At 39.8% G+C, this 72,089-nt stretch overlaps 2 protein-coding genes across 3 annotated transcripts in view; one reads left to right on the top strand and one right to left on the bottom strand.

Annotated features, from left to right (window-relative positions):
* Positions 1 to 7,172, bottom strand: part of AFF4 (ALF transcription elongation factor 4) — a 433,430-nt gene extending 426,258 nt beyond the window's left edge. For both annotated transcript variants that reach the window (XM_053717172.1, XM_053717174.1), the window contains exon 1: positions 6,810 to 7,172. The gene's annotated coding sequence lies outside the window, so the exon portion shown is untranslated. The remainder of the gene's footprint in view (positions 1 to 6,809) is intronic.
* Positions 7,173 to 30,514: 23,342 nt separating this feature from the next.
* LOC128663040 (uncharacterized) lies at positions 30,515 to 36,566 on the top strand. The gene is made up of 5 exons (XM_053717175.1): positions 30,515 to 30,657; positions 33,533 to 33,711; positions 34,828 to 34,884; positions 35,649 to 35,708; positions 36,093 to 36,566. Exons 2-5 carry the CDS (start codon positions 33,552 to 33,554, stop codon positions 36,494 to 36,496), a joined length of 681 nt encoding a protein of 226 aa, XP_053573150.1. The 5' UTR covers positions 30,515 to 30,657; positions 33,533 to 33,551; the 3' UTR covers positions 36,497 to 36,566.
* The last annotated feature ends 35,523 nt before the right edge of the window (positions 36,567 to 72,089 follow it).

The following is a 72,089-nucleotide window of genomic DNA, read 5'->3' as shown; positions in this document are numbered from 1 at the left end:
CTTTGTAGTAGTTTTCCTAATTCCTTCAGATGGACTTACATCACTGTTTATTCTTCTTCCCCTCCATCTTTTTTTTTTTCAATTAAATATTAATTATTTTTCATTCTAATAATTTCCCACAAAGCCACTCCACCTGAATTGCAGTATTTGCCATCCAGCAGATCAGCCATATCCCACCAGTATTCTATTAATTGCCAGTAACATCAGTTGTGGTTAGCTCACATCCATATTGAGAGTTTTCTGATATAAACTTATTTTATGACTCCAATGTCTGTCCATGATCATAAGTAGTTTTGAATAATTCCTACCTGTGGGAGGTAACTTGGAAGTCTTGTGGTCCTTTTAAACATAATTATTTTTTCCCCACTTTCTGCCTCTCTGTTTCCAGCTCAAAAGTTGGCACTCACCCTTAATCTGTCATTTGGAGGTATTCTCTCAGTACTGTCATTCAGTTAAAGGAACACTGAACCTATTTTTTTTCTTTTGTGATCCAGATAGAGCATGAAATTTTAAGCAACTTTCTAATTTACTCCTATTATCAAATGTTCTTTATTCTCTTGGTATCTTTATTTGAAATGCAAGAATGTAAGTTTAGATGCCGGCTCATTTTTGGTGAACAAACTAGGATGTCCTTGCTGATTGGTGAATAAATTCATCCACCAATTAAAAACTGCTGTCCAGAGTTGCTGAACCAAGAAAAAAAAGCTTAGATGCCTTCTTTTTCATATAAAGATAGCAAGAGAAGGAAGAAAAATTGATAAAAGGAGTCAATTAGAAAGTTGCATGCTCTATCTGAATCACAAAAGAAATTATTGGGGAGAGCGAGAGCGACAGAGAGCGAGAGAGACAGAGAGAGAGACACACACAGAGAGAGACACAAACAGAGAGACAGAGAGAGACAAAGAGAAGGAGGTGGTGTAGGTATTTAACTTTCCTCTCGTTGCACCTCTCTCTTCCCTCACTTTTCCCTCATTCGAAACCCACATGATTTGCTTATTCTCCCCTCTCTCTGTATGTGTTGCAGTCATATACCGACCCCCTGGCTCCTCAACTCAATTTCTAGATCACTTGGCTGCCTGGCTACCCTACTTCCTTTCCTCAGACACCCCTGCCCTCATTCTTGGCGACTTCAACATCCCCCTTAACAATCCCACTGCCTCATCTGCTAAACAACTTCTGCAACTCACTTCCTCTTTCGGTCTGTCACAATGGACTGATTCTCCCACTCACAAAGACGGTCACTCTCTTGACCTGATCTTTAGCTATCGATGCACTCTCTCAAACTCCCCTTTTCCTCTTTCTGACCACCATCTCCTTACTTGCAACATATCATCCCTTCCTACAACTCTCCCACCTTCTACTCCTCACACCAAACTTCACAGAAGCATTATGTCTTTAGATCAGCAACAACTTGCTAATTCCCTTAAACCGCTCCTCTCATCCTCCTCCTCCTTTTCCTGCCCTGAACAATCTGCCACTATAATTCCACCCTTATATCCGTCCTTGACAATCTCGCCGCTCTTACCACTGGTCGGAAATCACACACTCATCCCAGCCCTGGCATACTCCTCTGACATGGTACCTACGCAGATGTTCCCGTACTGCTGAACGGCATTGGAGAAAATCACGGAGTTCAGCTGATTTTCTTCATTACAAATTCTTGAACTCTTACTACTCTGCCCTTAATCTCCACAAGCAACACTACTTCTCTACTCTTATCTCTAATCTTTCTTCAAAAATGTCTGTTCTCCACTTTCATTACTCTCCTCCACCCTCCCCCACTTCCTAATACAACTTCTCTGTCAGCTCAAGACTTTGCCAGTCACTTCATTAAAGGGACAGTATACACTCATTTTCATATAACTGCATGTAATAGACACTACTATAAAGAATACGATGCACAGATACTGATATAAAAATCCAGTATAAAACTTACTTAGAAGCTTTCAGTTTAGTTCTGTTGAAAAGGTAGCTGGAAAGCCCACTGCAAGTGGGAAATATAGACACTCCCCCCTCCCCCTTTTGCATATGAAAAGACCCTTTACACAAACAGGAGCAAGCTGTAATAGGTAGCTGACAGTATTCTCATAAAACTTTGGGGCTTGGTTAGGAGTCTGAAAATCAGAGCAATGTTATTTAAAAATAAGCAAAACTATACATTTAAAATAAAAACTTTATTGGCTATATAAATAGGTCATCTACAAAACATTTATGCAAAGAAAAAATGAGTGTATAATGTCCCTTTAACAAAATTGACTCCATCAGACATGAAATCAGCTCTCAACATAATTCCATTCTCTCCCCCCCCCCCCCCTCAAATGCTCTCACTCAAACACAACCCTCATAACCTGAAACTTAGTTCATTCTCCCCTGTTACTGAGGAAGAAGTTTCGGCACTTATACTGCGCTCTCACCTCACTACCTGTCCCCTTGACCCTATCCCCTCACAGCTACTCCCCTCCTTCTCTGCTACCCTTACCCCTATACTAAGACACATTTTAAACCTCTCCCTCAGCACTGGTACATTTCCCTCATCGATGAAACATGCACTGGTCACATCTATCCTCAAAAAAACCTTCCCTTGATCCTACCTCCCCATCCAACTACCGCCCTTTTTCCCTCCTCCCTCTTGCTTCAAAGCTTCTCGAAAAACTAGTATATGCACGCCTATCCCATTTCCTTACGTTAAACTCCCTTCTAGACCCGCTGCAATCTGGATTTCGACCCCATCACTCCACAGAGACAGCTATTAAGGTCACCAACGACCTACTTACAGCTAAATCAAAAGGCCACTTCTCTCTGCTTATCCTCCTTGATCTGTCCGCAGCCTTTGACACTGTTGACCACCCTCTTTTGCTCTAAACCCTCCAATCCTTCGGCATCTGTGACACAGCCCTTTCGTGGCTCTCTTCCTACCTATCAAACCGTACCTTCAGTGTAGCCTTCTCTGGGGCCTCCTCTGCCCCGTCACCACTTTCTGTCGGAGTACCGCAAGGCTCTGTCCTCGGTTCCCTTCTCTTCTCAATCTATACGTCATCACTAGGTTCCCTAATTAAGTCCCACGGTTTCCAATATCATTTGTATGCCGATGACACCCAAATCTACTTATCTGCACCAGACCTATCTCCTTCCTTGCTAACCCGTGTCACTAACTGTCTTTCTCACATCTCTAACTGGATGTCCTCTCACTACCTCAAACTAAATCTCTCCAAAACTGAGCTCCTCATTTTCCCCCCTTCTTCCAAAATCTCCCCCCCAATATCTCTATAACTGTCGACAACTCCATCTTTACCCCTACCCCGCATGCCCGATGTCTCGGGGTCACATTTGACTCAGATCTTTCCTTAACTCCTCACATTCAGTCCTTGGCTAAAGCCTGCCGCTTCCACCTTAAAAACATCTCTAAAATTAGACACTTCCTTACACAAGACACAACTAAGATTTTAATCCACTCTCTCATTCTTTCCCGCCTTGATTACTGCAACTCTGTCCTCTCTGGTCTCCCCACCTGCCGCCTAGCTCCTTTACAATCCATAATGAATGCCTCTGCCAGACTCATCTTCCTTACACGTCGTTCATCTGCTGCACCTCTCTGCCAATCCCTTCACTGGCTTCCTCTTGCCTCTAGGATCAAACACAAAACTCTCACTCTGACATACAAAGCCCTCAACTGCACTGCTCCCCCCTACATCTCAGACCTTGTCTCCAGATACTCTCCCTCCCGTCCCCTTCGCTCTACTCATGACCTCCTACTCTCCTCCTCTCGTCACACTCCCGTTTACAGGACTTCTCCAGACTGGCTCCCATCTTGTGGAACTCTCTGCCTCGCTCCACAAGACTCTCTTCTAGTTTTAAAAGCTTCAAGCGCTCCCTAAAGACTCTACGGTTCAGGGATGCATACAACCTACACTAACCTTTCCTAATACCAGTTCCTCTCCTCCATTGCTATCCCCTGAACCCCCTTAGCATGTAAGCCTAAAAGTCCAGCTGTTTGTAGATCACCTTCTTAAGAGCCGACTACAACAGTGCAACTCTTGGCAGGGACCTCTACCCATTTGATCCCTATAATTGTTTTGTTGTACTCCCCCCTTTGTTTATAGCGCTGTGGAATCTGTTAGCGCTCTACAAATAACCGAATATATATATATATAAAATTGTGAGTTTGGTGGTCCCTTAGGTCCGAAAGGTTGGCGACCCCTGAGATAGAGCATGCAATTTTAAGCAACTTTCTGATTTATTCCTATTATCAAATTCTCTTCATTCTCTTTATTTGACCAAGCTGGAATCTAAGCTTTGAAACCGGCCCATGTTTGGTTCAGAACCCTGGGTTACACTTGCTGATTGGTGGTTACATTTAGCCACCAATAAACAAGCGCTGCCCATGTTCTGAACCAAACAATTGGCCGGCTCCTAAGCTTACATTCCTTTTCAAATAAAAATACCAAGAGAACTTTTTGGATTGTTCTAGTTATATCCATATAGAAAAACATATCTGCCTCCTAGAAAAGTGGGTAGCTGGTATGTTTGAAAATAATTTGTCAACCTCTGCCTTGCAGATAACCTACCTCTCACACAAAAGTCTTCAATCTTGTGTCCTGTGACAATCAGTGGTGATACAATAAAATGTTCCAACATTCTGGTTGAAAAACCCTGATCAATTTATAGTTATCTTTATCCAAGGTACTTTACAAGGTTAAAGAGATTATCTGGGTCCTGCTAGCAAGCTTACAGGCTAAAGATGACAGTGAATTATCACAACTAACTTCAAATGACTACACTCACTTATTAAAGCCAAACACAATCTAAATATTTTTGAACCAAAAGTAATATAAAAAAAAAAAAAAAAAAAAAAAAAAAAAAGTCTTATATTGATAATGGGGAGGAAATCAACTATTTTCACCATGTGGTAATGGTACACATAATTTTTATAGGATAAATGCTCTTTCATCACAACAAGATTAAAACTAAACCCAAACAGATACATCAGTGTTCAAAAGATCTGACATAAATCACTGCTCACTATAATACTATGAATAATACTACAGTGTGACATATTAGCAAGCTGAAGCTGCCAACCAGAATACTTGCCCAATGTGAGACTGAACTCTATTCTAGATTAGTGAATGCATAATAAACAGCACTTTTGGTTGGTCTGCGTTTTGGATTCTTATCATAAAATTTAAAAACAGTAATACATTCTTAAAAATTGTACCATTGTCTGTAAATATTTTAATAGTTCTGACAGGGATATATTTATAAACAAATGCTCTAAACTTATTTCAAACAAATGAACATCAACGCGCTTACAAAAATACTAAATACGTGGAAATTGTTTATGTAGAAACTTGTTAGTAGCTCAGCAGTTACCTCAGCAGTGGAGATAACATAGGCTTTTAAACCTAGGTTACAACATGGTGGCACCTATTATTTATGGAGGCTAAAACTTTACGCTTATTTATTTCATATTTTAACAACTAATAGTATTTTAAGAAATTATACTGGCAAATACATTATTTTAATACATCTTACCATTTATTGTGTATTTATTAAATGTTTTCAACTCTAAGATTACAACAGTAAAGAAACTGAAGAGAAAATAATTGTCTATTTTACCTTCTTGATGCACTGACACAAACTGGCCAATCTCAAATCCTAGCAGGCTTTTTTTTTTTTTTTTAAACGGATACCCGATAAAAGGGAAAAAAAATAGGGAATTTTGATAAATGAAGAATATGTAGGCAAAATAAGATATTAAAATGCATGAATTTGCACTTGTCACTACTACTGTCCCTATCAGAAAGGTACAGACATACACACTGGCCTGAAGTGAAGGAACAAAGCCCTGACGTCAATTACTGGAGCTTCAGCCCATCACAGGCCTCATCACAACACAGCAAGCACTAAGCAAAGTGCTTGTGTTTATTTGTTCCTAGCACAAATCTATATTTTCTAAACATTGTGTTCTAACATAAAAACCCACTAAAAGTAGAACAAAAATAAATTAGACATAAGTGATAGAGGGTTAATGTGCTTCCATTTCAGATTTAGTGATTCAGTCTAGATTTCTTGAAAATATATGTTAATGTTTATAGCCGCTTAAAAATAAAAACCATGCATGAATGGGTGGGGGGGGGGGTCCTACATTTAAGAGATCTACATTATGCTTTTTGTTAGTCCAACCATATACAGGAGAAACCAAAAGGTCCTTGTCAACACAATTCCAAATGTCCCATCCCCCACAAATAAGGGGGGGTTAAACACCCATCGTTTGCACAGTTATTACGATTCAAACTAAAGATGTAACGCCGTAGCTGCCAAAGAGGTTTGCAAAGCACGGCAAGGCTATGCGTTACACCACACTTGAGAAGGCAAAAGGGCAATCGCATAAACAGTCTCGGCCTCCCCCATTAATTAAACGTCTCCTCTGAGTAAATAAGCAGAAGGAATTGCTGTGTGTAAAAAGGTGGAGACGCCAGATTTCTTGATGGAGTCATCTACTCCCAGTCCCTAGTAGAGCCTAATAATTAACACTTTGGCTGCCTGTTGATAATAGGCTAAGCAATTTCCACCCAATGAGTCACACATTTCCTACACAGGAAGGAGACTGGGTTATAATTTAGCAGAGATGGGACACATACCTAGAACAACCTATCAGCTGATCACCAGGGAGCTGAGCTCTTACATTCCTTCCCTATGAGTTACATTGACAGTTAACCAGCTGACTGCCGCTTAGTGCAGCAGAATATTGCTCAAACATATAGAGTGAAAGAAATGCTCAATAATAACAACACAGACTGAGCTTTCCTTACCTCCAGCTCCTCCTTCTAGGCCTCCAGCCCGAGCGCTGACACAGGAGGGACACCGCCACAAGCACCTACTCCTCCCTTCACCGTGTATACGGGGGATTATCCTAGGTCCTCAGCAGTTTAATAGAGCCTGCTTGATCCAGTCGTCAGTCTGCCCCATTTCTCCCAAAAGGCGCTGTCTCTTCGCATGTACAAATCCCGCACCGGGTTACGCCGTAACGACAATCTTAATAGCACCTACCCCGGTCCCCACCAGTAAGTGAAGAGAATCTCTCAATTCTCAGTAACCGTTGGGAGGGGCTGCCCGCGGGTCACATGACGCAACTCAAACTCCGCCTCGCGCTTTTGCCAGGGATGGGGGTTCACTGTCTCCTGGCCTTGGCGCGAGCACTGAGGGAGGAGCAATGGAACTACGTGAGTGGATCATTGAGGGGATGTGCTTACGTAACTGGCTGGATTCGGCTCGTTCGCTGTTTGTCTGACGCCGGTCAGTGGCCTCGATTTGTGCTGTGAAACGGAATTTAATTTAATTGTACAGCACGTAGGTCTTTATTTTGTCCTGCTCCTGAAGCACTCTATTCGGTTGAGTTTTGTTTTAATAGTGGTGTAATCAATTGTATGCAATAGACAACTGTAGTTGGTTAGGACACTGGGGCAGGAACCCTGGGATACGTCTAACATACCGGTTAGCATTGAATCATGACTGATGTCTTTCACAGTTTTAGTATTTTCTGTCACGTTATTTCTTTCATATAGTTGGCGAGAGTCTATGAACTGTTACGTATGGAATATACATTCCCACTAGGAGGAGGCAAAGTTTCCAAAAGCCTATAAACGCCTCCCATCTTACGCATACCTTAGTTTTAAACTTTGCCTCCATTGGAGGTGATTGAAGCATGATGATGTGCTTGATTTCTTCAGTGAGTGCTTGTCAGAGGGATGTGATGGAGTACTGTCCTATGATACAATGTTTTTGCCTCATGGGAAATCCTTCATGGGCTCTCTGTAAATTTGGTTGCAGGGACTTGTCTTCTGCCACCTTTTACAGATCAACGTTATACTCCTATTACCTCTCCTGATATGTTTTTGTACTGGTTTGGTTGTCTATTAGGTGGATGAGTGTCTATGGGTAAGTATGTTTTTGTATTTTTTAATAGCTATGTTTATGGGCACTTTTAAGATGTTTAAAAGTTTAACTATATATGTGTATGTATGACCCTGAGACAGATACTTACTATTCAGCTTACATTATTTTGTTGCATGAAAAAAAATTCAATGCACGCATCAAAATCAATTAATAAAATTCCCGTCGGAGTCGCACACCATATTACACGCAATAAACGCTTGTCAGCATCGAAGCATAATATATAGCAGGCACTAATAATACTTGTCAAAACTAGCGCACCTTAGTATATGCACTTAGAATTGATTTGAACGCGTCAAACTTGACGCAGCCTTGAATAAACAGCGAGTCGTAGTTCGTGCATATCGAACTAGCATTCGGAGGGCACGTCAACAGATCCGCACCCTATAGTGCGTCCTTTTTTCAGATAAAATGGTGTTTTGAAATTGCACGCGGTGACCTTTAAAGGGACAGTATACTATACACTCATTTTCATATAACTGCATGTAATAGACACTACTATAACGAATAAGATGAACAGATACAGGTATACCCCGCTCATACAGCGGGTTAGGGACCGGAGCCCCGCTGTAAAGTGAAAACCGCCTTAAAGTGAAACAAGGCAGTTTTAGCTTTCTTTTCACTTGCCAGTGTGTTTAAAGACTTGAAAACAAGTTTGAACTAACATATATTAGGGGTGCAATAGTGCTATGTTTAGTTTAACACTAGCACAGCACAGTATTCGTATTCATTAAATACTGTACCTGTAAAATAGTGACAATTACTGTAGTACTATTTGCCAGACTATAGCACTGAGACACAGATTGCACTGTAATGATGTAAACAGAGTGAACTAAACATAATAAAATGGTGCCAGTTACTTTTCTTGTAATCTCACGATGATTACAGCACTGTTTCAAAATCCTTGGAGGCTGAACTTCAGCTTCACAAAGCGCTGTATTAGTGAAGCGCTGTAAAAGTGAGGTATACCTGTACTGATATAAAGATCCAGTATAAAACTGTTTAAAAACTTAGAAGCTCTTAGTTTAGCTCTGTTGAAAAGGTAGCTGGAAAGACCACTGCAAGTGGGAAATAAGACACTCCCCTCCTCTCCCTTCTTTTGCATATGAAAAGACCCTTTACACAAACAGGAGCAAGCTGGAGTAGGTAGCTGACGGTATTCTCAAAACTTTGGGGCTTGTTTAGGAATTTGAAAATCAGAGCAATGTTATTTAAAAACAAGCAAAACTATACATTTAAAAAAAAAAAATTATGGTCTATATAAATAGATCTGCAAAACATTTATGCAAAGAAAAGTGTATAATGCCCCTTTAATGCTTACTAGGCTGCATTTGCTTAGAGCTTTAATGTCCATGCAACGCTATATAAAGGGGGCAAATTTTTTCCTTTGCTCAAAAAGCTTGCCTTAAAGTGAATGTAAATTATACGATTGTTAATGTACACTAACAATTCTCAAACTTATAATTGAAACCGCAATGTTTTTTTTCTTCAAAATTCACGTTTTATCATATTATAATTTATATTATAACTTATCTCAGTTTTGAAGGATAACTCCTCCCATCCTGGACTTCCTGTATTCGGACTACATTGCGTATAGAGCAGTCCCGCCTGCTCTATTACGTAGTCCTGAAGCGCGCTCACAAAGAGAAATCAATTAGCGCATGCGTTTTAAAACTATGGCTAATATGCGCATGCGTGCCCTGATCCATTGCGAATTGTAATAAATGCTAGTAAATGCTTAGCGCATGCACTAGACATGGACAAGACAAGCATTGCTTATCAATCACGAATAGGAAGGGAACGCATGCGCAGTTAGATCACGTGACGTCGAAAAAAGGGGGCTGGATGCCACGGGGGTAATATATTATTTGTTTAAGGAACTGTCCATCAACTTAGAAATGAGGGACAAGATGGCGGGCGGAGGAATAAAGTAAGAAAAATAGCGATAAATAAGTTTATATTCGCATTTCTTATTCATTTAAAAATAAATGACTTAAACAGATTCACAACATGAGGATGAGAGGTGACCGTGAGTTTACATTCACTTTAAGGGGGGAATAATAGTAATTATGGCGTCTATTTTTTTTTTATAACTATTGTCATAATGGAGCAGCACCAATCTGTCCATAAATTTACCATAGGAACTAAGTCTACTATTATTATTATCAGGTATTTGTAGAGCGCCAATTGATTCTGCAGCTCTATAAACATAGGCAGTATTCAAGGTAACATTTCTAGGGATCAAATGGCTAGAGGGCCCTGCCGAGAGTTGCACTGTTGTAGTCGGCTCGTATGAGGGGGATCTACAAACCGATGAGCTCATAGGCTTACATGCTAAGGGGTTCAAGGGGATAGCAATGGTATGGAGTTAGGAAAAGTTAGAGTAGGTTGTATGCATCCTTGAATAGTACAGTCTTTAGGGAGCACTTGAAGCTTTCAAAACTAGGAGAGTCTTGTGGAGCGAGGCAGAGAGTTCCACAAGATGGGAGCCAGTCTGAAGATGTATTGTAAACAGGAATGTGAGGAGGTAACAAGAGAGGAGGAGATCGTGAGCAGAGCAAAGGGATCGGGAGGGAGACTATCTGGAGACAAGGTCTGAGATGTAGGGGGCAGCAGTGCAATTGAGGGCTTTGTATGTTAGTGAGAATTTTGGGTTTAAGCCTGGAGGCAAGAGGAAGCCAGTGAAGGGATTGGCAGAGATATGCAGCAGATGAAGAGCAACGTGTAAGAAAGATGAGCCGGGCAGAGGCATTCATTATGGATTGTAAAGGAGCAAGGCGGCAGCTAGGAAAACAAGAGAGGATGGAGTTGCAGTAGTTGAGGCGGGAAAGGATGAGAGAGTGGATTAAAATCTTAGTTGTGTCTTGTGCAAGGAAATGTCTAATTTTAGAGATGTTTTAAGGTGGAAGCGGCAGGCTTTAGCCAGGGACTGAATGTGAGGAGTGAAAGAAAGATCTGTCAAGTGTGACGCCAAGACTTTGAGCATGTGGGGTAGGGGTAAAGATGGAGTTATCAACAGTTATAGAGAAGTTGAGGGTGGAGATTTTTGAAGAAGCCAGTGAAGGGATTGGCAGAGAGATGCAGCAGATGAAGAACGACGTGTAAGGAAGATGAGTCTGGCAGAGGCATTCATTATGGATTGTAAAGGAGCTAGGCGGCAGGTGGGGAGACCAGAGAGGACAGAGTTGCAGTAATCAAGGCGGGAAAGAATGAGAGAGTGGATTAAAATCTTAGTTGTATCTTGTGTAAGGAAGTGTCTAATTTTAGAGATGTTTTTAAGGTGGAAGCTGCAGGCTTTAGCCAAGGACTGAATGTGAGGAGTAAAGGAAAAATCTGAGTCAAATGTGACCCCGAGACATCGGGCATGCGGGGTAGGGGTAAAGATGGAGTTGTCGACAGTTATAGAGATATTGGGGGGGAGATTTTGGAAGAAGGGGGGAAAATAAGGAGCTCAGTTTTGGAGAGATTTAGCTTAAGGTAGTGAGAAGACATCCAAGATGAGATATGAGAGACAGTGACACGCGTTTGCAAGGAATAAGATAGGTCTGGTGACGAGAGGTAGATTTGGGTGTCATCGGCATACAAATGATATTGAAACCCGTGGGACTTTATTAAGGAACCTAATGACGAGTAGATTGAGAAGGGGACTGAGGACAGAGCCTTGCGGTACCCCAACAGAAAGTGTTAACGGGGCAGAGGATACCCTAGAGAAGGCTACACTAAAGGTACGGTTAGGAAGAGAACCATGAGAGAGCTGTCTCGCAAATGCTTAAAGCTTGGAGGGTTTGGAGCAAAAGAGGGTGCTCTACAGCATCAAAGGCTGCAGACAGATCAAGGAGGATAAGCAGAGAGAAGTGGCCTTTGGATTTTGCTGTGTAAGTAGGTCGTTGGAAACCTTAACAATTGCTGTCTCTACTGAATCTTTTTCTACTAAAGCTAAGTGGGCTTATTGTAAGAAAACTGAAGTAGCTTCTTCAGGTCATTTATGTGACTCATGCTTAGTTTTTTTTGTTTGTTTTTATCACATATCGATCAATCTAATGTTTCTATGTGTACTAATGCACCTACTGTCTCCTCCTTTACAGATAGAGGGTGTACCGCCAGCAATGAAAAAGTTAATTACTATTGCCATTACGAAGGCTCTGGCTGAACTACTGCCTTTAAATAAGCGTAAAAGGTCAGTTCAAATTTTACCTTCTACCAGTAATATAAGTCCTGACCTACAAAATACTGAAGTATTTTCGAAGATGAGCATTCCTCTAACAGTGATGCTCCCTCAGTGGACATAGAACCTGATAATTCCTCAGTTTTGTTTTAAAATTGAAGATATTCATTCTCTTTTGAAGGAAGTCCTTAGTCTCTTTAGGGATTGAAGAAGTTAAACCTTGTGATGATAAATCCTGTAATCGTTTACATTCAGTATATAAAACTGTTGTTGGGGGCGGAGCTTGGCCACGCAGGCGGATGGCTGCTTATTAGAGAAGCTCCTAATCCAAGAAACATTACAGCCTTATAGAATGGTGTAATTCTACCTATCTACAACTCCTTACACACAGGGGCAAAGTGGCAACTTACCCTACCTTGTTCCTGGGGCTGAAAATGAGCAAGTGACTCACTGACAGAAAAAGCTGAGCCGGTTCACAGAGAAGTATGCAGCGCTGAAGCGCCATCTTACAGGCCTTTACTGTAACGGCGCATAGGACAGATACAGCGTAACGGAGGGACCACTGAACAGCTGTGGATCACTCAACTCCTCTACCCCACATAATGCCAACACTCCGTAGAGAGCGCTGGCATCATGGACCTACAGCAGCAGGCTACTGTGAGATAACCAGGGCGCATCATCTTCGGCACAATCACAGCAAGTTTAAAAGTGAGTCTAACACTTTGTCAGGCGCTATTATGTGGCAGCGCAATCAAACACGTTACTGCCATATCACTATTAAATATCTAGCGCACATCATTTACCCTAGCTGTGTCACCTCTTCCTGCCAAACAGACACCATTGCCTACTTGAGTGGGTGCCGCCCACCATCATCTTCTACCTAGAACTGTTAATATCAAAAATCCCCATACTGTTACTGAGCATTGACACACTGCTCGGGGGGGGGTGCAACTTGCAATATAATAAGGGGCTAGTGCTGAACTAGGGAGCTTTTTGTGTCTAAGCCTTGGCTAAATTTATAAACCAATCTGTAGAGGTAGTAAGCTGTGTAACGTTACGGTACAATAAATAGCACCTATTGCACTGCTCAAGTACAGTGAATTTTACACCTACTCTTACTGCAGAAACAATATACCCCTAACATTAGGCATCCTAGGGAAATACACTAATAAATCGTGGTGTTGCTATCAGGTAATGCCACGCAAAAGGCAAGATGGAGCTGAAAAAAGCACACCATCTAGACCACTCAGCAAATTCCTAAAACCAGTGGAATCGTCTGGTGCAGTAATATCTGAAGAAATTGACCAAACTCAGCAAGCATCCTCTATACCGACACGTCAGAGTGAACTACAATCACAAATCCCCTTAACCAGAGATGATCTGCAACATATTTCTTCAAAAGATGATATCCAGAATGTTATACAAGAGATTCACAGCCTCTTTGGTGACTTAAGGAAAGATATCAATAGCCTGGAATCAAGTCACCCATGTGGAAGAGGCTCTAGCAACCGCCACTACTTCTATACAATAAAATACCACTGACTTGCAACTACATACGGATACAATACAGATGCTTAATGATAAGCTAGAAGATCTCGATAATTGCGGACGCAGGAATAATCTTTGAATCAGGGGAGTACCCAAAACCATCCACCATCCTGCAATAGAGGGCTACTTGCAGAATCTCTTTCGCACAGTAAAGGGGACCCCGTCATCAGCCGAGATTGCGCTAGAATGGGCACATTGAGCCTTGAGTTCCAAACCTCCACCCAATGCACCTCCATGGGATACTGTTGTCAAGTTTTTGAACTTTAAGGACAAAGAAGAAATCTTCAGGTGTACGAGAGCTAAATACCCCATTCGACATGCAGGATTTGATATACAGTTGTTCACCGATCTTTCTCCAGTCACTCTCCAAAAAAGACGTAAGCTTGTCACCACCCAACTGAGAACACAAAAAATACAGTACCGCTGGGCTTCCCAGTTTCTCTGATTGCCACTTATAACAACAAGACCGCAATATTCAGGCTGGGCGCTGTTCTGCAAGCTTTTACAGGGATTTATCGCTCAGCACAGAACAACTTGAAAATAACGCACACTCTGAAAATCCTTGAATCTTTTCTCCCCCACACACTATCATTAAAGACTTATGAACAATAAGAAGATAACCCAGTGCTGAAAGAAGGAAATTGCTGTATCCTTTCTGCTCCTAATCTTATCTTGGGGACTAAGCTATATCACATAATCCATAACCCCGAAGGGGTGCTAATGCCTAACTTTTGATACATAAAAATGTACTAAACACTGAAGTTTCAACTGTTCCAATTTATTATTTTTTGGCTTAAATGTATATTGCTTGTACTATATTAATAGCAGATGAAAATCACTTAGAAGTTGCTCTGCTTGTGTTTTTTAACAAGCATTATATCTACAAGAGTTTACCCATAACATACACTTTATATTAGCATTATCTTCCTACATAGGATACCATTAGGGACCCCTGCTAACATCACAAAAAAATAAAAAAAAACCTGATAAACTCCCAACAAAAACACCTGTGAGGCCCTTTACATATGGCCTACCTGGGACATATCACTTTGAACTCTCCCCTAGCATACTGGGAGGATCTTGGCAAGATAGCAGCGTGGCCCCTCCCTAGGGCTTTATACACGCAGTAGTCTTGTTCTATAGAATATTATACCCAACCTCATTAAAGTAGCTATTTCATCTCCACTTCCCCCTTGTCTCATTCCCTTACGCCACCTATTAAACTCTACTCATGGCCTAAGGTTCACGGCCATAGAACGCTTTATATTTGTTAAGGTTGTTTGTTTTCATGGATTTACTCTTGCTGACCTTTTGTTATTTGTTAAACAGTTACTTGTTACTTTTGTGTTTATCTTTGCAAAACTGAAATTACACCACCTATTTCTATAGGTGGTTTTAGGTAACAGATACTTAATTAAACTTTCTTCCTTCATCCTTACTGTTTTCTGACTTAAATCCCTTACCCTTCCCATTTCCCCTTCTTAGTCCTCGCAACCCCTCTCCCCTTTTTTTTTTTCCCAGAATGGTCCAATATCCCAGTGAGTTCTAGACACACTATCACCTTCACTACAATCAATTCCAAAGGGCTCAACAATCCAGATAAGGGATCTGTTGCAGTCAATGACCTCAAAAAATCAGTCATTTCATCTTTATTCAGGAAGCCCATTTCCGTAGAGGCAAGGAACCGAAATGGTTCAATGCACAATACCCTACTACATACTTTGCCTCTGGCACAGCTAAAAAACATGGAGTGGGAATTTTAATTCATCATTCTATCCCCTTTAAGCCCACACATATTGAAAAAGACCCAGAGGGGACTTCCTGCTGGAGGCGGAGCGTACAGGTAGCACAGGTACTTCCTCCCGCTCTAAGGATCAGCGTCATGGAGACTACCAACTTCCAGCGGCTTGCAGTTTTTCCTTGGCCATGAAAACCTCAACCGGCCCGGACACCGGATCATGAGGTCCCGCAACGGAAGTCTATTGTGCAGCCTTATTGTGCTTGTTGGCTGAAGCACACTGCCTGTATTACTCGGTTACCAAGCTACATGCTACTTAATATGCTATGAACTGATACAGTATACAGATAAACTGCCTGGACTCTAATGCCACCATATACAGGTTCATCTCACCTTGGGCGTATCGAAATCACCTGTGCCTTTCCAGATATTGCTGCTTGTTATTCCTGTGGTCGGCTTCCTAAGACCCGGCAGCTGTTTAATTAAAGCTGTGTCCTTATTACCCAAAGGCTTACCCGCTTGGTCGGGCAGTGGGCCCGGACGTAACCTACCTGTGCTTGGAACCAAGCGTGCTGCTCCCCTGTTCGCAGTACGTGTATACTGTGGATCCGTGTTGAGGGGGTGTGCACTGTCTCACGGAAATCTTTTTGTACGATCCTTCTCCGACAGACTGAAGGAGCCCTGTGCAGTGGTCTGAATCTGGACTCCGTTCCTGTAATCAGCCTGGATATTGGGAGCGTGAAGCTGGGTCGAAAAATCCTGATGGGCCTTCTGATTGCATAAGCAGGCTGAAGTATATCTCCGCTGCTAGCCCTGCAAGACGGATCTCGATAGTGTTAACGGTTACACCCGCTGGGCCGTCCATTGGCCCCTGAGTACTGCACCTGGCTCAGCGTACAGGTAGATCGAGTGCGGGAAGTGTGGAGGTGCTGTACCCGGTGAATACCTGTGAGGAACCTGGAAGCTGTTCCTATTGCCACAGCCTGGTTTGTGGATCTGTTCCCGGAGTGGTGCCTATGCTCTGGAGCCGGCTGGATCTTTTGTCGCCGGAATATTGGCTTTTGAGTGCCGCAGGTGATTGAGGACTACAAGCCCAGTTTGGCCTCTATACCTCTACCTCACTCCTGGTCTGGAAATCCCTTCCTGCAAAACGATAAGTAGAAAAGCTATACTTGTGCATTGGTGTACTATTGGAAAGTATGGAGATGACACATTCCTTCAAATAATACGGGCTCAGCAGAGAAGTAGAAATATCAAGGTTGTTGGTAATAGCTTTCCATAAATACCAGTGTGTTACTTATCGTACAGCTTTCTATGGTACTGTATTGTATCCAGGACCTTAAGGGACGGAACTTGTACTATTAAATGCTATTTAAACATCATAAGTGGGGGACCAATAATGCTGAGTAGCCCATTGATTAAATCTTAAGAACAGATATGTTTATATCTTTAAGTTGTAACTGAATGTTTATATGGTTTAGCTTACTAGAAATTTACTTTTTGCATACTTTTACATGTGCTAAGAAGTAAGAACTGTATTTGGGTCTACTATTTTAATTTAAACTGTCTTGCTAATGAAGTTTTAATTCATAGGGTAGTCCTCTGAAGGTTTGTTCAGTATTTGACGAGAATAATTATCCGAGTTATAACCTTTTTTTTCCTTATATATCCATTGCCTATTGGTAAGATAAAAGGGGGAATTATTCTGCTCTTAAAATATCACCGATCACTTTAATTCTGTAGAACCAATATTAACTTGTTCTGTGTGTGTATGTGTGTGTATATATATATATATATATATATATATATATATATATATATATATATATATATATATATATATATATATATATATATATATATATATATATATATATCTCTTATATTTGAAGATATAATAGTACTGAAATTTGAATACCTGGTAATTTAGTGGAGGCCATATTCAGAACTATATTGAACATAAGGAAGAAATTGTTACTTTCCCACTTAGAGGTGTACAAGAGGCATATAAAGCCTGTTTACATATATGAGAATACCCCAATTAAACTCTTCTGTCGAACTTTGAGCAGATTAGTATAACTTGCCACAGGATACACAAAGGTTTAAATCGAATATTTTAAAGTTCTGTCTATGGGTTGTTACCCTTATTTTTACTTGTAATCAATATTAGTAAGACTACAAAGTATAATAATTATTGCACTAGCTTTCATCGTACACTGTGATTACTCATTGACTGAGGATATGCCTTATGTTCTGCTTTTTTTTCTATCCGTTGCATATAAATAGCTGTGTCATATCTTAGTGACCTTTGTATTTGTCACAGTATACGCTACAGTTATATTTTAGTTTAATTTTAGCAGAGAGTATGTATTGTTTTTGAGTAGGAGACTTTAAAGCCCGGTGTTAGCTATAACCAATTTCTATAGATATTTTGTAATTTAAGCACTATAGGAGGCACTTTAATATAGGTGATATGGCCTGTAACTTTCACACAAATACTTGGTGTAAACATTTTGTGCAGTTTGGTTTTGTTGTATACAAGCTGTCGAACTTGTAAGGACTATATAGAGTTTGCATTGAAGTCCACATTTGAGTCAATAGATGTTTATGTATTCTAGGATACATCATGCTATAGATCGGAGTGTATTTATGGTCTAGAATTTTAGGTAAATTTAAAGATTAAAGTTTGCATTTATATGAGCAGCATAAGCACTATTAGAAGCACTTTGTTTAAGGTTATCTTTCTTGGTTTTAGCTATTAATTAAACTAGTACATTCATTAAAAATACAAGTACTATAGGCAACACCTTGGTATATATATTTACTCACAATTAATAGAAGTTGAATACCATAGGAAATATTTTCGATTCAGCTTCTCTTTTTTCTCACGTTAACCGGGAGTACAAATTTTCACAAAGTTGAGGTATAGCACCATAGGAAGTTAGAATTTTAGGTAAATTTAAAGATTAAAATTTGCACTTATATGAGCAGCATAAGCACTATTAGAAGCACTTTGTTTAAGGTTTCTCTTTCCTGGTGTTAGCTATTAATTAAACTAGTACATTCATTAGGAATACAAGTACTATAGGCAGCACACCTTGTTATATATATTTACTCACAATCAATAGTAGCTGAATACCATAGGAAATATTTTCGATTCAGCTCCTTTTTTCTTCTCACGTTAACTAGGAGTACAAATTTTCACAAAGTTGAGGTATAGCACCATAAGAAGTATAGTTTTTTTTTGTTTGTTTTTTTTATAGATAGTTAGAAATAAAACTAATACAAATAACAGTAGTTTACATATCATAATAAGTATCCTGTTTAAACTAAGGTGGTATGCCTGTAAATCTGGAATCCTGGACAGGAGTAGAGCTGTAATCTCCAGTAGTTTTACACTAGATAGCACACTAGGCTTAGAACTTTTTTGAACTCAGGTTTAACTTAGAACGCCCTTTTTTTTTTTTTTTCTCTTTAAATACCTTGGTACCCAATAAAAGGCTCTTGGGAATTTTTGGTTCATGGACAGATGCATGCTCCAAAAGAGCTCACCTTCCAACATGCCCCCCAAGTCAAAGGAGTAGCAGGACTCTGGACTCCAGCATTGATACACCTCCCTCTAACCCAATGTGTAGTAATACGGCAGAATTTGCAGCCGAGGTTGCTAAAATCCTGACCCCGCAATTTGATTCAATTAAATTTGAAATTAGGAATGAGATATCAAATCTTACGGCGGAGGTCAGACAGTTTGCCACAAGATTAGATGAAGCCGAAAACAGAATCTCTGATCTAGAGGATAGATTTAATGTACAAGATCCTATTATAGACACGCATAGCAAAACGATCGCAACACTACAAGCTAAGATTGAAGACCTTGAGGATCGTTCAAGACGTAACAATTTGAAAGTGATTGGCCTTCCTGAATCACCAGAATTTCAAGATTTGATGGCCTTTGTGTCAATAACATTACCTCAGGCTTTGCAGATTCCAGCTCCTGCTACTCCCTTTCAGATAGAGAGGGTCCACAGGATAGGGTACCGCAGAGAACATAACGAGAGTAATAGACCAAGGCGGTGATATTCAAATTTATTAATTTTCAAGATAAGATGTTATATCTTAAGTATTACAGAAAATGTAATCCCCTTGTACTAGGTTCTCACAAGTTATTAATCTTTCAAGATTTTTCATCAGAAGCCTTGTCATCAAATTGATTCACCCCGCAAAGTTAGTCGTAATGAGAGAGGGCATTTCTCACATACTAAATAATGTTATGGAAGCTGAGACCTTTTGTAGAGATGCGGGGGTACCATAAATTAACGCCAGTTATGGCGGTTGGTTTCTGCGCAAGTGGAAAAGATGCATCCCTAGCTAAGGGATTATACATTTGTTTTTTTGTGACGCATATTTTTTTATATTTTTTTTTTCCTTTCTTCTCCCTCCTTTTCGCTCCTTCACGTCTGGTCTGTCCTCCTCCCACCACTCACATGATGATGGCTAATAAGATTTGATGGACCCTGGCATTTGTACAGAGCTCTCTCTCTGAGCTAACAACTTTAATTAACTGCTTTGCCCCACACTCTGACTTGTCGGGAGGTGCGGTTCCTCGCCGACTATTAGAAGCAGTGTGCGGATCACCACATCAGATCCGGCGACCGGGAGCCCAGAAGGAGAGGGAAAAAAAAGAAGCACCACACTTTCATACGCCGCCATATTGGCTCACCGCCATCACAAAATAACACTGTGTCGGCACCGGCTAAGAGACCTTCCCCATACAGCCAGGTAAAATATAACAAAATTTTGGCAGAGAAGTGAGGTGAGTCCGACACGGGGACAGAGGGGGAGGATTACCCAAGTCTCTCAGTGGAGAGAAGCAGAGAAGTGAGTCGGTAGGCCCACAGGACAATCGCGACACTAAGGGGCCACACGCAGCATCCACGGGTTACTTCAGGATGAAAGGGAAGCAGATTCAGTTGGGAACTTATAGACTGGCACAGCAGGAGGTCACTGACCGCTGAAGCGGCAACCTGTACTCTAGGATACTGCGGAGTGGCGGCAAATCACGCTGTCAGGGCCTAATACCCCTAATACTCATAAGAGTTCAACAAATATACCCGCTGCAATCCCCCAAACAAGAAGACAGACGAGAGACTTTAGGTTTTAATAACCGATGAGGGACAAGGAATATCACAGCCTCACGGATTATAGAAAGTAACAGACACTGGGGCTTCTGACTGGGTACTGAGTCACATATTTCTCCAGTGGCTTGTTCTTATTTCTGGTGAAGTTTACTATTTCAGACACCTTTTATAAAGGCTACATCATATGGCACTATCACACTTTGTCAAGAGAACTAGCTGAGATACTCATGATAGTCGGGGCAAATGTAGACTCCACAGATTACGTATTTTGCAATTTATATGCGCCTAATCATAGAGACTTAAGATTCTGGAAAGACTTGATAAAAAATTTAGCTCCTCACATAGGATCAAAATTGATAATAGGAGGGGACTTTAATATCTCCCCCACACACACCCTGGACAGACAATGGCTAGAGCCTCTAAGAGTTAAGGACCCCAAAAAATTATAAAGCCAAATATGAATCTAAAATATTTAATATGTTTGATACAGATACCAGCACTTGTGATATATGGAGATTGCACAACCCGGAGGGCAAATAATTTACATGCTTATCAAAAGCCAAACACACATTATCTAGGGTAGATTTATTTCTAATTACCAACAAACTATCTGACCAAGTGCAAGGCTGCAAAATACATGACATACTAATTTCAGATCACGCACCGGTGGAGCTGATATTGAGAACAGATGGCCATCACACAAATAGAAACATACTTTGTTTCCCCACTTACTTAAGTCTGAAACCTTCATTAAATTCCTACAACACTCCTGGACGGATTACGTAACTGATAATGCAATACATGCAGACAATGTAACACTTTTTTGGGAAGCAGCCAAAACTGTGCTGGCAGGTAACATAATTTCATATGTCGCTAAAGTAAAGTACAAAACCCAATACAGGTAGCCCTCAGTTTACGCTGGGGTTAGGTTCCAGAAGGAATGGTTGTAAATCGAAACCATTGTAAATTGAAACCCAGTTTATAATGTAAGTCAATGGGAAGTGAGGGAGATAGGTTCCAGGCCCCTCTCAAAATTGTCATAAGTAACACCGAATACATTATTTTTAAAGCTTTGAAATGAAGACTTTAAATGCTAAACAGCATTATAAACCTATTAAAATAATCACACAACACAGAATATATCATTAAACTAAGTTAAATGAACAAAAACATTTGCTAAACAGCATAATAAACCTAATAAAATAATCACGCAACACAGACTTCACTTGCATTTTTCTGCAAATAGTTCTTTCTATGCATTCCAATCTGGACTGATTTATAGACAGGAAGATCTTCTTCCTTTGAAATCTGCTCAATAGCTCAGGTCTGGTTAAACTGATTAATGTCAGCTTGCTTGGCTTTGCTGCAACACAAGCGGACATCTACACCTACTGGCTATTTTAATAAATGCACTGCTTCTCAATGCTTTTCAATAGCAGTCACATGACTGGAAAAAAAGGTTGTTATTCTGAAACGGTGTAAACCGTTGTAAAACGAGGGCCACCTGTATAGATATAGAACACTATAAAAGCAGTTAGGACAGACTTATCACTTATATCTCCAGACTAGGTCGAAATCATCATATGACACGTATATAGCCGCAAAAGCAGACCTAGAGACGTTTACGAAACAGGCAGCATCAGGTCTGTTGAAAACAACGGGCAGATTCTATAGATTCGGGGAGCGGGCGGGTAAACTGTTAGCGACTTTGACTAAGCCACAGACGGTAAAGACCAAAGTTGCTGCTTTGCGCTGGAAAGATAAGACATATATCAAACCTGAGGACATAGTGATATGTTTTGAACAATACTACACACAACTATATACAAAACAGATACCAGCACCCAAAGAAACACTAACTCAATTCTGGAACTCGGTGAAACTACCACAAATTACTTCAGATCAGAGGGACAAACTAAATGCTCCGGTCACACAAGATGAACCGTACAACACTCTAAAAGGCCTGCCTCTGGGTAAAGCACCTGGTCCAGACGGATTTTTATCTGAATTTTATAAAGCTTTGCAGCCACAATTAGCCACCACACTCATTAAGGTGTATAACACCTTGATACTAACAGATACGCACCCCTCTAAAGATTTCACAACGGCCCACATCACACTTATCCCTAAACCAGGCAAGGACCACTCTCTACCGGAGTCTTATAGACCTATTTCGCTCTTAAACGTGGACTATAAGTTATTCACAAAAATTATGGCAAATAGGCTAAGGATTATCCTACCAGACTTGATCCACCCGGATCAAACGGGTTTTGTATTTAAGCGTACTCTGGTAGTGAATCTCCACAGAGTGATGCAGGTCATAGATCACTATTGGTCCTTGGGGAAGAGTGGTGTTGTACAGGATTCACCGGAGGCCTTCCTGCTGTCTTTGGAGGCGGAGAAGGCCTTCGATAGGGTGGAATGGCCCCACTTGATGAACTCAATGCTTAGGTTTGGATTTGACGGTCCCTTCTTGAATGTACTCTGTAAAATATACGATACGCCGGTGGCGCGGATCCTTTCTAATGGACTTTTCTCGGGTGACTTTCAACTTCAAAGGGGCACCAGACAGGGGTGCCCCCTGTCCCCGCTGTTATTCAACCTAGCGTTGGAACCGTTGGCGATAAAGCTCAGGCAAATTTTCCCAGGTATTGTAATAAAGGACACTCCCCTTCATTTGGCGTTATACGCGGATGATATGCTGCTGTTTGTAGATTCCCCGCGAACACACATTTCCAACATTCTTCAGACGATAGCTGAATTCGGTAGTTTTTCCGGGTACAAGATAAATACCTCCAAGTCCGAAGCGTTATGGCTTTGTAAACAACCACACTCTAAACATAGCTTCCCATTTGTGGAAGCAGCAGAGGGTCTGACATACCTAGGCATTCATCTGCATAGAGACCCTTCGAAAATCTATAGACTAAATATTTCTGACAAATGTACACAGCTGTCCTCTCAGTTGTCAAACTGGCTCAACCTCCCCTTAGGGTTGTCGGGCCGTGTTAACCTGGTCAAGATGACGGTGCTGCCTAAAATACTCTACCCAATGCTCATGCTGCCATTTCTCATGAATAAAGCAGATACACAGTTGCTCACTCGAGCATTGTCCCAATTTATCTGGAAAAAGGGCAAACCGAGAATAGCGATGGAAAAACTCCAGCTTCCATACTCTGCAGGCAGGCTGGGCCTCCTGAACCTCAGACTGTACAACTGGGCAGCACTGGCCAGACTTGTGATGGACTGGCAATTGGGTACAGGGCACTTCAGTGACGATAAACTTGAAGAGGCAGTGGTGGCACCTATTGCGCTAGCCTATTTACCCTATGGAAATAGGAAGACACTACCTGCTGGGGTCTATAATAGTGTGATGTATAGAGACCCATTAAGGGCTTGGCAAAAGATCCATAAATATCTAGGGATTGACTACCCCTCGCCAAAATTTATCCCAATAGTTGGAAATCCAGATTTCCCGGCTGGGTGCGACCAAGAGCCATTTCGAGTCTGGAAAAGGGCTGGCCTAAAAACAATAGGAGATGTGTTAGATCCGTTACAGTACGCTGATTTCAGGAACTAAAAGCCAAATTTCAGATAGACACTTCTACGCCTACCTACAGTTGCGGCATTATGTAATGTCATTGCAAGTAACCAATGTAAGGTTCTGGGAGACGCTGCCTTTTGCGTTCTCACAGACACTATTTCCGGTGGGGACATTCTTGCTGTCTCACATCTATACTCGACTATTACAACAAAAAGAACCCTCGATCTTAGCTGATATATTGATAAAACAAAACAATAATTGTTCAACAGAACTGACAACACAAGATATAAAAGAGAGCTTAGAGCGAACAAAACAAGCGACATTGGCGGTATCACACAGGGAAGCACAGGTTAGAATTCTACACATGGACTACATTACACCACATAGATTATCAAAATGGGATAAACGAATCCCGGATCATTGTGTTAAATGCAGAGCCACGGCTCCATCATTTCGGCATTATTTCTACACCTGTCCAAGGATCAGGAGGTTCTGGGGTCAATGTCAGTATTGGCTAAAGATTAGGTTTCAGATAGAGATAGTGTTCACAGAGGTGGAAATTTTTATGCTGAAATGGGATGACACACATAGGAGACTACACAGATTCCTTACATTATATACATTATTGGCTAGACAATGCATTCTCAAAAGGTGGATAACTAGACAGGTACCAACAATAGCACAACTAAAACACTTGTTGCTTAAACAACTTTTTGTGGAGCAGTATGATGTTAGACTCGACACAGCACGCAGATTGCGTGGAGATTATTTTTAGATACATTGGATCCATCCATACAGAGCCAGGTATTGAAGCCCTTTGCCCATTTGGAGGCAATGTTACAAACAGACTTAAGAGAGGGGAGGCGACGCACAGATAGGAGCCTTTGGAAGTAATGTTGTTTTGAACTAAAAACAGGGTGTTTAGATTAGACCTCCACACAAAAGAACATTTTTTTTTCTCTCTTCTCTTTTCTTTCCTTTCTTTTCCTCTCTGTTAACCTTTCCTAGCCCAAAATTAAGCACAGAAATGTCAAATGATAAATTGCTTATGGTTAATTGTTAAATTTGTAAATAGTTAGTTGGAAGTTCAAAAAATTGGAAAAAGCATCTTAAGGAACAGAGTGTACATTCATATGCAGACACCAGAGACATGGTTACAACCTTTTGGACTTGTTACTTCTGCAATGAACCACGGATCTTTGACTAGATATGCTGCATAGCAACCTCATATATAATTGCCTGTAAAAAGAGATTACTGTCTATTGATTGTAAGATATGAATGGAGATGTTGTATCGACTCTGTTTCCTTTAATAAAAAAAAAGATTTGATGGACCCTAAATTTAACTTAATTTCTTGGAACGTGGGCGGCATAACCTCCCCAATTAAAAGGAAATCTATAATAAAATACTTGGGGAAATTTAATCCTGATATAGTTTTGCTTCAGGAATTGCATCTTAAGCCCCCAGAAATTCCTAAACTTAAATCTAAGTGGGTTGGGGAGGTTATTGCCGCCCCGTTTTTTCCCAGAAAGAGGGGGGTAGCCATTTTGTTGAACAAGAATTTGGAATATCATATAGATAATATTGAAGCAGACCCTGATGGTCGATTTTTAATTCTGTAGATTGAGATCAATAAGATACATTATATAATATCTACGGGCCTAACCAAATCGATCACAATTTTTGGCCTGCCTTAATAGTGAAGTTACATAGATTTATAGGGCGGAATTTAATCATTGCGGGAGATTTTAACTTACTTGCAGACTCTACGCTGGATAGCCTTAAAAAAAGATCGCTTAATACTAGATGTAGGAAAGTTCAGATTTTTCAAAAGTTCTGCTCACATCTAGGCCTGGTTCATATAAGGCGGGTACAGAACACAGATGTTGGGCTATACACATGTATGTCACAGGCCCAGCAAGCATTTTCCAGGATTTATTACTTCCTTATTTCAGATTCTCTCCTTAAATGGAACTGGGTCCCTAAAATTGAGGACATTATAATTTCCGACCACGCCGCCATCTCACTGACGTGTAAACCGGTCTTAAAGAATCCAGGTAATAACCACATCTTTTGTCCTAGATATTTAAGCAATAATACTAGTTTTCAAAACTGGCTACGACTGAAGTGGATTGATTTTTATAAAAATAATGAAAACTATTTAGATAAAAATTGAAGTGTTTTGGGAGGCCTCTAAGGCTGTTTTACGAGGGGAGATAAAATCCTATATGGCATATTGGAAGAAGAAATGTAGTCATGTCGGTAGGCAGCTTGCTAATCAAGTGAAAAATGCTTACAGAGCATATATTAACAACCCCTCTTAACATTGTTGGGAGACATACGCGAGGGCGAAGGCACTGCAAGATGCACACATTAAGCAAAATAGTGCCCAAGAAGACATTAGATTAAAATGGAGGACATACAGGGAGATTGGTTAAGTTTTTAGCTAGATTAGCTAAATCCTCTCCGAGACATGCAATTTCTGCCATTAAACATGGTGCAACTAGGTATACCAGTCATCCTGACATTGAAATAGTGTTTTTTGAATTCTTTCAAGATCTGTATAAGCCAGAGTCGCCAAACTTAGTAAAGAAAAGAGAATTTTGGGAAAGGATTAAGGTTCCGAAACTATCATTGGAAGCTAGGGATTCTATTAATGCTCCCATCACTGAAGAGGAGATTTTTATTACCCAGTTCCTACAGACCAATATCAGTTCTTAATACCGACTATAAGCTTCTAGCGGCCATTTTAGCCAACCGATTGAAACCATGTATCGGAGACCTAATTCACGGGAATCAATCTGGATTTATGCCAGGTCGGAACCCGGTGAGAAATATAAGGAAACTGCTAGTACTTATTGAGTCTTTCTGGAATAGATATACGACTTCTAGTTCCTGCAAGATCTTATATAAAGCCATCTTAACGGTCGACGCGGAGAAAGCCTTCGATCGGGTCAGCTGGGATCATTTGTTCTTCTCCCTAGACCAATTCGGTCTGTCAGGGTTTTTTAACAACTACATTCGTTTAATCTATAGTGCCCCTACATCGTCGGTCGTGGTTAATAATGTTATTTCTCAACGATTTATCCTGCATAGAGGAACCAGACAGGGCTTTTCCACTCTCCCCCCTTGTTATTCAACATTAGTTTGGAGCCCCTGGCTATATTATTACGCCAGGAGTTGGATGGCATCTCACTGGCAGGCGAGAAATTAGTCCTGCTTTTATACGCTGATGACCTGCTCCTATTTCTATCTAATCTTAAGACCACATTACCAATTTTGCAAGATATTATTCAAGACTTTGGTGAGGTCTCTGGGTATAAGGTTAATACCTCGAAATCAGAACTAATGTGGCTGTACAAAAAACCTACACTTACCATTGAGCATCCGTTTTTGGTAGTCTCACAAATTACATATTTAGGCCTTCGACTATCGAGAAATCTGGAGGAGTGGTATAAGTCAAACTATGTGTACTGCGTGGAGCGTTGTTGTAAAAAGCTAGGGGATTGGATCTCGTTACCCATATCTCTATCTGCTCGAGTAGTATTGATTAAGACAGTTATTTTTCCTAAATTTTTGTATATCTTGCAGAACATTCCGTTCTTACATAAGAAGGATATTGTTACATATAATAGAGCCTGCTCTAGATTTTTAGTGGAAAGGGTCCAAACCGCGGATCGCTTGTCAGCGACTCATGAATACCAAATTGGCAGCGGGTCTTGCGCTTCCCAATATCCAGGTCTATAATCTAGTTATCATTGCTAGATTTGCGCTGGATTGGTTAACGGAAAAAGATCAAATTTCCTCTTTCATTTGGGAATCGCGGTTGGTGGCTCCTTTCCATTTGAAGGCATTACTTCATTGCCCTTTGACTTCACTCCCCTCAAATATATTTTATCTATCTATGTTTAGAAATGTTATAGTGGCATGGTAGAAATTGTGTGCTGATCTGGATTGCTCGCCGACGCGCCGTATGTTTCACATTACCTACCTATTTGTGGTAACCCCAACTTTAGCCCTGGGTTGTCAAATCAGGTATTCAAGGATTGGGAACTAAAAGGTCTGAAAACCATGAGCCAGATCTTGGGAACCACAGGTCATCCAATAAACTTTGCAGGAATAGCAAATAATTTTGACTTAGGTGTTCGCGAATTCTATTTGTACCTTCAAGTTAGACATTATCTTCAAGAGTTGCTCAAAAGTCATGGAAAAAAATTGGTCATCAGGTGATTTACAGGCTAGGATACATAATTATGCATCAGGACTTTATGCAATCTCCTCATTATATTTACCTTTAATTCAAAAATTTTCTAGCTTACAAGTCAGTGACATGGTAGCAAAATGGTCTATCCAATTTTCGGATATAGATGAACAGAAGTTTCAAATTAGTTCAACAAAGTTGGGTACCAACATTGTGGAGAGAGTCCCAGATCAAAATAGGGCTTCAGAGGTATCTCACCCCGGGAATTTTATCCAAATGGTATAAATCAAGTATCTCCTGCTCTAGATGTTCAGCAATGGATGTAGATTTATTTCACTGCCTCTGGGCCTGTCTCAAAATTTCTCAGTACTGGAAAAAGATAACATATTGGATGAATGCAATCCTACATTTGGATCATGTATTGATTCCCATAGAGATTTTTTTCTTGGTGAAATTCCAAGGTATAATAAAAAATTATAGTCTTATAAATACAATCATATTAACGGGACGTAATCTCATTCTTAAACTATGGAAGGCACGTGAAGCACCTAAAATGTCTCACTTTAAAAAGGCCTTATTGAGTCAGTTTACGACAGAGCAATTTAATATACCCTATCCACAAGGAGAACATCTACCTTCATTCTTCAAGAAATGGGAAACATTTGTTATATCACTTCCTTTGGCATGCCAAATAAAAGTGATCAAACCATTTCGTGAGTCTGAGTTTATTTTGACAAACATATATGCAGGTCGCTTTCCTGGAAGTTGGATGGAGGATATCGGGTGAGTGGTGGGAGGGCGATAAGGACTTGGGCGGATGGAGCGGACTGCGAGGGCTTTTTCTTTTTTGTTCTGTCTTGTTTTGTGTTGTCTGGTTTAGGTTTGCACTGTTTTTTCTCTTTTGTATGTTTGTTTGTGTACAGGTTCTAGGCTCTCATTTGTTATAGAATGAAGAAAGTTTAAAATAAAAATGGGAAAGCAACAAGCTATACTTATACGACACTGGAATGTATCTGGTTGACCTGTATGTATTAGAGGAAATGTCGTAAAAATATATTCGACTTGGACTCTGTTTTGTTAATCTGCTGTACCTATATGCACTTTTTATGATTACTTGCTGTATAAGATTTTAACTGGTTCTTGTTATTTTGTATTTTCCCAAGCTATAAATAGATTTAAAAGAAAAAGACCCAGAGGGGGAGATTCATTGTCTTAATAGTAGACATGTGCGCGCTCGAAAAATTTTGTTTTGATTCGTTTTTGGGGGTTTTTCGGTTCGATACGGTCGCATTAATTCAGTATGTGTAATTTATTAGTTTCGATTCCGTTCGTAATTTAGTTAATTCGTTCATTCGGATTCATTCGAAACCATGATTCAAATTTCAGACCGATTCGTAATTTCGGACCGAATCGTAATTTATTACCGTTTTTCCCGTTCAATCATTATTTCGTAAATGATTCGGTTCGATTATTTCGGATACATTCGATTTCTTTTAAATTTCAAATTGATTAGATATTATTTAATCATATCAATATTATTCATAAATTAAATGTATTGTTGTATTCCACTTTTAAATGACTGTAATATATTAATAATAAATAAATTTAATATGTCATTTAAACACTTATCATTATATTTATAATTATTTAGACTGTGCAGTGTGCACTGTGCAGCCAATCAGGCAGCCTGGTTGACAATTATGCTTGCATCACTCCTGCACACTATAGCCACACCCATGTAACTAATATCTTTGTTAATTTTTGTGTGTTGAAGTCAGAGAGCAGTAACTTGAGATTGGAGAATGTCTGTAAGAGAAATTGGGAGTGTTCATGGAGGTGATAGGGACAGTAGAGATAGGGACAGTGTAGTTAGTACTAGGCAGAGTAGAGGTAGTAATATTAGAGAGAGTGGATGTAGGGATAGGGACCGTGGAGCTAGGTAGAGTAGTAATAATAATAGGGATAGTGATCGAGGTAGGGATAGGCATAGGATTAGTCATAGGCACCCTTTACATAGGGAGAGGGACCTTGGTACTAGGGAGAGGGTAGGTAGGGACAGGGAGAGGCATGGTGGAGTAAAAAAGCACACCAGTGCCAAAAAACAATTTAAGAGGAGGAGGCCACTTACAATCTCTGAGTAGTCGGACTCTAGTGCTGCTGAGAATGAACAGCAGCGTGCCACTTCACCAAGGCATAGAGGGCCCCCCTTTACGCCAGAAGAAAATTTGTCACTTGTGTCTGCAGTGTTGAAAGTCTGGCACATCTTATTTTCTCCATTGTTTCGTCCTCTGCAAAGCAAGCGGCATGGAACACAGTTCGTGATGCTGTCTTTGCAGTTGGAGCAGTGGACCGGACAGCCGCCTGTGTCAAGCACCGGTAACTTTCAAAAAGAATTTTCTTTTATAGTAAAAAACTAACTCTAGTGTGTGCTAGCCTGTGTGTACATACTACACAGGCTAAAATGTGTAAACTAAAGAAATAAATTCAATTAATATTGTCATGGCATCTTTATTTGAAAAATAAATCATAGAAGTCCAGCTCACACTGTTGTTAATTGGGTGCACGCTATAGCTAGGCACTGCACAACCCAGCAAACAAATTCCAAGACAAAAGATGAATAGCAGCACTCCAATAGAGTTATCTCCAAGCTTTTATTTCATATCCAGGAGTACAAAAAGACAGCAGTCTTTTTGTACTCCTGGATATGAAATAAAAGCTTGGAGATAACTCTATTGGAGTGCTGCTATTCATCTTTTGTCTTGATCTTTATTTGAAAAAGGCAGGAATGTAAGTCAAGCTAAAGGGATAGTAAACTCAGAACATTTTTCATGATTCTGCTAGAGCATTTATTTTTTAATCAACTTTCTAAATTACTCCTATTATTATTAATTTGTCTTTTTTCTCTTATCTTAGTTTGAAATTGTAGGTTGGTATGGTAAGGACAGAGCCCGCCCATTTTTTGTTTTAGTACCCTGGCAAGCTTTTGAGATTGGTGGCAACATTTAACAAACCAATAAGCAAGTGCAATCCAGGTTCTCAACCCAAAAAATGCTAATTTCTGCTTTCAAATAAAGATTCCACGTGAATGAAGAAATAATGACTTACTATTAACGGTTTATTATCCATTTAAGGCATTTTTTATTATTTACAGAATTAAAGATGGGAACTTTGTCCAACCAAGACCAAATATATTCATTTTTTGGATTATATATATTTGTCTTCTCATGATTTATAAATAAAGGGATACACTTTAACCAACTTTATGGGGCACAAAGTCAGATTCAAACGTAAAGGGACACTGAACCCAAATTATTTCTTTCATGATTCCGATAGAGCATCAATGTTTTTTTTTATCAACTTTCTAATTTACTCCTATTATCAAATTTTCTGTGTTCTCTTGGGGGTCAATGTATTAATGTGCGAGGGGACATGATACAATGTAGCGTATCATGTCCGCCACACATCGATAAATGCAGACAGCTGCTTCATAACTTTTCCGGCGAGCCTCAGGGGCATGAAGCTCCATACGGAGCTTGATAAATTAACCCCTTGGTAACTATTTTTATTTGAAAAAGAATGAATGTAAGCCTATGAGCCAGCCCATCCTTGGGTCAGTACCTGGGTAGTGCTTGATTATTGTTGGCTAAATGTTGCCACCAATCAGCAATCGCTATCCAAGATGCTGAACCAAATATTGTTCCATTTCGTAAGCTTTACAGTCCTGCTTTTTTCAAATCAAGATCCAAGGAGACTGAAGAAAACAAGATAATAGGAGTAAATTTGAAATTTTCTTAAAATTGCATGCTCTACCTGAATCGTGAAAGAAAAAATTTGGTTTCAGTGTGCCTTTTAAATATTCATTTATAATTTTTTTTATACTTTTCAATTTATGTATATTATCAAATTCACTTTGAGCAGCGCCGTCCTCATGCTTTTCTCGCGCAGTTTCCTCTACTCTCCTCCACTGCACATTCAGCGTTGGTTGTAATATTTTTTAAGTCCAGGTATGTTTTTCTCATGCTGCAGTCAGTCTCACTCTCTAGTATTGTATGTGCATGACTGCATCAGTCAAACATACCTGTCCTTATAATATAAATATCTTATTGTTAAAGGACCGCTCATGCAGTTTAATAAATAACATAATTACAAAGTGGCTGATAAAAATACAATGCAATTCTAACACTTCATTAAAATGTATATAATTTTTATACCAATTTTTTGTTTATGGTCCCCTGTATATGTGACCGATATCCAATCACAGACTATATGTATACCCTGTGAGCTTCTGCACATGCTCAGGAAGTTATTACATAAAGACTGTAAATTTATATAAATGAAGTAAATTATAAAATTTATATACTTAAAAGGACATGAACCAATATGTTTCTTCCACGATTCATATAGATAATTCAATTTTAATTAAATAACTTTCAAAATAACTTATATTATTTAATTATCTTCCTTCTCTTATTTGTTGAAATGTTTTTCTAGGCAAGCTTTGGAGCAGCAGAGAAGCTATTTTCTCACTGTTGATTGGTGGCTGCATATACATATATTTCAATTTTGATTGGCTCACCCAGGTGTTTTGTTAGAAACCATTCGTGCATTGCTGCTCCTTCAATAAATGATACCAAGAGAATGAAATAAATTAGAAAATAGAAGTAAATTCGAAATTTTTTCACAATGATATCCTCTATCTGAATCATGAAAAATATTTGGTTTTCTTTTCATGTCCCTTTACATTTCCAATTATCTGATCTATCTGATTCAGAATCATAAAACTTTATTTTGACTTTATTGTCCATGTCAATGTATACCAGATAAACAAACACTGTACTAACTTTAAAAAAAAACATATTTATTTGTTACATACCTAAATTTTACATGCATATAAAACAACAATTATAACATGTGAATTTTTATATATATATATATATATATATATATATATATATATATATATATATATATATATATATATATATATATATTTTTTTTTTTTTTTTTTTTTTTTTTTTTTTTATATTTTTTTTCTATTAATCTATCCATCTCTATAATATAACTTTTGAAAACTCTAAAAATCCGTGGTACAGGTCAGACACTATCAGTAATTTCCAATAGCTCCGCTGGTATTCTTTTGATGTTAATAATCAGATGCAAAATGTAAGAAATCCTTATTTTCAAATAGTCATTATAGTTTTTCAATTTTTTTTATTTTCTAACCAAAAATATGTTTTTATTTGATTTATAGGTATTATGATTGCAGGGCGATGGTCAAAAGGAAAATGTCAATCATGCACTCCACATCAAAGACTGTGCGTTTCAACATTTGGGAGAAGGAGGTGCGGGACAAACTTCTTCCAGAGGCTGTTGTCGCTGGTGTCCATAGCGCAAGTAGGAGAGACAAATCTGTCAGGCAACAGAGAGCTGGTGAGTAAAATTAAATATACGATTACTTTGATTACTTTGCATGGGTGTGGAAATAAAAAAATAAATACAATGGAATAAAGTGGAAGATAAGACAATAGATTTATCCTTTAGGCATTACAATTTACTATTCTAGATTTTTTTTTTTTAAACAAATAAAGAAAGACCCATATCTGTAAGGGAAAAATCATGTATGATGGGAGTTGCATTCTAGGCAGCATACATAGTTACATACAAATATGTCATAACTCAACTTCCATCATCCACATACATTTCTTGTGTATGTGAATTGTGTATGTGAAAGATGGAAGATGAATTCATCTGGCATAGGTGTATATGACAGAATCAAAATCACACTTTATATAAGGCTGGTGAGGTAGCTCAATTGGCAAAATGCCCTGACTTCAAAAGCCTGTTCAAAGATACAAAGGTTCAAATCCCAGCAGGGCCAAATCAGCCCTTAATCCTTCTGATGTCACTCAAATGAGTACCATTAAATTTATTAATAATAACAACTATAACTATTCACCTGCCGATTTGGTTAATTTCGAGAGCGAGCGCTGAAAATGCGCTTCAAGAGTTTGAGTCCCACTGTGAGAAAGGCGTTATATAAATACTAGTTATTATATATATATATATCATCCTTCTCCCTCACCATGGCCCTTCTTTTGTGTTCCCCTCACTCCCCTATGCACCTTCATTTGTTGTTCCCCTATATCCTTTTTCCTCATGTCACCTTTCTTCTCTTTCCCTTCCAAGGCCCTTTATTTTGTCTTTCCCTACCTCACCAATACCTGAATTTTAGACGCTGTGGCCTTTGCATCCTTTTTTCTGTAATGTGACTTCAATGATTTAAAATATAAAAAATCTACCATCACATTTAAATGCCTATTATGGGCTGTTGACAACATTTTATATATATATATATATATATATATATATATATATATATATATATATATATATATATATATATATATATATATATATATATATTTATATTTTCACTACCTGGCCTGTATAGGTTTGTTTGAAATTATGAATCATTCATCACTAATAACTATTGTTCACTAATACACGTGTTAGACTTACCTGTCTCTTATCCTTGATGTTTTCCAGATCACCAAAAATACTCTGCAGGGCGATCAGCCCCAAGCACGTCTCAGCCTAGTTCTGGTAAGTACCTAAATAAGGAATACAAACATAGGTTTTAGAAAAAAAAATGGATTGAAGATTACATTTTTACTCCCAGAGTATTACATTCAAATAGTACCCTGTCCCAGTTCCCTAGCCCTGTCACCTTTTTCTTGGCAAGTTTCCATGATCAGATGTTGTGCTTAAAGATATAATGAACCAAACATTTTTCTTTAATGATTTCATACTAGAGTCTGCTAGAACAGCAAATTAATCTACTCAATTATTTGATACTCACTTTTTCTTTGTTCTATTATCTTTATTTTACAAACCAATAATGTAAGCCTGGTCCCCGGGTATTTTTTTTACTTTCAAAACCATGCATAGCGGCATAGTGCTTGCTTACATTCTTGATTTATAAAATAACAATAAGAAGACAACCAAACAAATGTTATGATAGGACTATAAATTTATAAAGCTGCTTTATATTTCATGCTCTTTCAAAATATTGAAAGTCAAATATTTGGTTTATTATCCATTGTATCACGATTTTCATCTACTGACATTCATCAGCCTGATAATGATTCTGCCGTCCATCCACTTGTTGCGACTATCAGCTGACCATTCTCAGCCAAATGTATGGCACACTATTCACCTTTTCATTAAATTATTTTGTTTTGCTATGCTTCACCATTTTAAAAAAAAAAATGTTAGCATTCCAAATAAATATTGATGTCTTCACACAAACTTATTCTCTATAATTTAGTATACCTTGGCTTGTGCTGATTTTATTCTATCTTTAACAGTAACTCGGATCCCACCAGTAGCAGCCTCTGGAAGTAGAGAGATGTCCACTACTCCTCCACGTAAGTTATAACAAACTGAAAATATAAACAAACAGGACAGGCAATAATTATCTGTACATTTTATTTAATAAAGCCTTTACTATAGCAAAAAACATCAGCTACAAATAATTTATTACGCAATATTTCTAAAAAAATTTAGTTAATTGAATATAACTTTTAATTAGATTTGACAGAGAAATAAAATATGTCCATCCTGGATATTAAAATATATTTGAGCGAATAATGTATAATAAAAGTTTGTGGATTGTCTGTCGCTGTCTTTTTCTTAGATATTATGGAAGAAAACTCTTAGCGATAGTCTTTCTATGTCTGTACAACATGTCCACAAATCCATTGGTTTGCATACAACAAAATAACATTTGATTACTGTTTCATCTATTTCAGAACTACGAGGCATGTCTGCAGGTGGAAGCCATACCAGTCAACTGCATTCACCAGTCATTACTGTAGAGGAAAGTGATGGAGTAAATATTGATCACATATGCTTCTCACCATCATCATCTGTGAGCGTTGTCCAACCATCAAGCAAACATCATGCCCCCATTGTGGATGAGCAGCATGGGCAGACAGCGCAGAATCAACAACCTCAACCGGAACAAGACAAGCCAACAGAACCGGAAACACAAAATCGGTATAGCCGGACGGAGGAGTTACTTCTTGAAAATTTACTAGCAACAAAAAATTTGACAAAAGCTGTTGAAAATATGAGAGGATTTACATCGACACATAGACAGGGCATTAGCCCGTGTCAACAAAGAACAGCGCCATGCAATAGATCACATGCTTGAATCCATTTCTCCAACATTTTTGTGTCCGGTCCACGGCGTCATCCATTACTTATGGGAAATGTTCTCCCCCACAGGGAAAGGCAAGGAGAGCACACAGCAAGAGCTGTCTATATAGCTTCCCCTCTGGCTCCGCCCCCCAGTCATTCTCCTTGCCGCTCTGAACAAAAATGTTTCCCATAGTAGACCCTAGAAGGGACGCATGGCAAACGGTCCCGAAGGTTGAGGGAGCTGTTTCAACACTTGCGAAGCGCACAACTATTCCTATAGAGGACAGCTGCGCTTTCAAAGATCCTATGGATAAAAAATTGGAGTGATAAACCCAGTCCCCTCCGGGGAACAAGGTCTAGGGTTTTACTCAAACCTGTTTGTGGTTCCCAAAAAAGAGGGAACTTTCTGGCCAATTCTGGATTTAAAGATATTAAACAAGTTCCTCAGAGTTCCATCCTTCAAGATGGAAACCATTCGGACAATCTTACCAACAATCCAGCAGGGTCAATTTTTGACTACCGTGGATCTGAAGGATGCGTATCTGCATATCCCAATCCACAAATCTCATCATCAGTTCCTGAGGTTTGCCTTTCTGGACAAACATTACCAGTTTGTGGCTCTTCCATTCGGTTTAGCCACCGCTCCCAGAATTTTCACAAAGGTGCTAGGGTCCCTTCTAGCAGTCCTAAGACCGAGGGGCATCGCTGTAGCACCTTATCTAGTCGACATCCTAATCCAAGCGTCGTCTCTTTCCAAAGCGAGGGCTCATACAGACATTGTGTTGGCTTTTCTCAGATCTCACGGGTGGAAAGTGAACATAGAAAAAAGTTCACTGTCACCGTCCACAAGGGTTCCTTTTCTGGGAACAATAATAGATTCTGTGGAAATGAAGATCTTTCTCAGACATCAGAAAGACAAAGCTTCTAAAAGCTTGTCGAGTTCTTCACTCTATTCCTCAACCCTCCATAGCTCAATGCATGGAAGTAATAGGACTAATGGTCGCAGCAATGGATGTGGTTCCTTTTGCTCGAATTCATCTAAGACCATTACAGCTGTGCATGCTCAATCAGTGGAATGGGGACTATACAGACTTGTCTCCCCAAATTCAAGTAGACCAGGTAACCAGGGACTCACTTCTCTGGTGGTTGACCCAGGATCACCTGTCTCAGGGAATGAGTTTCCGCAGACCGGAGTGGGTCATCGTCACGACCGACGCCAGCCTCTTGGGGTGGGGCGCGGTCTGGGACTCTCTGAAAGCTCAGGGCCTATGGTCGCGGGAAGAGTCGCTTCTCCCGATAAACATTTTGGAACTAAGAGCTATATTCAATGCGCTCCTGGCTTGGCCTCAGCTAGCGGAAGCCAGGTTCATAAGATTTCAGTCGGACAACATAACGACTGTTGCGTACATCAATCATCAGGGGGGAACAAAGAGTTCCCTAGCGATGAAGGAAGTAACCAAGATAATCCAATGGGCAGAGAATCACTCCTGCCATCTATCTGCTATTCACATCCCAGGAGTAGACAACTGGGAGGCGGACTATTTGAGTCGTCAGACTGTCCATCCGGGGGAGTGGGAACTCCATCCGGAGGTCTTTGCTCAGTTAACCCAATTATGGGGCATTCCAGACATGGATCTAATGGCGTCCCGTCAGAACTTCAAGATTCCTTGCTCCAGATCCAGGGATCCCAAGGCGACTCTAGTGGATGCATTAGTGGCGCCTTGGTCGTTCAACCTAGCATATGTGTTTCCACCGTTTCCTCTCCTCCCCAGGCTCATAGCCAGGATCAAACAGGAGAAGGCCTCGGTGATTCTGATAGCTCCTGCGTGGCCATGCAGGACTTGGTATGCAGACCTGGTGAGTATGTCATCGGCTCCACCATGGAAGCTACCTTTGAGACAGGACCTTCTAGTACAAGGTCCATTCGAACATCCCAATCTAGTTTCTCTGCAGCTGACTGCTTGGAAATTGAACGCTTGATTTTATCCAAGCGTGGGTTTTCAAATTCTGTGATTGATACTCTGGTCCAAGCCAGAAAACCTGTGACTAGAAGGATTTACCATAAAATATGGAAAAAATATATCTGTTGGTGTGAATCCAAAGGATTCTCCTGGAGTAAGATTAAAATTCCAAAGATTCTCTCCTTTCTCCAAGAAGGTTTGGATAAAGGATTGTCAGCTAGTTCTCTAAAAGGACAGATTTCTGCATTATCCGTCTTGTTGCACAAACGACTGGCAGCTTTGCCAGATGTACAAGCTTTTGTTCAGGCTTTGGTTAGAATCAAGCCTGTTTACAGACCCATGACTCCTCCTTGGAGTCTAAATTTAGTTCTTTCAGTTCTTCAAGGGGTTCCGTTTGAACCTTTACATTCCATAGATATTAAGTTACTATCTTGGAAAGTTCTGTTTTTGGTTGCTATTTCTTCTGCTAGAAGAGTTTCTGAATTATCTGCTTTGCAGTGTGATCCACCCTATCTGGTGTTCCATTCAGATAAGGTTGTTTTGCGTACTAAGCCTGGTTTTCTTCCAAAAGTTGTTTCCAACGAGAACATCAACCAGGAAATAGTTGTTCCTCCTTTGTGTCCGAATCCAGTTTCAAAGAAGGAACGTTTATTACACAATTTAGATGTTGTTCGTGCTTTAAAGTTCTATTTAGAAGCAAGAAAATATTTTAGACAAACCTTATCCTTGTTTGTCGTTTACTCTGGTAAGAGGAGAGGTCAAAAAGCTACTGCTACCTCTCTCTCTTTCTGGCTGAAAAGCATTATCCGCTTGGCTTATGAGACTGCCGGACGGCAGCCTCCTGACCGTATCATAGCTCACTCTACTAGGGCTGTGGCTTCCACATGGGCCTATAAGAACGAGGCTTCTGCTGACCAGATATGTAAGGCAGCGACTTGGTCTTCTCTGCACACTTTTGCCAAATTCTACAAATTTGATATTTTTGCTTCTTCGGAGGCTGTTTTTGGGAGAAAGGTTTTGCAAGCTGTGGTGCCTTCTGTTTAGGTAACCTGATTTGCTCCCTCCCTTCATCCGTGTCCTAAAGCTTTGGTATTGGTTCCCACAAGTAATGGATGACGCCGTGGACCGGACACACCAATGTTGGAGAAAACAGAATTTATGCTTACCTGATAAATTACTTTCTCCAACGGTGTGTCCGGTCCACGGCCCGCCCTGGTTTTTTTAATCAGGTTGAAAAAAAAATTTTCTTTATACACTACAGTCACCAAGGCACCCTATAGTTTCTCCTTTTTCTCCTAACCGTCGGTCGAATGACTGGGGGGCGGAGCCAGAGGGGGAGCTATATGGACAGCTCTTGCTGTGTGCTCTCCTTGCCTTTCCCTGTGGGGGAGAACATTTCCCACAAGTAATGGATGACGCCGTGGACCGGACACACCGTTGGAGAAAGTAATTTATCAGGTAAGCATAAATTCTGTTTTTGGACGCAATTTATCTACAACATCAACACAATGTTCCATCACATGACACAGATTGAAGTTTAATATAATACTTATTTTTATGTCTCACAATTACTAGCTCTGATACTTATTATTTTACAGAGGTTTCAATTGAAAGTTAAATTAAAACCTTCTTTAGGGACATGAGCAGCACTCCATGCCGGTTTTATAAAAATTATTTTGAAGTACACATGTATTGATAATACTTACCCGTGAACGCCTTGTAGCATCCTTTTTTTTTTTTTTTTTTTTAAGGTCTGTCTCCTTCTCCCTCAAAGTAAAGTCTACAGTTTTTCTTTAGTATTCTCTTAAAAATATTAGAAAGAAACAGAGAGAGAATATTTTATTAATAAATGGAAATAAATGATGGAATGTGGATTAAGTGGTAAATTTAAGTCACTCACTTGTTTGTGCCTCTGGGCTAAGCATTAATATTATTGTATTTTTTTCTTCTTATGAGGAGCGGACTTCCAGAATGACAACACTGTGTCCTAGAGATTAACTGTATTTTTTTGCGTATGGTAGCAGCAGGCTGATTGTTAAATCTATATTTGTTTGTAGCACTAATATTTGATCTTATTGACCAAAAATATTATTTATAGTTTTAATTCAAATATTTTTTATTAAAAATTAAGACAATAATTTTGGATAACAGTCTCCCATACTCCCACTAACTAATAAAAAAAATGTGTGGCTTACCTTGAACTGTACCTAATGTGTGAAATATGTTTACAACAGAAACGTTTTGTGTAACGTGTAAATATGTGTTTATAATTGTCAAATTATGATTAAGGTGCACTTTTTAATTCTAAACGATTGAAAAAAAAAATTGTATACACTAATACAAATGCTTGAGCAAGCTTGTTTAGGCTAAATCAAGATATATAAAAAAAAAAAAAAATAAAGAAAGTTATTACAAAGTGGAAAATGTAATAAAATCAACCATCGCACCTTGGGAAGTAAAATAGCTGTGAAATAGAAAGGACTTTTTGGTGGCCATTGAATGACAAATCACATAAAATTTCAATGTTTATTATGAAATATTTAAGGTCACATGACGTTACCTTCAAATTACTAATATAAATCAAAATATTGGTATTTCTCTTGTAAGGTGTATCCAGTCCACGGATTCATCCTTTACTTGTGGGATATTCTCCTTCCCTACAGGAAGTGGCAAAGAGAGCACACAGCAGAGCTGTCCATATAGCTCCACCCCCCAGTCATTCTCTTTGCCGGCTCTAAGCACTAGGGTCTCTCTCGGGAGGGTAAAGTGAATGTGGTGTTAGAATTGTAGTTTTATTATCTTCAATCAAAAGTTTATTTTAAATGGTACCGGTTTGTACTATTTACTCTCTAGCAGAAAAGTGATGAAGATTTCTGCTGAGAGGAAGATGATTTTAGCATGTTGTAACTAAAATCCACTGCTGTTCCCACACAGGACTGAGGAGTACCAGAAAACTTCAGTTGGGGGGAACAGTTTGCAGGGTGATCTGCAATAAGGTATGTTCAGTCATTTATTTCTAGACAAGACTGAGATAATGCTAGAAGAGACTGACAATATCCCCATGAGGGGAGGGTAAGCTATGTTCAGAGACTTAGTAAGGAATTGAATGCTTACCTAACAGGGCTAATTATGCTGGTTGACACTAATTCAGGGCAATCGATTGTTTTTTAGGAAAATATCGTTTGTAAGACACTTTGAAAGTCCTTTTGGGTTCTTTCTGGGGTTGTTACCCACATGGCTATTTTTTTTTTTATTCACTTAGAAGTGGTTTCTTAGGCCTCACAGCTCCGGAGTAGAGTGGGAGGGGCATAATTTCGCGCCTCAGATGCGCAGTTAGAATTGCATAGAAGTTCATGCTGCTGTTTGAGGGCCTAAAGGAAGCTATATTCCCCCAAATCTGGTCCCTAAGGGCAGGTAGGGCCACAGCAGTGCTGTGGCAAGGTGCTGTAGTAATTTTAACCGGTTGTTGGCTTTAGGCTCCTCCGGTTTGGGCATTAAGGGGTTAATCGTTTTGCTTGCTAGTGGTGCGAACTTACTAAGGCTTTAGGTACATACTGTGAAAATTTCAAAAAGATTACTGCATTTTTCACTGTTTTGCAAAATTGTGTGCCTTTTTTATTTCTTAAAGGCACAGTAACGTTTTTTCAAATTGTGTTTTTTTAATTGATTAAAGTGATTTCCAAGCCTGTGTATACTACTAGTCTGTTAAACATGTCTGACACCAAGGAAAATCCTTGTTCAATGTGTTTAGAAGCCATGGTGGAACCCCCTCTCAGAATGTGTCCCACTTGTACTGATATGTCTATACACTTTAAAGATCATATTGTTGCACTTAAGAATGTGGCCCAAGATGATTCTCAGACTGAAGGTAACGAGGGTAGCCCGTCTACCTCTCCCCAAGTGTCACAACCAGTTAAGCCCGCTCAAGCGATGCCTAGTACTTCTAGTGCGTCTAACCCTTTTACATTACAAGACTTAGCGGCAGTCATGGATAATTCTCTTACAGCCTTCTTATCTAAACTGCCCGTGTTACCTGCAAAGCGTGATAGCTCCGTTTTAAGAACAGATTATGAGCATTCTGACGCTTTGGTAGCCGTATCCGATATACCCTCACAACGCTCTGAAGTGGGAGCGAGGGATTTGATGTCTGAGGGAGAAGTCTCTGATTCAGGAAGGGTTCCTCCTCAGACAGATTCAGATACATTGGCTTTTAAATTTAAACTAGAACACCTCCGCGTTTTGCTCAGGGAGGTATTGGCTACTCTGGATGACTGCGACCCTTTGCTGGTCCCTGAGAAATTGTGTAAAATGGACAAGTACCTAGAGGTCCCTGTTTACACTGATGCGTTTCCTGTCCCTAAGAGGATTGCGGATATTGTTACTAGGGAGTGGGATAGACCAGGCGTCCCCTTTGTTCCCCCTCCTGTTTTTAAGAAAATGTTCCCCATATCTGACCCCATGCGGGACTCGTGGCAGACGGTCCCTAAGGTGGAGGGGGCTGTTTCTTCACTTGCTAAGCGCACAACCATACCAATAGAAGACAGTTGTGCTTTTAAAGACCCTATGGATAAAAAATTAGAGGGTTTACTTAAAAAAAAAATTTGTTCAACAAGGTTTTCTTCTCCAACCTCTTGCCTGCATTATTCCTGTAACTACTGCAGCTGCTTTCTGGTTTGAGGCGCTGGAAGACTCGCTCCAGACGGAGACCTCATATGAGGAAATTATGGATAGAATTAAGGCTCTAAAGCTAGCTAATTCTTTTATCACAGACGCCGCTTTCCAGATAGCTAAGTTAGCGGCAAAAAATTCAGGTTTCGCCATTTTGGCGCGCAGGGCGCTATGGCTAAAGTCCTGGTCGGCCGATGTGTCGTTAAAATCCAAGCTTTTGAACATCCCTTTCAAAGGAAAGACCCTCTTCTGGCCTGAATTGAAAGAGATTATTTCAGAAATCACCGGGGGAAAAGGCCATGCTCTCCCTCAGGACAAGTCCTTTAAGACTAAGAACAAAGCTAATTTTCTTTCCTTTCGTAATTTCAGGAGTGGCCCCACTTCATCCTCTCCGGCTGCAAAGCAAGAGGGTAACTCTTCACAGCCCAAGGCAACCTGGAAACCTTACCAGGGCTGGAATAAGGGTAAACAGGCCAAAAAGCCTGCAGCTGCCACCAAGACAGCATGAAGGGGTAGCCCCCGATCCGGGACCGGATCTAGTAGGGGGCAGACTCTCTCTCTTCGCTCAGGCCTGGGCAAGAGATGTACACGATCCTTGGGCATTAGAGATTGTATCCCAGGGATATCTTCTAGAATTCAAGGACTCTCCAAGGGGAAGGTTCCACATTTCTCGTCTGTCTACAGATCAGACAAAGAAAGAGGCGTTTTTACGCTGTGTAGAAGATCTACATACCATGGGAGTGATTCACCCAGTTCCAATTGCGGAACAAGGGTTGGGTTTTTACTCAAACCTGTTTGTGGTTCCCAAAAAAGAGGGTACTTTCAGACCCATCCTGGATCTAAAAATTCTAAACAGATTCCTCAGAGTCCCATCATTCAAAATGGAGACCATTCGGACAATCTTACCAATGATCCAGGAAGGTCAATATGACTACCGTGGATCTAAAGGATGCATACCTACACATTCCTATCCACAAAGATCATCACCAGTTTCTCAGGTTCGCTTTTCTGGACAAGCATTACCAGTTTGTGGCTCTTCCCTTCGGCTTAGCCACTGCTCCCAGAATTTTCACAAAGGTGCTAGGGTCCCTCCTGGCGGTTCTAAGACCGCGGGGCATAGCAGTGGCGCCTTACCTAGACGACATCTTAATTCAGACGCCGTCTTTCCAAAGAGCCAATTCTCACACAGAGATTTTATTGGCCTTTCTGAGGTCTCATGGGTGGAAGGTGAACATCAAAAAGAGTTCTCTTTCCCCTCTCACAGGGGTTCCCTTCCTAGGGACTCTAATAGACTTGGTAGAAATGAAAATATTTCTGACGGAGGTCAGAAAGTTAAAACTCGTAACTACTTGCCGAGTTCTTCATTCCATTCCCCGGCCATCTGTAGCTCAGTGCATGGAGACAATCGGATTAATGGTAGCAGCAATGGACATAGTCCCTTTTGCTCGGATACACCTCAGACCACTGCAACTATGCATGCTCAAACAGTGGAATGGGGATTATGCAGATTTGTCTGCTCAAATTCAGTTGGACCAGGAGACCAGAGATTCTCTTCTCTGGTGGTTGTCTCAGGATCCCCTGTCTCAGGGAATATGTTTCCGCAGGCCAGAGTGGATCATTGTAACGACCGACGCCAGTCTGGTAGGCTGGGGTGCGGTCTGGGACTCCCTGAAAGCTCAGGGCTTATGGTCTCGAAAACAAAATCTTCTCCCGATAAACATTCTGGAACTGAGGGCGATATTCAACACTCTTCAGGCATGGCCTCAACTAGCTGCGGCCAAATTCATCAGGTTTCAGTCGGACAACATCACGACTGTAGCTTACGTCAATCATCAGGGGGGACAAAGAGTTCCCTAGCGATGACGGAAGTAACAAAGATAATCAGGTGGGCGGAGGATCACTCCTGTCATCTCTCAGCAATTCACATCCCAGGAGTAGACAACTGGGAGGCGGATTTTCTAAGTCGTCAGACTTTTCACCCGGGGGAGTGGGAACTCCACCCGGAGGTATTTGCCCAGCTGACTCAGCTATGGGGCACTCCAGAATTGGATCTGATGGTGTCCCGTCAGAACACCAAACTTCCTCTCTACGGGTCCAGGTCCCGGGATCCCAAGGCGGTATTGATAGATGCTCTAGCAGCGCCTTGGTCCTTCAATCTGGCTTATGTTTTTCCACCATTTCCCCTTCTCCCTCGTCTGTTCGCCAGAATCAAGCAGGAGAAGGCTTTGGTGATTCTGATAGCGCCTGCGTGGCCACCCAGGATTTGGTATGCAGACCTATTGGACATGTCATCTGTCCCACCATGGACACTGCCAATGAGGCAGGATCTTCTAATACAGGGTCCGTTCAAGCATCCAAATCTAATTTCTCTGCGTCTGACTGCTTGGAGATTGAACCCTTAATTCTATCAAAGAGTGGTTTCTCTGAGTTAGTTATAGATACCCTGATTCAGGCTAGAAAGCCTGTCACCAGGAAAATCTACCATAAGATATGGCGGAAATATCTCGGTTGGTGTGAATCCAAGGGTTACTCATGGAGTAAGATTAGGATTCCCAGGATACTGTCTTTCCTCCAAGAAGGATTGGAGAAAGGATTGTCAGCTAGTTCCTTAAAAGGACAGATATCTGCTCTGTCTATTCTTTTACTCAAGCGTCTGGCAGAGGTACCAGACGTTCTAGCGTTTGCTCAGGCTTTAGTCAGAATCAAGCCTGTCTATAAACCTGTGGCTCCGCCATGGAGTCTAAATCTAGTTCTTTCAGTTCTTCAAGGGGTTCCGTTTGAACCTTTACATTCCATAGATATTAAGTTGTTATCTTGGAAAGTTTTGTTTTTGGTAGCTATCTCTTCTGCTCGAAGAGTCTCAGAGTTATCTGCCTTACAGTGTGATTCACCTTACCTGGTGTTCCACGCAGATAAGGTAGTTTTGCGCACCAAACCTGGTTTTCTTCCTAAAGTTGTTTCTAACAAGAATATTAACCAGGAAATTGTTGTTCCTTCTCTGTGTCCTAACCCTTCTTCGAAGAAGGAACGTCTGTTACACAATCTTGATGTGGTTTGTGCTTTAAAGTTCTATTTACAAGCAACTAAGGATTTTAGACAAACATCTTGCTTGTTTGTTATCTATTCTGGTAAGAGGAGAGGTCAGAAAGCGACTGCTACCTCTTTCCTTTTGGCTGTAAAGCATCATCCGTGTGGTCTGAGACTGCTGGCCAACAGCCTCCTGAATTCTCCTCATTCTACCAGAGCAGTGGCTTCCACATGGGCTTTTAAAAACGAGGCTTCTGTTGAACAGATTTGTAAGGCAGCGACTTGGTCTTCGCTGCATACTTTTTCCAAATTTTATAAATTCAATACTTTTGCTTCTTCGGAGGCTATTTTTGGGAGAGGTTTTACAAGCAGTGGTGCCTTCCGTTTAAGGTACCTGTCTTGTTCCCTCCCTCCCTTCATCCGTGTCCTAAAGCTTTGGTATTGGTATCCCACAAGTAAAGGATGAATCCGTGGACTGGATACACCTTACAAGAGAAAACAATTTATGCATACCTGATAAATTACTTTCTCTTGTGGTGTATCCAGTCCACGGCCCGCCCTGGCGCTTAAGTCAGGTAGTGTTTTTGTTTAAACTACAGTCACCACTGCACCCTATGGTTTCTCCTTTTTCTTCCTAACCTTCGGTCGAATGACTGGGGGGTGGAGCTAGAGGGGGAGCTTTATGGACAGCTCTGCTGTGTGCTCTCTTTGCCACTTCCTGTAGGGAAGGAGAATATCCCACAAGTAAAGGATGAATCCGTGGACTGGATACACCACAAGAGAAAGTAATTTATCAGGTAAGCATAAATTCTGTTTTTTTGGCCTTAGCTTTTAAGTTTTAATTATTTGGAATTTGTTTTACATTTTAGGATGGATACCCTGCTGTAGTGGGAATAAAATATTATGTCTCAAATAGGGGTAGAAAATATTGAATTTGGGAAGTTACTTGATTGATGACCTCTAGCTAACTACAAAATATCATCAAAATAAGAGATCTTTTGGTTTAGGAGCCATGATGATTTGTCATGTAATGACAACCAGCAACGCCGGATTAGCCTAACTGGATTCCAGGAAATTTCATGGTGGGAGGAAGTAGCTATGGCTAGAAAAGCTACAATTTAAAGTTGTGATTAATGGATGTAATTGGGCTTTACAGTGCATATAGCAAGAATATGGGGAAAAAATTAATTAAAAAATAATATACTATAATTCTGAAACAAAATATTGGGGGGAAGGAGTATCCCAGTAATATCACCTTTGAGAAAAATTGAATGTGCATTATACTGAGTGAACGGAAAATAGGGCTGGTCTCCAAATTTTCCAGGGATGATTTTAATTCCCAGTCCAGTACTGACTAGCACACTGCACAAGTGGGTCAGCAAGAGATTATGTCAATTTTTTAATCAGAATCAAAGCTGAGAGCTGGGTAACCCAGCTTTGGTAGATTTATTTTTAAAAATGTCATCTGCTCCAGGAGCTGGGGGGACAACTGTGAATGATGAGGTGAAAGTGTATTTCCTGTGATTGAAAATAAACGTTCACTGTGGACGGTGGTTAGGGGACAGGAAACTAGCTTTTGGGCTACCACAGACAGGACAGGCCACAAAAACCTCTTTTCATCCCAAAATCTCAAGGGATCTGTACTGGGGGGCAGGGGAGGTTGAGATAGGTAAAGCTTAACCATGTCGGCAGCATTGCTTTCTTTCATCGGGGGCTCTCTAATGTCTCCAACCAATGTGCCCAGTGTATCAGCCCAAAAAGTAGCTGCTGTGGTGGGACGAGGACAAGCAGCAGTGCTAGGGCTTTTTGTTTTAGGTGACAGAGAATCACTATCAGACTCTGTCATCTCTTCATCTGCCTCTACAGGTGACATTTGTTGTCTATCACACACCCTCTGTATCAATTTGTCCTACCATGAGGTCAAGCTATTTGTACGGAGTGCTATCTTTCCCTTTACTCTAGGATCACAAAGTGTGGTTAGCATGTAGTGAGGGCTAATGTCGATGCACTCTTTTACGCGCCGATTCAGTTGCTCCTTCAACCTCCTTAGAAGGGCAGCAGCAACATCATCAAGAAGATTACCACCAGGCAATACTTCCCTATTGCTAAGGAAATTATCTAATAGGTTCGAGAGGTGAGTGAAGAGGGGAATGACTTGTGCCAGGCTAGCATTCTCTTGGCTTAAATTTTCTGTCCCCGCCGAAAAGGTGTGAGGACTGCCATTAACTGTTCAATCATGGCCCAGTCATCCCTGCCCAGTGGTCTGTCAATGCCAATGGAATGTTTGCATGCCATTGCATGGATTGCCTTTTGCTGTTCTAATATACACTCCAGCATATCTAATGTGGAGTTCCATCTAGTACTCACATCTTGTTTGAGCCGGTGCTCTGCAAGGCCAAAATTTCTCTGTTCCTGCCTAAGGAGATGGCTATCTTTTACACTATGTTGGAAGTGGCCAGCTATATTTCGGCAACACTCAAAAAGTGTTGCCAACCTTCCGGTGTCGTAATCGAGGGCAGCCTTAACAACCAGATGCAGTACATGCGCCGAACAACGTATACCCACAAACCCGCCCTCCCGTAGCACCTTTAGCATATTGGCTGCCCCATCGGTGACAACAAAACCCATTTGTGCCTTTGTCTCTGCCTGCTCTCCTAGCCACTGAGCCACCATATTATTCAGTGCATGTAGGATGTTCTGTGAGGTGTGCTGATGATCCATCACCTCAGCATGCAGGAGAAAGGAGCGGTACCCATTGGCTACTGCACCAGTCACTGAGTCTGAGGTTTTTGAGCCTGAACTTTTGGGTTATATAACTGGTGACACATTTGGCAGCCACCAACGTGCCGTCAAAGACAGGAAGGCATGTTGGCCACTAGGAGCACTCCATAGGTCAGTGGTGAAGTGCACTGACTGTCCAGCAGCCTTTTCCAGCTCCTCCTTCAAAACAACAACGCATGACCGGTAAAGTGAGGGAATTACAGATCTACTAAATGTGGTACGAGCAGGAACTTTATAATGGGGTGCAACTGCCTCCATAAGTTGTTTAAAGGGGTCCCCTCCCACCATATTAAAAGGAGCCCCTCCAACCGCTATGAGCTGGGCAATGAGGCGTGTAATTTTTTGCACCTGCTGTCTTGACATCCGACTGGAATGAAATACACCAAATTGCTCTATTGTGGGCTGGGTGGATTTCATGTGATGTTGGCTGATACTGATAGCAGCTGCACCAGAAGAAGCATGATCACCCTGCCCCTTTTTATTCCTACTGGTGGTGACTGTGACACTGCTAGTAGTAGTTCCCTTAGTAGTGCTGGCTGGAGCAGAGACACCACTTTCTTCCCTTAACACCACTGGCTTGTGATGGGTGCGAATGTGTTGGTTCATTCCTGAATTGGTCAGATGCCCCAACACTCTACCCCGCCTCACTTCCCTACCACACAATTTGCATTTGGCTTGGTGACCATCACCAATAGCCTCAAAATGCTCCCATACTTGTGCACGACGGATACCTTTGCCACTGTGCAGTGAAGAAACTTTTGTGACAGTTTCTTTGGACGCACATGCTGTAGCAACTTCTTTTATTTTTGTTATATCATGGACTTCTCTCTGTGACGTAACAGGAGGAGGCCTAAACATTGAAGGGATGGTGGGAATGGAGGACGTTAGTGGCCTACCAGTAGTGGCGGGTGCACTAACTACAATCTGGCTGGGAGACTCAACACGAGCTATTGGAGAGCTCGGTGACACTGGTGGTGACGATGTTGGAGACAGAGAGGAATACAAATCTATAGAATAAGGTGAATTATGAGCAGGGGAATAGTGAGTATGATCATCTGGTTCTAAATTATAAGATGACACTGATCCGTCCATGTTAGTAAACATTGATTTATCACTAGCGACATATGTTGGGGAGCCCTCTTCTCCCTGGTGACTACTGGTGCCCTCTTCACTTATATCAATAGCAGATGGACTATCAATAATGTTGGCACTGGCAGTAGCGGTGATGGTGGCGGCAGTATCACCATGAGAAATTTTTTCTTCGTCATACTCAAATACTTCACGTTTGGGCTGCTTAAAGGGACAGTCTACACCAGAATTGTTGTTGTTTTAAAAGATAGATAATCCCTTGTTTACCCATTCCCTGGTTTTGCATAACCAACACAGTTATATTTATATATTTTTTTACCTCTGTGATTATCTTGTATCTAAGCCTCTGCAGACTGCCCCTTTATTTGTTCTTTTGACAGACTTGCAGTTTAGCCAATCAGTGATGGCTCCCAGGTAACTTCACGTGCACGAGCACAGTGTTATCTATATGAAAAACATGAACTAACACCCTCTAGTGGTGAAAAACCTGTTAAAATGCATTCTTAAGAGGCGGCCTTCAAGGTCTAAGAAATTAGCATATGAACCTCATAAGTTAAGCTTTCAACCAAGAATACAAGAGAACAAAGAAAAATTGGTGATAAAAGTAAATTGGAAAATTGTTTAAAATTACATGCCCTATCTGAATCATGAAAGTTTTTTTTGGACTAGACTGTCCCTTTAAATGAATGTTCACTGTAAAAAGCCTGCATTGGTACTGTTTGGCTTCTACTGTAAAACATTTTAGTTGGCAACACGGTACTAGAACTGGACATAGCGGAGGTGGTGACACAACTGGCACTAGTGATTGTACATGTTGTTTTGGGGGTAAGATCCGGAAAATTAAGACCCCGCCGAAATGCGGACTGCTTCCTGGTCTCAGAGGAGGACCTATCAACCCTGCTAGAGGATTGTGAACTTAAATTTTTACTTACAGACCTTTGAAATTTAGAGGGTGGGCTCAGATGACTACTAGTACTACTGCTAGTGAATCTACGAGTGCTTTGACTACTGCTGCTAGCTCTGCTTGAACCCATAAACTTTTACCTGAGGCACAGAAACAGGACAGGGCAGCAGTTCCTGCTGCTTCATTTGCCTCTCCTTTGTAGTATCAGGTCTCTTGTGATACCTGAATGATGTTTCACGTGTGGAGGCTGGAGGACAAATGTCTGTGCCTGGCAATGAGGATGTGGATTCTGTGGAAGGATTTGACACAGACAGTAGCAGTACACATGTGGTGGCACTGGTGGTTACTGTGTCACTGCTGCTGTTTTTTTGAGGAACATGAGGTGGGGGGTGACTATCCATTACAAATAATTAGGTAGTTGTCTACTAATTATATATATTTAAAAAATCTAAATTGAAAAATTAAAATAATGGTAAGTGTTACTATAGAATTATATAATTATTATCAATTATAAACAAAAATAATTGTTTTTTAATTAATAATATTTTTTGGGTATAGATACTATCACTCACACAATCAATAAAAAAAATATATTTAGCCAATAATATAGATTGGATAATGTGTCTTCTGATGATGCTGATATGTTCAAAAAACAAAAATCCTATGCTAAAGGACAAATGTGCCTGTAATGTAATATAGGTTTAAGACAGCACAGCAGTAACTTTTTTAAACAAACAAAAAAAATGTAATTAAATGTTGTGTGGATATCTATCTACAATGATGAATAGTATACATACACAAACAAAAAAAAATCAAATTATATTTATCCACAAAGAGTAAATAATAATAATATAGGGTGATGTCTGTGTATTCTGCTGTGTTCAAAAATCAAAACAATCTTATGATCATTCACCAACCTGTGTGCCTGTGTTATCTAAGTTTAAGACAGCACAGCAGTAACTCTCTTAAACAAACAAACAAAATTAAATGTTGTGTGGATATCTATCTATCTACAATGATGAATAGTATACATACACACACAAAAAAAAAAAAATATTTATCCACAAAGAGTAAATAATAATATAGGGTGATGTCTGTGTCTTCTGCTGATGTGTTCAAAAATCAAAACAATCCTATGATCATTCACCAACCTGTGTGCCTGTTATCTAAGTTTAAGACAGCACAGCAGTAACTCTCTTAAGCAAAAAAAAAATTGGAGTGAGCTCAGCTCATACAGATAGAACTCAAAAAAAGTCACACAAGACAATAAATACAATAGTACACAATTATAATATTTTTTAACTAACTACTAACTAGTACTCTAGTGAGAAGTTCAAATAACAATTATTAATGCAAGAACTATAAGATAAAGAAATATATATTTGACTGTTGTAAAACTTTCTGCTCTCCCTTGAGTCACAATTTCAGCCAAAAATAATAATATAACGGAGAAAAATTAGATCACACTACTGATGGAGTAAATGTGTATCCAATAAGAAAAGGTGCGCCTATTTTATGCAACTCCCCTATAAAATAGCAAATCAAATAATATGCTAATACCTGATGTAAAATAATAATATATGTATAAAAATGTATATAAAGATTTTAACCTTATATGATAGGTGATAAGTGCCTAGTAGATATCAAATAAATAAAATATATAAAAATGGAAAAAAAAAAGGAAATTGATGAACAATATAAAATTGTGGACTATTAATTAAATATACTTATTCAAGTCCTTAAAGGTATGTGAAGGGTATAAGTCCATTAAATACTGAAAAATTTCTCAATATGAAGATCCTCCAATCCGTGAACATCAAAGGTAGCTGCACTCTCCAAAAAAATTGGTAACAGTACACTCCGTTCTAGAAAGACAAAAGAAGAGGCGCTCTGGTGCAGAAAATCCTAGGACATGAGGGGAATATAGATGGAGAGCAATAAATCAATACTCACAAGTGTGTATGCGCAAACAGTGCAATATCTGGCAAGCCGAAGCTTCAGAGCCGCTCGGCTGACTCACTCGGGACCAAACAGCTACGTGTGACGGGCGCGTCTCATGAAGTGCAGGAGAGTATCTGGAATGTTAGATAAAAAGACGCCCTTGGTGCAGATTACCCAAAGCACAGTATGACGTACAACAGATAGCGATGGACCTATACTCACATACCGGATTGCACAACCAGTGCAATATCAAACGAGCCGAAACTTTTTACAGCCGTTCGGCATACTCTCAGTGGTCAGATCAGCTGTTCCTTGGGAAGCCAGGAGAAAATGTCCTAGAGTAATGGCTGTTATAATTTGAGGCAAGCCACTATCGTTCTGAGCCAAGTTGCAAGCAGAGAACCGATAATTGTTACACCCAATAGAATTAGGAAGGAGAATAATTGTCTCAGAGCAAGGTAGGACACATATAAAACTTTAATAAAACTTTAAAAAGTTGCTTTGCAACGCGTTTCTCGGCTACAATGCCGTTTCATCAGGCTACATCAAAAATAATATAATAAGCAAAAATACGCAGACCAGTAAATCTCTAGGACACTGTGCCTTCTTCTGTTCTGTAACTGTTCAACTTCAGAAGTTCACGGATTGTCTCTTCTGCTGCAATGCTGACAGCCTGCAAGTCTGAATAATGTCTGCCTTCTGCTTAACACAACAACACAGATAAGCACAGCCCTTGAGGAAAAGCTATAGCACATTGCACTGCGTGTGACAGTAATCCAACCACAAAATTAAAATAATATAATTATTGGACCAGAAAACTATCACTGTGACAGTAAGCCAACCCACAAAACAAAAGGAATTATCTGATTGGACAAGAAGACCGTAGAAGAATATGACACTACACTCATTTTAATAAACGAATGAATTTGAATCGATTCGTTGTCACTCGTTAATATATTATATTAGTAGTATACCATGCTAGTCCAAAAACCTAACTAAATATTTTATCTGTTCAATAAATAATTACATAATCATTCAGATCTCATTTTCTTCTAACTATTTTGTGGTTCTTTGGATTTAATAATAATATTTATTTGAAGAAATAATTTTAAAACTGCGCCACGCACGTCCGAATGAAAACGAATATATCTGAACGATTCAAATATTTCGGAACAAATGCATTCGGATTAGTAGTCACATCACGTGTAACTATTATTAAAATAAATATATAGTATTAGTTACTTACCATGCATTTTATCTGTTCAATCTCACTCATATTTTAATTATTTGATAAATAATTATAAATATCTAATTTTCTAACTATTTTTTTGGTTCTTTGGATTTAATAATAATATTTATTTTAAAAAAGTCGAACTGCGCCACACACATCCGAATGAAAACAAATATGTCCGAACGATTCGAATATTTCGGAAATTTTTTTATTCACATTAGTATTATTTCGGAAAGCATTTAGTTCGGATATTCGAAACGGTCTGAAGCTCCGAATTCGACCAAATTCATTCGAATTCGGAACGAAACAAATCGCACATGTCTACTTAATAGGTACACTTTGTAATCACCCTATAACATTAGCAACAATTTATGCTCCCAACACCGACCAGCATCGGTTCATTAAGCACTTCTCCACGGCGCTACTAGATCACGCAAAGGGCCCAATGTTTGTAACTGGTGATCTTACGGTCCCCCTAGACCCTCTGTTGGATACATCCAACGGCACTACAAGCATACCTACCAAGAGGCTCAAATCCATCAAAACAACTATCTCTAACATAAAAGAGTAAAGGCACATGTAAACAAATCTTACATTAATCAATTAAGAGCCCTTCATGCACCATTCAAATGAAGAAGTCAACTCCAAATGTCAAGCTAAAGTACATATGTAATGTCCCAAGCTACCAATACTTCCGTTTTAACACGTACACCATACAAAAATTAGATTTCCCTTAGAGGTAAGCTCCTGAACGAGAGATCACCAAAGCAGAAGGTTCAGTTGTATAATAGCTAAAGTGCACCGTCAAGAGGGTTTAAAGGCAAGTAAGCTGGGATCTCTGGGACCTCCCAAATTGTTACCTAGTCTATGCTCAATTTTCCTCACAACCCCCTTGTAACTTGTGTTGTCAATAAGGAGTCTTCCCAAATGAATCTTATATCTGCTATGATGTTTAGCTGTTGTCTTTTAAGATATCCATACTCCTACTCCTCTAGGGATAACAAATTAGTGACCTTTGCCCTCCACACAGGTGTGGTTGGTATATTTGTGGACTTCCAATACCGTGCAATTAGTGATTTAGCTCCGTTTGTACCTATTTGTAATAAGGTGAGTCTCAATTTACATGTGAAGTGCGGTTGGTCATTTAGTAGGGCTATCCTAGGGGTCAACCTGAAGATGTCTGTAAGAATGCCCTTGAAGTGTGCTTCTACTCCCTTCCAGAGAGGTTTAATTTTTCTACACTCCCACCACATGTGTATGTAGTTTCACCTTTCCTCACAACCCCTCCAACATTTATCACTGACTTCTGGGTATATCGAATGCAGTCTTGTAGGGGTAAGGTACCGACGCGTCAGTCCTTTAAAATTAAGCTCTAGCATTTGTGGGGAAGTGAAGGATTTTTTAGAATGCTTAAAAATCTTTGCCCAGTCTTCTACGCCTATTGTGGGTTGTAGGTCTTCCTGCCATTTAATAGTATATGTGGGGAGGTGAGAGTACTGAGTCATTTGGATCCGTTTCCTAGATATGGAGAAGGGAGTGTGAGGTTGGCTCATTTCTGGTACATAACTGTTCAAACACTGTCAGGTCTCTTAGATAATCTTTGTGTGGGGAGGTAAGAATGAAGTGGGCCAACTGATGATACTTTAGCCATCTTGTGTAATTACTGTTTGCTATGTCTATGATTTCATCCCTACATTTGAGTTTCCCATTGCTAATAAAGTCCGAGAAGCTTTGTGTAAACCCACTCTGTTAGACGTTTATGTCCACTATCTAGCCCTCCTATCAATTCAGCATTTGTTGGGATAGGGAAGAGGGGGGATCTAGTGCCTGTTATGTTTGGTCTATTTTCGATTATCCTGTCCCATGAGTCAAAATTCTGTTTGTGTATCTCTAAATACTGGCATTGTGGAGGTCTTAAGTGTCTTGGGATCCAGCATAGAGCTCCCACCCTAGGGACCCGCAAGATATGGGAGTCCAAAACTACCCAAGCCCTAGACTCTCGTGCTCCATGCCAATCCAACACTCGCTGCAAGGTCACTGCTTCCAGATAAACTGATATGCATGGTACCCCTACCCCTAAGCCCCCGGCCGCTGTCGCCCTATTAGGGGTGTGCATCTTCACTGGTCTCACGATTTGATTACGATTATCCTGTCAACGATTCGATTCCACGATGCATCACGATTACTGCCCATGATTTTCATTAACAAATTCAAAGTCTGAACACTGTAAAGTATCTGCAGAACAGCTGACTTACAATGATTTTGTAAAACTGTTCTACCTATGTTCTATTCCATAATTTTTTATCTATATATATATATATATATATATATATATATATATATATATATATATATATATATATATATATATAAAAGGTAAGGATGAGGGGAATAGCTATAATTGTTAACTCCTAAAATTGAGCAATCAAATGCATCTTATGTTAACAGATACATACAAAAACAGGAATAGCATAGGACCCCATTTTTATTCCTCCTCTGAGTATAGTTTTGTAGTATTTATACTATGAGGACAAAGGTAGCAGTGCTTGCCTTTAAGAACAACTCTCTTTATGTTTTTACTGTATATGCTGCTCAACACCCATCTATATTTTTACAATCTATGTCCCATATTAATTATATAGAGGTACTTATATTCTAAGGGGATGTTTCTAGGATATAAGGTATTATGGTCCTGGCATGTTAAATAATAATTCTGGACTTGCCTCTTTTGTCAGGGAATAATGCACAGTTTATGAAGCAAGGTGTATAAATGATTGACTTTTAGCAGAGCAGGTCCCAAATACATAACATAGGATATGTGTGATATAGATTTTTTTTTTAAATAAAAATAATGTATTCAGATTTAATGTAATTGATATGCTTTTAACAGGCTATAGGTTTATATGTAACATATACATTTATTTATATACACATACAAAGCACAACTATAATATAATACAATACCCTGTCACATATTACACTTAGATCATAGATGGTCTGTTATTTTGCTCCCTAAGCTCATATGAGACTAGTATTCTGTGTATTGAGGAGTAGAGAACTTTACAAGGAATGCATGGTATGTGTGAGCAGTGTAGTGTCACCGTAAATGATCAGGGCTCTTAACTGACATGAACAAAGGGTCACCTAATCAATCATGTAGGCACTCTTAACATGTTTATTACGGCTCTGTGATGATCTGCAGCTGGGAAGGAATGCTATATCATTTCCTCTTACCGGAACCTTTATCAACAGCTGCACCAACCACTAACCGGCTTCAATAAGGTGTCCTAGAGGTAAAGGTGCTGGCCGGGTGAATGTGATTAATTAAGCCCTCCTGCTGTGCCGCCTGCTTCAAGACTAGGAGAGATCTGACAGGACAGGAGCGGTCTGACCAACTGACAGCAGCCTTGTGTAACACAGTGAATATTTTCTTGTATTATCGCTTCACTGTTTACTGTTGCGGTCCCTGCTGCATGTTTCCTCTTTGTCAGACCCCTAGCCCAGCCCCAAACGAGCATTTGAGTGTTGCTATTAGATACTTTTGTAAAACTTGACTTTTTCTATATCTATTAGAAACACTCAAATGCTCGTTTGGGGCTGGGCTAGGGGTCTGACAAAGAGAAAACATGCAACAGTAAACAGTGAAGCAATAATACAAGAAAATATTCACTGTTTATGTTTACACAAGGCTGCTGTCGGCTTGTCAGACAACTGCACTGAGCGTGCTGAAGTTCAGAAACATAGAATCAATCAATATCTTTTACATGATAAAATTATTTACTCTTTCTGCCATCACTTTAAGCCCTCACATCATTCAGTGGGAGAGGCGGGGTCACGTGACATTGTGCAATGACATCACTGACCCCTGAATCGATTCAGATCTGCAATGCATCGATGCAAGCATCGTAATGGCGATTATTTTTGGCACCCCTACGCCCTATACATAGACTCTCTATCCTAGGTTTACTTTGCCCCCATATGAATGTATTTATTTGTTTTTGTAGTCTGGCTAACTACCATTTCGGGAAGGTCAGGGGAAGCGTTTGTAAAATTATTTAGTATTCTGGGGAGTGTGGTCATTTTTATACACTGAATCCTCCTCCACCATGAGATGGATTTAATCGCCCAAGTATGTAAGTCTTGTTGTATAAAATTTAATAGGGAAAGAGTTAGTGTCACAGGTTTTTTTATCGGGAGGTCTGAGGATTTTTAAACATTGCTCTTTCAAAAACTATAGAGTTGTTAAACAAATGGTATTCTGCTTTAGATGAATGCTTTTTCAATCTTATTGATTTATTGCTTGCACACCCTCAAAAATTAGTTGATGAAATAGGTGTGGAAATAGATACTGTTCAAAAAGAACTTGAACCTATGAACGAACACTTTGAATATCAGAAATTGAACATATGCACAATAAAAGTGGTTGATGAATATCAGAGTGAGATCATCAAAATTAAAAATGAGAAATTTAAGAGAGATGAGGATGACTATTTGGAAGGGGTTGTATATTCCTTTAATAGGAAAGTTGAGAATAAGTGAATAACAAGTGGACTGTGGTACAACACAAGAAAAATCAGAATAAGTACAAAAACTTATAATTTATAACAAACCGAAATCACAACTATTAGTAAATGGCACATTATCACAGTATATTATCTTAGAAAAAGGCACATGCCAGGGGTGTCCACTATCCCCCCTGCTGTTTGACATAGCATTAGAACCTCTTGCAATATATTTAAGAAAGGAGTTACAAGCAGTTAAAATAGGTACTCAAAAAAACACTGATCTCCCTTTATGCAGATGATATACTATTGTTTCTACAAGACACAACCATAAGTATCCCACTATTGCTGGAGATCATAGGTAAGTTTAGTTCTTTCTCGGGATATAAAATAAACCCAAGTAAATCAAAATTATTGTGGGTTAATAAAACAAGATCTAGTCTGAATCACACCTTTAAAGAAGTACAACACATTAATTATTTAGGGATTAAAATAGGAAGAAACCCCAGAGAGTGGTATCAGTTGAACTATAAAGAGCTTTTTAACAATATACAGTTGGACCTAAGTAAGTGGAATATATACTATCTTTCATTATCAGCAAGGGTCTTGCTAATTAAAACTATTTTTTTCCCTAAAGTGTTATTTTTATTACAAAGCTTACCAATTTTCATTCCAAAAATAGATATAGACAGATATAATAGAGCATGCTCACATTTCATCTGGGGAAAAAAGAAAGTGCGTCTATCGGCAAAGAAGCTAGGCCAAGCAAAACAATTCGGGGGGTCTCTACCCAGCATTAAATATTACAACATTGTTACATTGATAAAATTTGGCCTAGACTGGTTGACTAAAGCAGATTACGTTACTTATTACAATATGGAATCTGAGCTGGTTAATCCATTTAATTTACAAGCTATATTGCACTGTCCATATAAGAAGTTGCCAGGAAATATTAGTAACTTCTCAACATTTGCGAATATAGTATTTGCATGGCAAAAGTACTGTAGATTATTGGGTCAGGAATTCCAGGTGTCCAGGCTCCTTCCCATTATGGGATGTGTGGATTTCCCACCTGGGGTCCAAAATAAAGTATTTCGCGAATGGCATGAAAAAGGTCTTAGGGAATTCACACAGCTAAGAATGGGGGAAACCGGGAGGACCAAAACTTTTGAAAATTTAGCAGGGGAATTTGAACTTCCCGCTAAGAACTTTTATGCATATCTACAAACACGTCACTACATAGAAACACAAATAGGTATATATGGTACTGACTGGGCTCAACAACATATAGATCCAGGTCTTAAGATATATAAGGCTGGGATTAGATCAATTTCAATCTGGTATCAAAATATAATGAAAATCACTGGACAAAGCCACATTAATAAGGTTAGAGAGAAATTTTTGAAATATTTTACCACAATACAAACTGAGGATATCACTGAGAGCATAAAATTGGCAGAGGAAGCTACAGATTGGATTAATTGGAGAGAATGACAAATTAATTAATAATTACTATCTAACACCTGAAAGAATCAGTATCTGGGCTTCTGCCCAGCAGAGCACATGTTTCAAATGCAGAGAACCCAAGGCAAATTAGCTACATTGTATATGGGGGTGTCCCAAAGTGCGACAATATTGGTCGAAGGTACAATTTTGGTTAAATAAGTATCTCAATGTTAAAGTGGTATTAGAACCGTTACAAATAATTTTCTTGCGACAAGGGGAGCACGTAACTTAATATTCAAGAAATGGAAACAGAAAGAGGCCCCAAGTCTAAGTGAACTTGTTAACACTATTAAATTACAGATAATAGTTGAGCGTCAAGATTTGAAAATCAGAGCTGAAAAACAATATAGAAAATTTTTCAAGAAGTGGAAAAGTTATATCTGTTCATGGCCTCTGTCAATACGACAATTTACAGAGCCACTAAAAAATGCATTACCTTTTATGAATTTAGTAGTTGCAGAAGTATTGCCCCAACAATGGTTAACATAATAAAAAAGAAAGTAAGAAAGGGGGAAAAAAGGGGAGATAGAGGGGAGAAAAAGAAAAGGGAAAGGAAAGATAAAAAGTAAAAGATGGGAAGGGCGAGGCAAGGGGGGAAAAGGAAAAAAGGACAGTTTTACTTTTTAATTTTTTCATATTACTAAAAAAAAAAAAAAAATCTCTCCCCCATGACCCCCCTCTCATTGTTTTGGGTTTGAGGGTAGGATCTTCTTAGTGGTAGAATAAAAACTAAGATATGTATAAGAATACACGCAAGGGGTAAGGGACACTATCCGACTAAAAATCAGTATACTGGTCTTCTGAGATGCTATGTGATAGGGAACATGATTCCCGTTCTATGATATATTATCTGTTTTTTAGATGTGTTTTGTTAAAAGGTAGTAGAGAGATTTTATGTTAACCTAGAGTCAAATGAACATGATTTTGATTGAATAGTAAAGTGTCATATGTCTAGGGACATTTTTATCTTTTTCTTTTTTTGAGACTCCTTACAGTAGAAAACGCACTACTGCATCCTGGGGAATGATTCTGGTTATGATGGATATTATATATTGCAAATTAAAAAGGAGATTATAAGGGTTAATTATCTATGCTTGTGCATTATAATGTTAGTTTGTATTTTATAATCTAGAAATGGAACATTAGAATCATTTTTGTTTCACTCAGATATAAATATTTGGTCATATGTTTATGTCAATAGTTATTTTCGTAATCCTACTGTTGCTTGTATGCTGTATGATTTCAATAAAATAAAAAAAGAATAAAAAAAATGGTATTCTGCTTTAGATGAATGCTTTTTCAATCTTATTGATTTATTGATTGCACACCGTCAAAAATTAGTTGATGAAATAGGTGTGGAAATACTGTTCAAAAAGAACTTGAACCTATGAACGAACACTCTGAATATCAGAAATTGAACATACACACAATAAAAGTGGTTGATGAATATCAGAGTGAGATCATCAAAATTAAAAATGAGAAATTTAAGAGAGATGAGGATGACTATTTGGAAGGGGTTGTATATTCATTTAATAGGAAAGTTGAGAATAAGGATATAAATAACAAGTGGACTGTGGTACAACACAAGAAAAATCAGAATAAGAACAAAAACCACTCTAACACACATACAGGGGGGTCTAATAGAAATTATAATACTAATGGTCCACAGAATTTTCATAACAAAGGGTGGCAACAGGAAAACACCAATCAAAAAGGTGCTTCAGGTCAAAATCTTAATTTCATTTTGCTATCTAATAGATATCAGTCGTTACAAAATAACCCCCATGGAGAATATCATGATAATCCCAGAGAGACTACAATTCCAAACACTAATTGGAGAGATGAGATGCCCTCTACCTCCAATGAGGATTTTTTAGGGGTGCCCAATTTTGGCATCTTTGTGGAGAAGGAATATGGCCCCTCCCAACCCACAACAGCTACAAAAGAAAAGACCATATCCAGACGGGGGAGAGGGAAAACCTCAAAAAAGGAGCAATTACAAATACTAAAAAGTGGCATCTTTAACCTCTCATCCCACAATATTTCAGATGACAAAATTAGAATCCTTGGGAGGGGATTGTCATATTGTCCTCCTAATTCACATAGAATTTTTTTATCTATTTGTGGATCTCAACAAATATACAAGAAAGTTATCTCTACAGAGAGATTTTTTTTATGAATTCCCTTAAAAAGAACATCATCACTGGTACCCCCATCCTTTTGGATTCAATTAACCCTAGAGAACAACAGCAGGTGATTTTTACTGAACCAGATTATTTAGTAGAGGTTTTATTTGAAGGATTTGTTCAATCCTCATTGTCCCCTCCCTCAAATTTTTATCCCCCTAAGGATGATGTCACCTATATTGATTTATTCCAACAACTGGTCATGGAGGACTTTAGTGCGATGCCATGACATCCTCTGGGCCGGAGGAAATTGTGGCCCAATGAGGAGAAAGCCCTGAGAAGCCTGGTGGTTGCCCAATCTTTGGTCATCCGTCAGGCTGACAAGGGCGGTGGCATCGTCCCTCACGACTACTGTGATTACATTGCTGAAGCTCAAAACATTCTTTTGATGAATATTACAGAAAGCTTGATCAAGATCCTACACCAGTATTCACAAATAAACTTTTGGAATGTGGGAGTAATGAAGGAATCTTATATAAGAAAGAGGAGGTATCTGGCCCCAGATGATCCCTCTATTCCACACTATTATCATCTTTCAAAAATACATAAAGATGCACATAAGCCACCTGGGAGACCGATAAGTGGGTATAAACAGTATAACAGACAAGTTGTCTGAATATATTGATATTTATCTTCAGAAATATGTACAAAACTTACCATCTTTTTTACGAGACACTACAGATTTATTAGACAAAATTAAGAATATTAAATTTGAGAAGAATTTCCTTTGGCTTAGTTGTGATGTTGGAGCCTTATATTTAAATATTTCTCATGATATAGGGATCTCAGCAGTGACTTATACATGCCACCATTACAGAAGGAATATTTGCTCATTTTAATTGAGTTCATATTGAAACACAATTATTTCCAGTTTCTAGATAATTTTTATCTAAAAATTAAAGGTACGGCCATGGGTACCAGGTTTGCTCCTAGCTTTGCGAATCTCATTATGGGAACTTTTGAGAACAGATATATATACAACTCAAAGTAGAGGAGCAACCTGGTGTTCTATGGCCGGTATATAGATGGAAAGTAACTGTAACATACTCTGTTCCTTTAACTGCCGTTCATCCTAGCCTCCTTTTCACTCACCTTCCCCTTTATAAGGCACACCCACATAACCATCATTGCTTGGTATTGAAGCTAATACTGCTCTGTCAAGCCTCTCTCTAATTTAAGCAGAATCCTCTCTAAGGTAAGACTCTGTGCCTTACCCTCCTGCACAACTTCAACTAAAGTTTTGATCCTGACTTCTGAAGCTGCAAGAAGCACTTCTGCTCAGCAAATCCTCACACTTTTCGAAGACGCTGCTCCGCTCTGACTTCCAGCTGATCGACGGTGACGTCCCCTCAGCTGCTGCCTGACACTTTCGTGATCGCCAGACACACGCCACCTCAGCTGCTGCCTGACACTTCCGTGTTCGCCAGGCACACGCTACCTGCACAGAGCTCTCAGCTGCATTGTCAAAAGGTACCATCCTTACTTGCCATATTGAACTTACCTTACATAAACTCTTGCCACTCGGGGGGCGGAGCCGACTACCAAGATGGAAAGTCGCATTTAGGAGAAGCTCCGTGTGATAGTTTACATTGGGACCAGATAAACATGTAATCCATCGCACTTTTTGGCCCTTATCAGACTGGTACCCCTTCATAATCAGCACTGCTGCTGCAGATCACAAAAAGAGGAGTAAGACCCTGTACCGGAGCCACTCAGACACCGGAGTTACATCCAGACCACGCCGGAGACGGGCCCACTCATTACCCGCAACAGGTGAAGCTGCAGATCATCAGTGTCCCGCTCCGGACTACAAGTAAGACTTTGTTAAAGGCCACCTTAGCATCTGCACCTTAACTCGCACTAAGACACCGGGTGGGGCCCGAAACTAGATTCACACGCCATCTTAGACTGCAGCAGCTCTCAGTGAAAGCGCACGCAGCGCATACATTTTTGCTCAGGGGTACAGCGTAAGGGCCTTAAAACTTATGGACTTTGCTCATGAAGTAAACACTTACTTGGGACATTCTTGCTAATCGGATAGTAAGTAAGAAAAAGCACTTTTTACGACCTAATCTGCACACGTGGCTTGATGCGACACAAATAGTTTTGCACCCTGCCTTCAGATCACTAAATTTGGAGTCGCATTTGAATCTCAATGGGACACAAACCTCATTAAAGGCACAAACAATCGAAGTGATTCAAGTTAGCAATAACGTATAGACTCACTGAAAATCTTATCACCCCCACTAGGCCGCAAGCTGCAAACATATAAACAGCACAGATTACGCGCCAAGTTGCACGGCATCACTAGAATCACAAGATGTCTTCAAAGCGGCTCACAAAAGGGGACAAAGCAGCAAAATCCACTTCAGCTGCAAGCACCAAATTGAACACCTATTTTAAAGCCTTAACCACCTCACAGCACTCCGATGCAGAATTAGATGAAGAGGCAGGAGAAATGTCTACAAACACATCCCCTAAATCAACAACATCAGAGAAAAGTGCCCCATTGACAAGGGCTGATATAGATTCTTTACCAACCAAAGCAGACTTTAATACCCTATTGCATCAAGTTGCAAAGATTGTAAAAGATGGCTTGGCAGAAGTCAGGAAAGATTTAGTAGATATGGGGGAGAGAATTGAATATATAGAAGAGCAAGCAAATGACACTAATATTGTATTAGATGGTCACTCTAGATGCCTCTCGATACAAGACATTGAAATTCAGCAATTAAAGAGCCACCTGGAGGATCTAGACAATAGGGGGAGACGGCAGAACCTGAGAATTAGAGGAGTACCTGAGAATGTCACACAGGATCTCACCCCACAATACCTGCAAAGACTTTTTCATTTTCTAACAAAAGATAACACTGCACCCCCATACCAGCTAGACAGAGCTCATAGGGCACTTAGACCCAAACCGGGAGATACTGACCCCCCACGGGATATAATCATTAAATTTCATCAATACCAAGATAAAGAACTGGTCGCGCAAGCAGCGAGGAAAGCATCTCCCCTCAGCTTCGAAGGTCACACAATACAAATCTATGCAGACCTTAGTCCCATGACCCTGAATAACAGAAAAGAAGCCAGGTACCTCACCGAACACCTGCGAGAACTGGAGATTCCCTATAGGTGGGGATTCCCCTTCTGCTTAAGAGTAAACAAAGGAAACAAAGTTGCCACTTATAAATCCACTGAGGATCTTGAAGAATTCTGCAAATTGATTGACATTCCACTGCCTACCCTACCATCAATACACAAGAAATCCCTTACAGGAACCAACCTAACAGGGGAGACGCAGCTTCCACAGCGGCCCCATTGGCAAAAGGTCAACCGGAAAAGAACAAGAAACCAGATCCCACCAACACAGAATATCTCGAAAATGGTGGAGGACACCTGATTAATTAGGTGCAAGACCTAAAAACAAGGACGTTCGTCCAAAATGAGAGCTCACCCTCCATCAGAAGGGCTTTAAATTGAGAGTATTAAGACCTAGCCGAGACCACATATACCTGAAGCATGTGGAATTCAAGAATCTAATAATAACTGTTTCCCTGTAGAAGCTAGATGAATACTGAGCTAATTCTATAAACCCCACAAGATATGCATGTAACATAGAATTCATATACTGTTCATTTCCCAATGTGAATGTTGAGATTATTTCAATTTCTATCCACCCCCTACCTAGTTTAATTTAGACACTACTGTGTTTAAAGATCAAGATATGTTATTTGTTGTTGATAGCTTTGTTATGTTATCATTGATTTTTCTTGTTATTGTTGTTCTGTTTTTAAGAAGTCAGCAAACGATTCCTCAGAGATACTATTCCCACATAGGTGTTTCAACTGTTCATGAAGGCATTAGAAAATCTAGTAAGCCCGGAAATAGAGAAAGCAGCGGTAAGTCTCGTACTTTTCTGGGGGCGGGGGGGGCTGGCCTACACCACAACACAGTACACGCCAACAAACCAACCGATAAGCAAATCCATTCAGATCTAGTAGATTATGGCTCATAAACAGTTAGTGTTGCTGTCCCAAAACTGTAGAGGCCTTAACTCTCCCACAAAGAGGTCTATAGCCCTTAACCACTTCCGTAAACTTAAGGGTGACATCATTTTCATCCAAGAAACCCATTTTCTGGGATCTCATGCCCCAAAATTTAAATCAATAGATTACCCTTTGGGTTTCTTTAATGACAACCCAAACAAGAAGATAGCGGGAGTTGGGGTCTTGTTCAATAAGAATGTCCCCTTTCAATTATTAGATAAATATGTAGACAGTGAAGGCAGACTCCTTATACTGAGAGGTTCTATATTCGAAACGCCAGTCACATTGACTTGTGTTTACGCTCCCAACGTGAAACAAGCAAGGTTTATCAGGAGGGTATGTGAAAAACTCCTCGAACTCAAGACGGGAATATTAATAGTGGGTGGTGACCTGAATGTACCCCTAGAACCGAAAATAGATAGCTCAGCTTCTAGCTCAAAGGGACCCCATAATGTCAGCATAAATGTCGCAGACAGCCTTAAATCAGTATCTCTAGTGGATGTATGGAGACTACAGCATGCACGCTCCAGAGACTTTACCTTTTACTCATTTGCAAAGAAATCATACTCTCGAATAGACTACCTGTTGTTAGAACACAGTCATCTCACTTTAGCAACCCACACAGAAATCACCCCGGCAGCTTGGTCTGACCATGCGACTGTACTCTTAGAGATGGACTGGCCTACTAAACCTCTGAGACACTCATTTTGGAGAATAGATGACTCACAACTCCACGACCCTGTGATAGTAAAGGACATTAGGGTCAAACTGGAAGAATACTTTACTCATAATTCTGACTCAGTAGATACGAAGGGTGTCCTATGGGAAGCTCATAAAGCGGTAATAAGAGGCAATCTTATTAGCCACAGCATTAGATTAAAGAAACTCCATAACCTGACTTACAAAGAACTAGCGGCAGACTTACACAGAGCAGAAAACAATCATAAACAGACTCCTGCTGACGATAGGTCCCTCACTAAATTAACAGAGGCTAGGCTAGCATTTAACTCATATCTAACCAAAGTAGCTCATAGGAAGGCATTATTCTTAAACAAAGTGTATTTCCAGGGAGGGAATAGAGCGGGAGCATTATTAGCAAAGGCCCTACATAAAAAGACAGCCAAACACCATATTTTCACAATAAAAGACAGCTATGGAAATAACACCCATAAGAGTCCAGAGATAGCGGAAGTCTTCAGGCGCTTCTATGACAACATCTATAACCTAGATAGGTCCCTGCCTTCCCCAAATGCAATAGATATAGACAACTATTTGAGGTCAATAGACCTCCCAAGACTAAGCGAACAACAAAAAATGGTACTAGAGGAACCAATTACAATACAAGAAATCCTTCAGGCTATTAAATCTCTGCCTACAGGAAAGAGCCCTGGGCCAGATGGCCTATCGAATAAATATTACAAAACATTTAGTACGGTACTAGCGCCCCACCTGCTCTCACTGTTCCAAGCCATTGATGAAAGAGAACAATTTCCCACCCTAACAAAAGAAGCGCATATCGCAGTGATACCGAAGCTAGAAAACCTATCAGATACCCCATCTAAATTTAGACCAATATCCCTCCTAAATACGGACTTGAAAATCTACGCGAAAATCCTGGCAACTAGAATCAGTGCCTTTCTCCCTTCCTTAATACATACAGATCAGGTTGGGTTTGTCCCTGGCAGAGAAGCCAGGGACAACACCATAAGAGCTTTACAGTTAATAGAATATGCTAAGACACAGGGATTAAGCTCCATATTATTAACGTCTGACGCAGAAAAGGCGTTTGACCGCCTTAACTGGTCTTTTCTATTTGCCACTCTAGAAAAATTTGGCTTTGGAAAATTAATAATAAACAGAATCCAGTCAATGTACCTTAAACCAACAGCAAAGATTAAAGTAAATGGTGTATTGTCTGATTCCTTTCAGATAGGAAATGGGACAAGGCAAGGATGCCCTTTGTCTCCCTTACTATTCGTGCTGAGCATTGAGACACTGGCAGCGCGTATAAGACAGAATGAGCAAATTAAGGGGATATCTTTGGGTCCTAACAACTACAAGGTCTCGCTTTACGCGGATGATGTACTGCTATCTCTTACCTCCCCAGACACATCCCTTCCCGCGGTGACAGAGGAGTTTAGGGAATTTGGTAAACTATCGTTCTTCTCAATTAATCACCAAAAGTCTGAGATATTAAACATAAATTTAACGGAAAAGGAGTTAGACTCGCTAATGAGGGACTGTCCCTACCAACTGCAACCCAAGACAATTAAATATCTAGGAATAAACCTAACGCCCAGAAATAAGCTTTTGTTTAGTGCTAATTTTAAATCACTCTATAACAACACACAGTCTGACCTGAAGGACTGGGGGTCGAAGCCCATCTCTTGGTGGGGGAGGATTCAAACATTGAAAATGACAGCTCTCCCCAGAATCTTGTATATTATGCAAGCACTACCATTACATCTTCCACACAACTTTCTCAAGCAACTGCAGGCTTTACTAAATAAATATGTTTGGGGCTCGATAAAACCTCGAGTAGATAGGAACACTCTCTACAAAACTCTAGCGACCGGGGGGGTGGGACTTCCTTGCATAGCGACATATTATAGATCAATAGGAGTACAGAGGGTATTAGATTGGAACAGGAACGAGGCTACAAAGGCTTGGATAACGATTGACTCCCACATACTGAAAACCCCACAAGTGGGATCCCTGTGCTGGATTCCCAAGTCACATAGACCAGTAGCGACTACCACCTTCAAATTCTACACCTCAGTATTTATGATTTGGGATGAGGTCCTGAGGACTTGCCCTTCCATCTCAACATTGAGATCACCCCTAACCCCAGTGTCCCCGAACGCAGAATTCTTGGGTGGCATGGACTATAGCCTGGTAAACAAAACTCTAGATGAGATTGGATACACGACACCCATACATAAGGTTTTGAACGGACAGAGACTTAAAGACAGACAAGAACTAGGGGACATCCTGAATGGGGCTTTTGCAAGCTGGTTAAAATATGGACAACTGCGACACCTTTTTGACAAGTCTGAGCATAAGCCTGACTGGACGAGACCTATGACCCGCTTTGAGACCATATGCACTGCTCAAGGCCCCCTACGACACACATTATCATTAGCAAAATCCATATTACAGGGAGACGGCAGGGTTACACGACCGTCATATACAAACAAATGGCAGCAAGACCTAAATATTGCCCTAGAGGACAAAGAATGGAGCAGGATTTATGCTCTGGTGAAGAAATCATCATCATCCACTAGAATTTTAGAGCTCAATTATAAGTTATTGTCCAGGTGGTACCTGACACCATCACGCCTTAAAAGTATATACCCAAATTCATCCGATCTCTGCTGGAGGGGATGCAGCTTCAGGGGAACTATGTCCCATATGTGGTGGGACTGCCCCGTGGTCAGGCCATTTTGGCAGGAGATAGAACTCTTTTTTAGACAACTATTGGATGACACATTTACACTAACCCCCATCATTGCACTATTGAATGCCCTCCCCAGAAACATATGTCAACTTAGACAAAAGGTGATCCAGTTCTCCCTGAACTCAGCCAGGTCTTTGATAGCTAGCAAGTGGAAAACCCCTGTAAAGCCTACAGTGCAGGAGTGGCTGAAACATGTAGATGACACTCTACTTCTAGAGGAATACAGTTATTTTAAAACACAAAGAAAGGCCTTATTTCTAGACATCAAATTATATTGGGATCTAACAAAAGCAAGTTTCACACACTCACGGCTGGCCGAGCCCCCAACGCCCCCAGGGCGAGAAAAGATGATAGACTCAGGGAGGTAATTAATCACCCCAGTAGAAGTATTAATGTCAGACTGTAAACTATGATACTAATGAGCACATAGCCACCATATTGACCGCCCAGTCTATATTTATACCGGGATAGATGTATTTCAGAAAGTACTTTTTATACGTTAAGCTAATGTGTTTTATATCGCTAAGTTCAGTAGAGGGATTTAAAATAAATTGTAGACTTTGACACTACTGTGCACACTGCCTTCAAAATGCCCACCTAAGCTATGTCTACACCAGGAAAGATGTATCTCAAAAGTAATAGCTGTATGTTAAGCTGACATGACTCATGTTATTATGTTAAATGTTTTAAGATGTATTTTTGTGAAAACCAATAAAACTTTTTGAAAACAAAAAAAAATAAACTCTTGCCACTCATATCCTTTGTCAACGCTTGGTAAGGTTCATCATTACCATTCAGATTAATCTTTAATTTTTATTTTTTTTATGCGCAATGTATTTTTCCTCAAGCTAGCAATCTTAAGAGTCATATTTCATTCTTTCTGATCTTTTTGTTTATGTGTGGATTACATTAGCATCAAGTCAATGTTAATGTGTTTGCATAAAACTATATTACTTTTCCCTATATTCAAGCAGTATAGAGTTGAGCCTGCCTCTAGACTGCTAGAAATAGGAAACACACCTATTATTTTAACTAGCAATATTTTAGCTAGTAATAAAGCAGAAAAGTAACATTTTAATGTTTGTGGAATATTACAGTAACAGTAGAGGAGATTGTGTTTTGTGAACATCTAAATCTCAATGAAATGGGCATTCATTTTACCTCTAATATACAAAAACACACTATCGAGTTCCTTGATATAGTTTTATCTTGGGGCGAATATTACAACTTGTGTACCTCCACCTTCTTTAAACCTGTAGATTGCAATAACCTCTTGCATTTCTCAAGTAACCATCACACAAAATGAAAGACTAACATACTGTATAGTCAATTCTGTAGAATTAGAGGAAATTGCAGTACTGTTGGAAAATATTAATGAACAATCGGAGATCCTAATTGAGAGATTCAAAGAAAAGGGATATCCTATGGGAATAATTAAAAAGGGATATGAAAAAGCAGGTAGTCTCGATAGATCTGTGATTCTCAAATCGAAAAAAGAAAATCTGAATAAGAGAGATGACATTACTGGGGAGAGAGAAAGTCAAACTCTGTTTGTCACTCAGTATAACTCTAATTTCAAAATAATCCAGAAAGTACTTTCAAAACATTGGTCGATTATTTTTGAGAGATCCCATACTTGAGATACTTGATGAAAAACCCAAATTGGTTTTTAGAAGAGCACCCAATCTTAAACAGACACTTGCCCCAGCAAAGTGGTAGTGTCTAAAAGAACCTTAAAGGGACACTGAACCCAACATTTTTTCTTTCGTGATTCAGATAGAGCATGACATTTTGTCACTTTCTAATTTACTCCTATTATCAAATTTTCTTTATTCTCTTGGTATATTTATTTGAAATGCAAGAATGTAAGTTTAGATGCCGGCCCATTTTTGGTGAACAACCTGGGTTGTCCTTGCTGATTGGTGGATAATTTCATCCACCAATAAAAAAAATGCTGTCCAGAGTTCTGAACCAAGAAAAAAGCACAGATGCCTTCTTTTTCAAATAAAGATAGCAAGAGAACGAAGAAAAATTGATAATAGGAGTAAATTAGAAAGTTGCTTAAAATGTCATGCTCTATATGAATCACGAAAGAAAAAATTTGGGTTCAGTGTCCCTTTAAACAAGAGACAACTAAGTAAGAATCAAAAAAAGAAGGGAGTACAGGTGAATATCGAAAAATTAGAATATCGTGCAAAAGTTCATTTATTTCACTAATGCAACTTAAAAGGTGAAACTAATATATGAGATAGACTCATTACATGCAAAGCAAGATAGTTCAAGCCGTGATTTGTCATAATTGTG

The sequence above is a fragment of the Bombina bombina genome, chromosome 6 (assembly GCF_027579735.1).
Source record: "Bombina bombina isolate aBomBom1 chromosome 6, aBomBom1.pri, whole genome shotgun sequence".
Taxonomy (NCBI): Eukaryota; Metazoa; Chordata; class Amphibia; order Anura; family Bombinatoridae; genus Bombina; species Bombina bombina.
The sequence above is the reverse complement of the archived record's forward strand: the minus strand, read 5'-3'. Positions and strand labels throughout refer to the sequence as shown.

Excerpts from the sequence above, each read along its gene's own strand:
- LOC128663040 (XM_053717175.1), top strand. The coding sequence starts at position 33,552 with ATGGTCAAAAGGAAAATGTCAATCATGCACTCCACATCAAAGACTGTG. Across the intron at positions 33,712-34,827 it reads TGTCAGGCAACAGAGAGCTG|ATCACCAAAAATACTCTGCA; the intron begins GTGAGTAAAATT and ends GATGTTTTCCAG. Across the intron at positions 35,709-36,092 it reads GATGTCCACTACTCCTCCAC|AACTACGAGGCATGTCTGCA; the intron begins GTAAGTTATAAC and ends CATCTATTTCAG.